Below are 72089 nucleotides of genomic sequence, written 5' to 3'. Positions count from 1 at the left end.
GTTATTCCACACAGATCAACAGCGAGGATGATCTATTTGGGTTGATTTGTTCATCCCCAGGCATCAAGTTCAGCAATTACACCTGGTGGACTAAACTTGCCATTTTGTCACTCGGCATGCTTCCTATACGACGAGCTGCAACGCAATTTCCGCATTAAAAATGTACTATGAATATCTCCAAAGTGTTCTGCTACTTCGGCAGGCACCGGAAATAGGAGGCAAGAAGTGACTACAATGAAAAATGCAATGAAATATGTTTTATAATGCATAATATACAAGACAGGCAAAAAAAAATAAAAGAGCCTGATTAAAATGTGCGCTTGGCCAACAAATAGGTAAATAAGGCAATACATATGTCTTTAACAGAAGACACTTATGCAAATATGAATGATGCAATGACATGCTTAATTCTCAATTGAAGCATGCTTTTAACACGGTCTACGCCACACGCGCTAGTGGTGACATGTGCGCGTTGCTTGGTACATCCAAATGTTCAGCGATGACTTCCAGCGTTTTGTGCACCCCTTTTGGAAACACTATGTCGAACGCCCAATAAAGGGTGAACATTGTTGACAGAGCTTCTGGCAGGGTGTTCTCTTCAAGTGCAATATCCTCAATACAGACGGTAAAGGCTGTCGAATCCCATGCATCAACACTGCATACCACGGTAGGCATTCTGTGCGCAGTGCTCCTGTCCAGCCAAGAAAGAATTTGCAAATACCGAGTGACACAATTTGTTAAATGTACTGATTTTAATAGAGATAGCAATGTGTTAAGATACCCTTGCAATAAATGAACTCGCATGTTAAAATATCTGCAAGGTGAAACAAGCATGAACTCATCATTTTGACAAACACTGCAGCATTTTATGTATGGCAGCAAGTAATTCTGACGAGGCTCAAGAACATCTGTTGAATTATTACTGCATGGGCCTTGGTTCAAATAAAATCTCTTGAGCATGCCGAGTTCAGGTGAAAAGGGTGCGAATGTGTCCCAATGCCATATGTCCGACTAGTTTGCTGCGCACCATATTTTTGTTGTATAAGACGCTTTTATTTCCAAAATTTTTGTCACTCTCTTTGCCTACAGACACCAGCTTCGAGAGTTAGCCATGTGGGCAGTGCAGCAGCCGCAGCAAAGGCTGCCACTATAGGCTCTGTTATATAGGCCCCTCCGTGATTGAAGGCGCATTTACATCACGATTTTTACTGTTACATTGCAAAACCCAACATCTACCCGCTAAAAAAGAGCACCACTTCTTTATCATTATGGTTATCATGATCACTCACACACGCGAGAGGTCTCAGCTATCTAGCGGTAGTCAGCGCTACCGTTTTCCAGTCGGCATTTAGCTTTTCTATATGTGTGTATTGTGTATGGTGGTACGCTTGTTCAGGCATGATACGAGCATTGCTTGCATGTTAAATTCAATTAGGGGGTTTTACGTGCCAAAACCACTTTCTGATTATGAGGCACGCCGTAGTGGACGACTCCGGAAATTTCGACTACCTGGGGTTCTTCAACGTGCACCTAAATCTAAGTACACGGGTGTTTTCGCATTTCGCCCCCATTGAAATGCTGCCGCCGTCGCCGGGATTCAATCCCGCGACTTCGTGCTCAGCAGGCCAACACCATAGCCACTGAGCTACGACGGTGGGTGCTTGCATGTTCCCGCTGACCACGTCACGCTGCAGAGGCAACGCCAGTGACGTGCTTCATCATGCTTACATTGTTGCGTACAAGTTATTCAGGTGCCGACGATGGTAGCCCAGTGATGCGGCCAGCTGAAGAGGCAGATCTTTTGACAGTGCATGGGAGGATTGAGTGGTAAATCTGCTGTTAGTGTCCTCAGTTGCAGAGTGGCCAGTGCACCACCAAAGAGCACCACCACTTATTCCCTTTGTCCGCACTGCCTTACCATTTGCAAAGTCACTGTCATTCATGCCGCCGTAACCCAATCTTCAATTATACTATTGTCCTCTCACGTCATCGAAACAAACTAACAAGAGAAATAATTGAAGCATTCCATGTGTACAGATTAAACGAATAATCCATTAGCCAGGCTTTAGTGACCCTTTCATCCAAGGAAATCGACTGCATTGGTCACACAAGTTATAATGTAGCGTGACATTATGTGTTCTTTTCATTATTTAACCGGTTTCCTGGGTTTCTTTTCTTTTTACGTTTGTCTTGTTTCACATACTATGTTCCCTATTTTTTTATCACCCGGCTTTGTACATCTACATGTGTAATCTTTTTCTTGCATACTGATCCATTTGGACGTACATACATAAGACTTCTCTTCAATAAGTTTGTTTGCGAGTACAGCACATCTGCGGTCATTTTCTGTCTTTATCATTGTTTAGCAGTGCTGTACAGTTAGACTTGTGGAGCACAAGTATAAAGTATATGAACAATCAAAAGAAAATAATCGCTTAGTCACTAGATTTTCACTTTTTCTTTTCAATGCAGCAATCCTTACTAACATTGGAGCAGTGGTAGCCAAGAAAAACTTTTTCCCTCTCCATGTATTTAGACAAGATGCTCATACTAAGGCTTCCCCTCAAGGCAAGCCACTGACACACATGAACATTTTCTCTTTGTGGAGTCCTTGCTACTGTGTTCACCGGTCACTAGCTATACATAAACAAGACTAGGAAACTGCCAATCTTTGAGGCAACTTAGATAGCCTTTAGCTCCACTTAAGGGTGCTAATACTTGCCATAAATTAGTGAATTGAGCCTGCGCCTGAGTCATAACCGTGCTAAAGTGGCGTGGTTTATCCCACAGCTCACTACACCTACTGCTTACAGTTCAGGTGCACTTACAGTTGTCAAAAATGCTTCCTTGCGCTCTTTAACGAGACAGGGCAGCAAAGAAATTGCAGCAGTCTCCATCAAATCTGGAAGGAAAAGTGCTGAATGTAAGCAGGTCGAACAGGGTAGCACAAAAGCAATACACTGTCGCCCGGCCAGGATAAGTAGCTATAACATTAGTAGGCCTGACAAACAATACATTGCACCTTAAATGCATGTATATCTAGGATTCGTATGTCAATACTTCAAACAGGTAATTAAAAGGAACCAATTTCAAGAATCCCTTTCTCTTTTGTTGCAAATTTTGGCCTTTTAGATGTTTATACCCGCAGCACCTACTTGGAGATGTCTGGAAAAGATATTTAAACAGCTGGTGTGTGCGAATAGTAATTTCTGAAACCGACATGAAAATGAGTAGAGTAGTGCCAGAAGAAAATATATCTTTCAAATATCTTTCTAATGAAATACAGGAATTTTCACAATTACTATAAAACGATGTGGACTTCCAAGTATTTTTTATGTTAGCGAGTTTCCGTCATCATAACATAGCAGATTATGAAGGGTTATTTGTTAGAAGCGCTAATGGAGCATTAAGATCAGGCAAGCAGTTTCTTCACAACAACAGGACTCTTTGAAGTGCAAGCAATCTCTGTGTAACCGGCAAGTATGGCTCCTCCAGTGAGTAGTTAGATCCACTACATAAGCTATCATGTTCTATGTCTATACTATTCCCACGCGGATGACATTCGCCATACCTTTACATCAGTTCACTCATTAAGAGGAAGCTTTAGCTCGGGCCCAACTCCGACGCGGCCTATTCAAATGCATGTAAAACGCAAAAACGTTTTTGTGAGATAACCCCTGGACCGATATTAATGAAATTTGTTGCATTTGAAAAAGAAAGTTCAATTCTAGTGACTGTTGGAAGCAGAATTTAGATAAAAGGTTTTCGAATATTTGACCGTCTGAAAAAAATAGAAGCACGAAGTTTACAAATTCATAGCTCTGCATAAAAAACTGATATCGCGGTTCTTTAAACGCCATCCATTAGATCATTCAAAGCGGACAAATTTGATGTGTCATTTTACATCTTACGTGATTTTATTACGTTTGTTACAAGGGTTTTGCAAAAGTTGCATTTCTCTATTGCTAAAATTTTCTATATTCATGAGTAACATATTAATTTTGTCCGCTTTAGATGTACTATTGGATAGAATTCACAGAATTGTATTATCATTTTTTGTTGTCGAGTTACAGAGGTGTAAACGTGATAGTTTCGTTTTCTGAAAATTTTCGATTTTTGCCAATTTTTAATAAAATATTCACGACCTAACTCGAAAATTCGAAACCAACAGTCACTACATTTTAAGTCTTTCTTTTAAATGCAACAAACCTCGTCAAATTTGGTGCAGTGGTTGCCAAGAAAAACGAATTCTCCTTTTACATGTATTTAGATAGGAGCACCCGAGCTAAATGTTCCTCTTTAGTACTTTCCTCGGCATGATCATCATGATTAAAAATATATTAATGATTACGAATCATCGTGCAGAACAGCCTCTTTACCATTTCTTTTGTCCTCAGTGGCTGCCTCCAAGCGACTTTTAAAGTCCGCAAGAAATGCCTCAAGATGCCGTTTCTTCTGGGCTTTTTCAATTACCCTCTTTGCGACAGCACGCAGTAGGGGCCGCAGTGTTGTACTCAGATCAACACCTGCTTGCAGCATAAGCTCGTTGCGAAGCTTAATGGAGGGAAAGTAAAAGATAAAATGGTGAGTCCTTACATTAGCGCTTTGCCCTAAAGCAAATGAAATTAAACACTTGCAGTCACTCGTCTCACAGCCTGCTTGTTTTCAAATTCTCTGGCTGTACAAGCAGTGTATTTTGCTTAAAGCAGTTAGCACAATTTATATTACAAGCCTTGAGCTACAACTCGAACGCACGAAACTAACCATGATTGAATTAAATGCATGCTGCAAGATCTACTAGGGATGTGTTATCTGCTAGCTAAGCGGGTCAACTTAGTCTTTACATGCTGCAAATAGGACGATAAGCTACTTGAACAATAGCGTTCACCTGAAATATCCTAAAATATTATAATGCCACAAAATACGCTAGCAGTATACCATGGCATCACCATGCATTCCATGGAGCATCGCATTCCATATCGCAAATATGTCATGCAAAGTATAAGAGAAAGATTTTCTCAGTGACTTTCTGCAAACCACTAACATGACAATGAATTATGGGGAAATTTTCGCAATACCCTATATCAAAGCACACCATGTTCTTCCTCTCCTCTTTTATCTAATGGCTCACAGGATCGAAGCAGTGAACAGCGAGCATGAGTCCTTAAAATAGTTTTTTTCGTCATGAAACTTCTGTGGTAAACCTTGTTCGGCTGCCCAATGTAGCTGCGAGATAACACAGAGTTGTTTGGAGGGCACACAGCCATTTAACCCCGAGAAGGCTAGCTTGTGTTCATATTCCAGCAAGCCATGTGCGTAGCCATTCCATTTACTACAGTGTTGCAGAACGCTAAAAAATTGTGCATTCGTGCAACTAATTAAACTCACAATTTGTTAATGAAAGATTCATGGAAGCGCAATGAATGCAAACACTACAGTCCAAATACTATTATGCTTACTAAAGAGAACATAAGTGCGCTGTGACTTCAACTTATTCATAGGCAGCTATTGTGAACATGTAAAACTTCCACAGTACAACACTGATGCTACAGTGACACCTAAATAATTAAACAAAATCATTGCATTCCCAGATTTTAAAAAAAAATTAACATGTGCAATTAGAGCTGTTTTTATGACTGTGCGTTATTTCGCCTCCTTCTGCAACACTGTATGAGAGTCCACGAACCTGACCAGAATGCGTATGGAAGTATGCTGCACCCCCACGCAATACGGGAAATGTATTTGGTAACCAAGTATACAAAAAGACATTTAAAGAAACGGTAGTAATTACCATGGCACTTAATTTCAGAGCTGGATATTCATTCGTGATAGCCTGGATCGATGGGCGCTCCTTTTCAATCCAGTCCCGTCGAGTTCTGAATGTCCGTAACATGCAATCTGTGACATATGAAAAGTTAGCCTTTTGTTTCAGCAGCTCCTTTTTCATGGAAGCGATGTGGCTTCTGGTGCTGCTCTCATCTTCGCCATCCCACGCTTCAACAACCTAAGAAAGAAAAAAAATGTACTAGACAACTTTCAAATTAATTGATGTGTTACATGCCAGCGCCAGGCAACTGATGCTTACAGCAACAGGTCTTTTCATTCTTTTTACCTTTGTCTTGCCACTGGTCAATGTACTTGTGTGAGTCCTTTTGGTAGGCACAATTACCCCACGCTGTATCTTTATCTTACTCCATTCATACTTCGCCTTGAAGCGCAACGATTCCCTCCAAGAATTCTGAAAGTTTAAAATGTCAACATTTTATTACATCTCACAATATGGTTACTAATATGTTTTGGTTATTACTGTAAAGCAAACTAGAAACTGGCAGATCTGCCAGTTTCTAGCATTGCTTTGAAAGATTCTGAATCATTAAGATAAAATGTGCATCTTTTTCTAAAGCACTGTGCTGCTTTCAATAACGTTTTGCGCACTGGGGTATTCTAAAGTATGCATCAAGACATTAAAATATGCAAATTAGTGTTCAGAGTGGTTAGGGCATGTGCAAGGTGCTACGGGTCACTGTAACATGCAAATACTCTCTCAGGTGTTCACATTACGTGCATGAGACGAACAACACAGACCTCTTTACCAGCCATGTTGAGTGCTGGCAGTCACATGCTAGCTAATGAAAAGCCTACACGTGAATGTACCCGCTAGTAATCGCGGCAGTTATGGGAGAACTAAAGCTACGTGCTAAATTTATTTGGCCAAGGCATACTTCTGTGCAGTACCAAATGCAACAGATGAAAGAATATTACACAGCAGTCACTGATAAGCCGTATTTTTCCAGAGATCAAGTGCTGTGTCACTCACAAAAACACTGCGGCAGTACTACAGGCACATCGCGCATGACAGAAAAATTTTACCATAAACATAATTTGCTCCATCTATCTCACTTTACTTTGCTGTAGATGAAAAAACAAATCTGATCCAAGGACGAACTGCTGCGGATATTACTTAGTGGAAATCAGCAATACGTAAAAAGTAGTAAAGCTTACATATGCTGTTCCAGTGCTGCAGCCAAACTGGGGTATTTTGCTACAAGCGCTTTGCTTGCTTCCTCGTACAGCTTTCCTGGATGCCTAAGAAAAACCCAGTGTTACCAGAGAGGTCAGCGAGCCATGTGTATCAAAATTCGAAACAAGAAAGTGTACACATTCTCTACTAACAGTGTAATTACTGCAAGTAACACAAAGAGAGGCACTGTAAAAATCATTAAAATCAAGTGTGCCCACTGATTAAGGTAATGGGCATTTCTCATACAACACAAATTGTTGACTTAATTGAGGTAGTGGGAGCAATACCAGAGACGCTACAGTGCTACAGGACTGCTTTTTGGGTGTTAATATCACAGATTGACTTGCTGGCTATGAAAGTTGAAAGTGCAACTTTCATTTGCCTGACCACCTGTTGCTCCTATCACGAAACCAAAATTGAGTATATTAGTGCCGTGCCTTCTTACTTTGTGAAAAAGTGACTATTTAATCACAGCTTGTGGTCTTGTGCTCTAAAAAATAAATAAATGTTCATTGAAGAGTGCACTAATTCTATGATAATTTTTTTTCGTGATTTCAAATGTTACGAGCTCCTTTGCGAGAAAAGCAAAACCAAATCAATCTGGAAATGTTCATTTTCGACACCCCATGGCTTCGTAGATTGTCATTGTGATCAATCCCGAATGACGAATTAATTGTGATTTCTAGTACCATGTGACTGAAGCGACACTCAGCGAGGTGAACTCGCTCGAAGAGTCACTAAATTTTCTCACGTGACTGGGCTATGTCAAGTGCATTTCTGTGGTGCAATCCCAGCATGTGTATACAAATGCAAGCAACATGTGTCCTAAAATACCTTAAGTTCTTTGCTGAACTTTTCTTAACTGCACCGTTAATTTTTACATCACAGCTGACACCTAATGATGAAAATTAGTTAGTTGAATCATGATTATCTTTTCCACTGTTTTAGATAGCCCCTAAGTAGGAACAGGCTGTATGTGAACCTGCATACTTATGCAAGCACACTTCTCTTAGCTGTCAGTTTACAATTATTGCACATTGTCCAAAAGTGAATGAGCAACATTGCATGCTTGCATTGACAATACTTTGCGCATACACGTGCTAAGAAACAGTGTGTACTACAAAAAAATGAAACACGAGGCTCACTTTGTTTAGCACCATACGGTAGACCAGATAATTCTTACTCGAGGGTACCCCAAAATTTTATTTGAATTATCAGATGCAAGCATAAACATGACTTGGGGAAATATATTAGCCTATACTGTAATGAAATATTCATTTATTCGCATTTTTAAAATCAACTGCTAATTTTTGACTGCTTTCTAGCAGCTTGTGGCTTCAAAACTAAGTTTTCTATTCCAGCAAGGGCAACCAGCTCTTTTCTTCTTATGGTTTTGACAGCTTTCACAACTGCAGGCACGCAATCGGCTTCATTTTCAGCTGTCTGAAAGATATATGGACTCAAATGTTCAGCTGAAGTGACAAAGGCAGCTGATATTTCCAGTACGGACAAAAAAATAAGTTTGAACTAGCAGAAATGACCAAATGCTGCAGTTTGAATTAAGCGGCTTTTAAGTACATTAAAAACAGTGGGTAAAACAAAAATACAAAATTTGCTTCAATTAACTGAGAGTACGAAATATCCGAGTTTGAATTATTGCAAGTTTACTGTAGTAAGGTCATCCAGTGCAACAAGATAACAGCATTGTAAAAACAAGGTGCGTAAAAGTATATAAACTGCCTCTCACCTTCCATATGAGCAGAGGTCGTGAAACAACCACAGGATGAGTCGCTGCCTCTTTTCAAGGTGCATCGCTGCACGATCTTTCTCAAAAGCCATTTGTATGTCCAGCGGTACTGGTGGGATGGTGTATGACGCAAGGTGCTAGCTGCAGCGGCATTTGTGCTACTTCAACGTCCAAAACATCCACAACGCTGCAATAGTAGGTCAATATAACCAGGATATAAAACAGGAAGAAGAATCTCAGAATTTTGCTATGGTGCATAAAGGAGGTGGTAGTCAATCTTCAAGATTCTTTCTGTACAGCCAATGAAAAACATGCAAATAAATTTAATCGTATATTAGTAGGAAAATTATGAATACCTGCGCTCATGGCGTTATAGGCGATTCTTTTAATGGAAAACAGGTAAAATTCTATGAAAGTTTAGTGCAGGGAACATACAGACAGGCAATAAAATATATCAAGCACAGGCACCAGCAAATGTACCATTTGCTGGGCATGCACTCGAGGGAAATATGTGACGGCAACAAAAGTGTTGAAAAAGTACCATTCATAAGATTGCACTCGGAATGGTGCAGGCTAGTGAAAGCTTCATTTTGCCGCAAACAGAAGTATTATTTCTGGTAAAGAATGCCTCCAATGCGTACTGTGACATGCGCTTTTGCTTCTGCCTACAATTTGCCTACTGAAGTCATGACTCGCATTCACATGCAAAGTGCATGGCCGAATGTGCATACCTATTCTCTTCCTTGCTATTTCAGCGTCCTCCTTAAGATACTCATTTGCCCATAGTTCTGTCTGGCCGATGTAAACTTTGTTGCATGATGTGGTTATGAAGGGGCGCCCATGTCGTTTTATATTGCGCAAGTATCCTCAGCTGGGTTTGTTAGTTTAAGTACATTATGACACAACAGTGCAGACGACGGGACTCGTAAAACGGCCAGGTGCTGGACAGCATATTGTCCTATTCGTTTTTCACCCATCCCGTCATTTGTGCTGTTTCGCCATAATTATCTTATATGCTCATTTGCTTTCAGCATGCACCCGGGAGCAGTTTTCTTGCAACTTATTAGGGTCTGAAGAAGCGAGAGGCTCAACATGTCTGCCTGCAACTTTTTTGAGGTTGTATGAAATCCTGTGTAAATGTAGACAACCTTTGGCCTTTCCTTCAAGCGTTCAGACTGGGTCTTTACTCTTCCAGCAGCAAGTTTAGCTCTTTGCACGAGATACTCGGCCACAGCAACGAAAACCACCATAAGGAGGTGCACTGAAGAAAAGGCGGCCTACCTGAAAATCAAATGTATTGTACGAGATGTCAGCACTTCTTCCAGAGCCCAGATTCTATGCACAGTCATGCATAACACTTTTTTCAGAATCATCGAGTGGGCATAATCTGAAGGCAGGAGTCCTTTCTTGGCAACGTAGAAGGTACCCACAACGTACATGAGCACAACACAATTTCAGTTTCAAATCGAGAAACTGCGATCTATCCTTCCCACCTGCCGCATGCCATGTTGGCTCAGTGGCTCTGGCGTAGCTCTACTAAGTGTGAAGTTGTGGGTCCGTTTCCTGGCCATGGCAGCTGCTTTTTCATAGGGTGAAATGTGAAGGCACTTGTGTATGTACATATAGGCTTATACAATGAAGTCCAGGCATTCAAAATAATCCAATGGCTCCCACCACAGCATGCCACAAAATCAGATCGTGGCTTTGGAACGTAAAACTGCAGAAATACATTTCTTTACACATTGCCAAGAAAGGCCTTGTGTCTTTTGATCCTGCCCACTCGAAGATTGAGAAAAACTGTCTTGCATGGCAGCGCATGGAATCTTTTCTCTGGAACTAGTGCCAACACATCATACAATACCTTTGACTTCCAGGCAGGCCGAATTTTTTGAGCAAGCTTCCCTATGACGGTAGTTTTTGCTGTGGCCGAGTCTTTCACTGAAAGTGCGAAACTTGGGGCTGGAAAGGAAAGGACTCTGCCTGAATGTTTGAAGGAGAGCCCAGAGGTCATGCTGCATTTATGAACGTCAGCTTATCTTAAACCCTAAGTTGAGTGAATGAATGTTCGATGTTTAATGGCGCAAGGGCCAGGTGTGGCCAAAGAGCGCCATGTCTCTGGTAAGGAGTTCGCAGTCTAGTTATGAGTTCTATGAATTTGATGTGACATGGCTGTAAAGGGGCGTTAAAGATGGTCGCTCAAAGTGCGTACATTCAATGTGTAGTAAGATTAGGGCATGAGTAATGAGAAATGACGCGTACTAGGAGCATTAAGATTCACTGCGAAAGAATGATAAAATATACAAAAAAATGTCAGATGCTAAAATTGACTACAGCACCACTGCCTTGTTTGAGCCCTTGAGACACAAGGGCCTGGAGGCATGTGCTATACAATACTGCTATCGCAGTGGCCTCCTCTGAACAGAGGAAGTGCTACGAATGTACGGGACTAATAACATGTAGGACAAAATCATTTAAGAAACTGAGGACTGCATTGCTGGTAAAAAGCGGAGAAACATTGCCAAGAAACATTGCCGGGTGAAGTGGGACACAATAACAGTATGCCAAAGGAAATTCTTTCTTTCTCTTAGCTTCGGCTTACCGACACTCCAGTATAGACGTGGAGGATAGGCAGCCTCTCTGCGCATCTACCGCAGTTGTGAGGTTCATTTCCAGCAGAAGGAGGAGTAATGAACTTTTATTAAAGAACCAGCACTTTATGATGGACAGACCTGTCTCCCATGGGGGGACGTCAAGGGCTTGCCTCACCGCCGCCTCATGGGCGTGCTGGGTCACCCAAGTTTGGTCGTCGAGGGCGGAGCTCCGCAGAGCCTCACGCAACCCTGGACGAAAGGGTTGTAGTGTACTGTGCTGGGCATGCCCACAGCATATGCAGAAGCGTAGCCAGGTGATTGCCACAGCACCGGCAGTTGGGGGTAGTGTAAACGCCTGGGAATATTAGGTGGAGGCGGGTGGGTAAAGGCTACGTGTTTATAGTAGACACAGGGTGGTAGCCAGCGCACGGCTGAACTTGGAGTGAGGTGGGGGAAGATTCGGCGACTGAGGTAAAAGGCCTTAACGAGATTGTTATAAGTGGTCAGATTGTCCCTGGTATCGAACTCGTCTCCAGTGACTTAGGCGCGGTTGACTAGGCCTCGCGCAATGGAGTAAGTGACCTCATCGAGGCTGGGGTGGTGTGCGTGGACAGGGTTTGCATGGGCTCGGATCCATGTCAGGGAGATCGTGCCGTCTTTAGAGCGTAATGCCTGGCACAGTGTGCGAATAGCTTGATGAGAAATACGCCCTTGCTGAAGTTAGTGACGGCTAAGCGAGAGTCACGCACGATGTTGTGACAGGTGGGATCTAGAGTGGCCAGGGCGATGGCCACTTCTTCAGCCGTCTCGGCAGTGGGGGTAGTGACGCTGGAGGCGTGGCATAGGACTCCATTGCGTGTGGCGACGGCCGCAAATCATGTGTCATGGGTAGAAAATTATGGGTCCCAAATGTGTCTTCCATTATGAGACGATAGAATAGGACATGTGTTCGCCGCAATTTTGTGGCGAAGGGCGAAAAACCTAATTGTGGCTTTATTGCCCAAACTCAAAGTGTGGTTTCACAGTTTTTTTGTAAGAAAGGCTTCAGATCTGTGACAGGGACAGCAGTTGTAGGAATAATAACTAGTGATGTGAATGATGTGGCCATTTTGTCAGCTATTACATTACCCTCGATGCCTCTATGGCCAGGTACCCAGCATATTACATGGCTGTGTGACAAATAGCTGTTGCATAAGAGTGAGTAAAGTTAAATGAAAACAGGATTTGTATGCTCTTGTAAATAAATTAATGCCTTTACAAGTCTCAAAGATTCTGTGAATATTATTGCTCTGTCAAGTCTCAATTTCGTTATACGTGTTACTGTTTCCAGGTGTGTACTGAAAGCAAATGAGGATATAAATCAAGCACGGATGTTCTTTCATAACTACATTATGCGACAGAGTTACAAGATTCTAGGCAGGAGTAGAACAGCCCATCACCGTTCGCACTGGAGGCATTTTTTGTTCAAGAATGCCTCTAGCTATTTGCGGCATTGAAGCATCCACAAGCCTGCACTATTTAGAGCACGATTTTATGAATGCCATTTATTTGACACAAGCTTTTTTTGTGTCGTAGATTTTTCTCCCAGTGATGCGATGTTCTGCATGCCAACCAAATGGTGGATGGCCTCTCAGTAAACAGTTGATTGTGGCAACCGTGCTTGTTCCTTTTGTTTGTGTATTTTTCTGCCATCGTGCCCTACACTACTACAGTTGAACACCTACATTACTTTGCCAGCAATTGAGCAAGCTTGGGAACGTGCAGAAATGTCACAATGTGCTCCTGTCACGTGACCCCCTTCAGCATCATGACACACACACCTACCTCCTTGGAAATGAAACCAACATTTGTTCATAGCAATGCTGTAATGGGAAATGATTTAGGCTGTTTTGAGGCTTGTGTAATTGTTTAGGGTTTCAAAATCGAAAACCTTTATTGGAAACATAACATGAGTGGCTTGACAATCAAATTTTATTGAGAGCTTCATTATGCATTGCTCGTTTATGTGCTCATTGAAATGCGTGTTTTAGGACTTTGACAACACAAACTTACTTGTGGTAGGAAATGTTGCTGCTTCCTGTCTGTAGTCTAGTGTCGCAAAATGGGTAAGTGCAAAGCCACGCCATAACTCTTCGGAAGCGGTACGTCAACATAAAATATGATGACGAAATACTCGTAGGAGGCCACTAGGTAGCACTGCAGCAGATGTGCTTAAGATTACTTGAAGATGTTCAGCAAACGTGACAGCCGACGCAGCCTTTCGAAAGAGCGAGAGAGTTCGCGTCTGTCGTCTGCGAGAAAAGTCTCGCGTTTGCAGCGAGCAGACGTCGTAGCAGACAACCCTTGTAGCATTCCGCTGAAGGGCGCAACACTTTCTCACAATACAACCTCTTTATTCCCAGAAATACTTGAGTATTTTTATATAAATACATCCAAGGTTGTTATTGCTGTTGCAGAAATAAATAAATAATTATTCTTTGGCGTTAAATCGGGAACAGAATCGCACAAGAATGCATACCCTGGCGTGTCCCAGGGATAAACCATAGTAAACCATGCTTCCATCTCTAAGTCATACGAAGTTTATGTAGCGTGTTGAACATTACATAACATACTGCAGAAATAAAATTAGATTCTACGCGATAATATTTGAGTGCAGCTTTGTTTTCTGCGCCACTAGCAAATGCCACTAGTCTAAAGGTCGAAGTCAATCCGAAGCCTGTACTTCCCATCATTCCCATCTAGGTGGAGGCAACACTCATGAGAGCCCCCGTAGACACTAGCGCTACATTTCACTCTAGGGTATTTATTTAGGAACTCTACGCCAAGGCAGTTTCTGTAACATAGCAAGCGTGCGCTTTTTATTACCATTATGGCTCCATTGGCACTGACCCATATGCAGTACCATAAAATGCCACATTAATGCGGAATCTTCTAAAAAAATTTGGCAAAACAGGTTGTAATAGCTGCACGAAGTATTAGTTTCAGTGTCATTTTTCACTGAGCACTACTGGGTGAATTCATTGGCTGCTTCCGCACTGATTGGCGCAAACGCAATAATATCGCCGCAAGCGATCATCTGTGAATACGTCCCCAGTACGGGAGGCAACCGGGTGAACAAATTGGTTAAGCTAGCACTGCTTCACGCTAACGCGACACTTTCACCATGAGTCACCGTCCGCAAATAGGTCCCGAGCACGGAAAGCCGAATGCTTCTAGTTCTACTCCTTGACTTGCATATAATTCAATAAGAAAATAATTAAATTACAGGGTGGACGTGGCAAAGGCATTGTATTATGAAGGATATGTGAAGTACCTATACTATAGCTGTCTATGAGCAAAGAACCCAGCCTGATTTCTCATTTGTTTCTCAAGACAAGAAATTTGCTAGGGTGCACAAAGCATTACGATGAAACGGGTGGCCGAGTTGCCATGATAGATACTTATCTCGAAAAAAAGCTCTTGATACAGTTTTCCATGATGTCATCTCCTTGGTATTAGAATTCTTTGACGCCGCTGGAGTGAGAAGATGGAGAAAGAATTTATTGGCCGTGGTTGCTTAGTGGCCATTGTGTTGGCGTGCTATGTGCGAGGTCACGGGCTCGAATTCTTACCACAGCGGCCACATTCCGATTGGGGCGAAATGTGAGAATACCCTGTGCTTAGATTTAGGTGCACGGTGGCCAGGAGGTCTAAATTTCCAGAGCCCCCCCCGCCCCCCCGCGGCATGCCTCATTGTCAGATCGTGGTTCTGACACCTCAAACCCCATAATTTGTCTTTTAGTAAGAATGTTCTAAGAGGATTAGGTGCGGCCTTTATAATTATTATGAAATTAGGACGGAGTGTACAAGTCGAAGATGAGACGCAGTGACGGTTATTAGCTCGGGCCCATTGGGGTGCAAGTTGCGCCAATATAGTATGCCCTTTTGTAGCACGAACATGTGAATGGATGGATCAGATGGATCAGAGAGCAGGCGTTCAATAATGTGCCGTAACGATTCATCGCGTCGTTGTTCAGTACCAATGTATTTCAAGGCGGAGAAAGAAAGAACGCAGATCGGTGCGACATTTACTAAACCATTCGGTGCATTGTCGGGATGACGAGACGGGCAGTCGGCGTCCTGTTGTAGACGACCCGACTTGTAGACCACAGTGCGTGTTTATTCTTGCAGACCTAGGGCGCAGCGACCGAGGCGTCCGGTGGGATCCTTGAGGGAAGAAAGCCAACAGAGGGTGTGGTCATCGGTTTTAACTGTAAATATTCGACCATATATGTAGCATCGGAACTTTCCCACCACCAAAATGACAGCGAGACGCTCGCGCTGGGTAACGGAGCAGTTGCGCTCGGCTGGAGAGAGGACGCGGCTGGCGTAGGCGGTAACGCGGTTGGGCCCACAGTGGCGTGGAGCTAAGTTTTCGCCGATGCTGTGGGCACTGGCGTCAGTGTGGATTTCTGTCGGAATGGAGGCGTAAAAATGAGCAAAACAAGAGGTGTGGCGATCAGCGTGATGAGCTGCGATAAAGCAGGCGGTTGGCCAGAGCCCCAGCAGAACGGAGCGTCTTTGTTGACGAGGTCAGTCAGGGGACGGGCAACGTGGGCGAAATTTCCCACAAACCTGCTATAGTAAGAGCAGAGGCCAAGAAAGCTTCAAACATCTTTGGCACAAGCTGGTACGGGTAAATTCCGCGCAGCATGAACATTAGCGGGGTCACGGCGAATGCCTGACGAATCGACGAGGTGTCCGAGCATGGTTATTTGGCGGTGACCGAAGTGGCACTTGGACGAGTTAAGCCAGTGCTGCGAAGTACAGGAAGAACAGATGAAGGTATTTCTAGATGGGTTGCAAAAGTTGAAGTGAAAACGAAGCCGTCATTAAAGTAGCACGAACAGATGGACAATTTCAAGCAACGCAAGAGCATGTCCATCATCCTTTCAAAGGTCACCGGGGCATTGAACAAGCCAAAAGGCATAAACCTGAACTGATATAGGCTGTCTGGTGGGAAGATTGGTCTTCTCACGGTCCATTTCATCCATGGCAATTTGTCAATATCCAGAGCGAAGGTCTATCGATGAAAAATAAGAGGCACTGTGGAGACAACCCAAAGCATCGTCAACGCGAGGAAGTGGATATACATCCTCCTTGGTGTTCGTGTTTAGATGACGATAGTAAACGCATTATCGCCAGCGGTTATCCTTCTTTTGAGGAGAACAACAGGGGAAGCCCACGGGCTGAAAGAGCATTCAATTATCGCTTTGGCAAACATTTTGTCAACCTCGCTTTGGATAACTTACCGGGTGTCGCTCAGACCCGGTATGGGCGTCGGCGAACCGTTGCTGCATTACCGGTATTTATACGATGCTTCAGGACCCTAGTTTGACCGAAAGGCGATTGTTCAGGTTGAAAATGTCGGAGTATGACTCGAGGAGGCCATGGAACTCTGCTGCTTGTGGGGTTGCGAGGTCTGGTGTAACCGTCTTCATAAGGTCGTCGGGAGGGGCTTATGCAGAAGGCGCAGAATGAGCACTGGTGGAAGACGGTACAACAGATAAAAGGGAAATGTGGCACTCGGGCGAGGTTGACAGCGTAGCAAAAGACATGCCTCGAGGAAGTACTTGTGGGCACTGTCCGAATTTGAGGATGGGAATTTATGTCTGATTGTCCGCTACAGAAACAGTGGTGTGTTGGAAGGAGACATTGTGAGAAATCAGGACTTAAGTTGCGGGAGTCAGGACACAGTGTCCGTCAGATACAGGTGGGCAGGCTAAAACAGTGATGCAGGTTGCTGCTAGAAATGGTAGGCGAATAGAATTCGCAAAACAAAGCTTAGTTGGAGCTTGAGCAGGAAGGCCAACGGGAAGGGGTAGGTCAAGTTGTACAACAATAGCTGAACAGTTAATCAGAGCAAAATGGGTGTTCAAAAAGACGTGTCCGAGGATCACATCGTGAGGGCAACGTTCGAGCACACTAAACAAAACGGACGTGTGGCGACCAGCGACACTCACACGTGCAGATCACATTCCAAGCACAGCCGAAGTTCCACTGTCGGTGACTTGAAGCAGTCGAGTCAGAGCAGGAGTAAGTACTTTCTTCAAGCATCTTCGAAGCTCCGCACTCATGATGGAAATCTCTGCTCCAGTGTCGATGAGTGCTGTAACGGGCAAACCATGTACGTCCACGTCCCATCGGCAGGATCAGCAGAGTAATTTCAGGCCGGGGTGCTAGAGGAGCGTCACCTCCAGGATTTAGCGCATTTAGTTTTCCGTCGGAGAGGGACGACGGTAAGCTGGGGACTGGGAGCGACACAGCTGAGGCGAACGGGAGCGGCGCCTATGGGGTAATGGAGAGCGGCTAGTCGCAGTTGCTCGAGCATTGTCAGGTGCGTCTTCAACTTCGGTGGAGAGTGCAGGTGGGCGAGCATTCAGTGGGGAGCGCTGATATGCCGAAAAGCTTGGTCGTGCGTGGGCTGTCCAGGAACTTGGGAAATGGCGAGAGATGTGGCCCACATGTCCACTATAAAACTACAGACTGTGACAATATCAATCCTCTGGAACTCAGGAATTAACTGCCTGGAAGCCTCCGCTCTTTACCTACGCAAGAATTTTTGAAAACAATTACATAAACTTGATATTCATGTTTTTGTGTCTGTATTTTGTTTTCTCGCTTACCTTTTTTTTCTTCACTCCTTCACTGCCCACTCCTGCAATAGCCTCATCGAGGCTGCAGTATGTATAAATAAATAAATAAATAAATAAATAAATTGTGTGGAATGAGCTTGGGCGCATTCTGTTAAGACGATGATAGCAATTACGGGGTATTTGTACAGGTCCAAACACCACATTTTCGCCCTTGATCTACCCAAAAGCCACCATGAACTACTCATTCGTTCGAAAGCCGGGAGAAACGGAAGCAATTGTTCAGTCGCGTATGGACTAGAACAGCCGTTTCAATATTTAGGCCTTTCTTTTTCGCAGTTAATAAGTCCTGAACACAAAATTTATTCCATTTGCTTTTGGTAAATTATCTCCTGACACACTTGCGCAGGTCTACCAATCGAATGGACTTAGTGACACCACTGAATCCGCAGCGTTTACACGCATTCAAATAGTTTTGTAAATAATAAAGAAAGTTCTATACTATGAACACAATGTGAAGGCTATGATCACTACTCTGCTGTAAAACACAATTACAAAGTCAAGGCTATCATTGTGAAGGCAACCGTTGGTCACTCATTTTCATAGAGCTTATGCGTCGTCCAACGAGTTTCCTTCACTTACCGTATGAAGCTTTTGAATATCAAATTGCGTTCTACAAGGCCCTTTTTCAAGCTTGCCGCATTCGAAAATTTCATCCGACCGTTGTACTTTGATCTATAGGTCGCCAGTCTCCTTCGAGACCATTTGGTGCTAAATGTAAACGCAGTTACGATCATTATACCAGTCCCTGCGTTTCGGTACTGATTTAGAGTGCGCACAATTTTTGGCGTAGAGCACCAATGTCATTCCCAGTGCACTAGCACCTGAGTGCCACAAGCTTGTTTACGTAGGCACGTATGCCCACGGCTCTTGGTTCACCCAAATATATATGCTGTATTATTAACTACAAAGTGCCTAATTGAGAACATTGCGAGAACACATATAAATTTGCGCGTATGATCAGCGTTACAAGGCCCATATGCACGGCAAACTGCGACCGGAATAGAAGATGCGTATATATGTTTGTACAATCTGTTATTGCGGCTTTTAGTAGAAGGCTAGCTCTCACATTTTGGACGCATCTTCATAATCCGTACAGTTTGCGTGTTCAATAAAATGTTGTTAGCTGAAACTTTGTGAGTACGAGCGCTCATTCAGACAGCTTGAATTCTCTCACAATAATACGTATGTTCGATTAACAAAAATACGGAATTCTGCCTGTTTAGTCCAAAACAGTGTATAGCCGTTATATGATTACAGCGAAAATGTCCGTAAAGCTTAAGACGGAAAGCACTTTCTGTATATTACCGGCAGATTTTGCCGTATTTTTGCAATATGACATATTTTCCGTATTTTTACCTGCAGTTCTCCGTACAATGACGAAAATCCTCCGTATAATGACGGAAATTTTTTACAGTGTATATACTCTTGATCGTTCTAAGTCGAGACAAAAGTGGCATAATTCCAACGTGGCCGCGCCAGCCAGAGACGGGCGACACTGAAAGCGCCTCGGAATGCTCGACGTTGTTGTTTGGCGTGCCATTTGCGCTGAATGCAGGCTGCGCTCACGGATTATGCGACGACGCACGGCGGTGCCCTTGCTCTCAACGAGTTTTTTTTTAGGACCGAGAGATGATAACGAATACAACTCACCGGTTCGGATTAGGTTCTTTGTGTCCGTGGATGTCCTCCACTTCTCTTATCTAGTTGTCCCAACACTTGCGCAGCTGATGCTACTAGCTGCTACTCTCCCTCTGTCTGTTTCCATTTGTTTTTCTTATCGCTTCGGGACACCTCATTGGTACGCTTGTTTTCTAGCACGTCCATGTGTCTCGTCATGAAGTGAATCAGAATTCACTGCTCCTCCTCGCTAAAGTTGATTATTGTTTCCTGAAACACACCGACAAGAAATCATCGATTAAGTAAGCCAACCCTTGAATAAATAAATAAATAAATAAATAAATAAATAAATAAATAAATAAATAAATAAATAAGTGCGCGCAATAGTTGCAACACACAAAATTACAAGATGCTAAATTTGTGGAATCGCCCAAGAGAAAAAGCAAACAAACCGCGCCGCATAAGCCAATAAATTAAACGAAAAATAACGAAACCCGGTGATGCGTGTTGCCAGACGAGAGATGCACGGCAACTAACACAGTTTTCAGACTGCATTTTTCACGGCGCGTAATAATGAGTATTCATTTTTTTACATCTATTACTTTGAAGCAACAGCATGTCATCGTTTTTTATAAATGAGCGATTTAAGGCTATGAAAAGTTCGTACCCTCGCTGCCATATTTATTTCTTATGATAATAAGGCAGCCTTTCGTGAGGATGCCATTTCATTAAAAGAGGCACCAGTCTGTATCACGGCTTGCCTTTTTCTCAACCATATACTTTCCTTACCGCTATAAAAGGGCACCTTTTAGCGTTAAGATTAGGTCAGTTTGTCAATACGGGAATAAGTAAAGTTTAGCGGTTGCACAAACGTACATATGGTTGCGGAAACTTTCCTTTCACACACTAAGTGTCTGAAAAAGTATTGTGCTGTGGGCCCTAACGGTTTTCCTTCATACGAAAGAAGCAAGGATTAAGGCCGAGAAAGGTGGTAGTAGACAGCCATAGCACAGATACTTCACTTTTTTCACCTTTGCTGCACCCGGCCATCTGTAATGGAATGCTTATAAAAATTATGCAATGCATTGTTTCGTAAACTTGTACATATATACAGGCTAAGAAGGAATTTTATTCGTAACACAGGTACATCAATCAGGTTCCAGTCAGGATACAATCATCGGATTCACCGACGGGTTCAAGACAGGTGAAACAAACTAAATCACATGGTATTTCTCAAATGTATATACAACAATATGACAGGTTCTATAGCACCGCCTCTGGCCAGATACGTACACATCCTGTCCTCCGCAACGGTTCAATTGGGGTGCACTGAAATCTCACTCTACCATGTGCGAACTCAATAAACGGGCACGACCACTTCTTGAGGAACTCTTCTTCCCCTAAGAAGAATAATTCCTCCTCCAAGTGATTAACAACTATGTTGTACATTCTTGAGAGCAGCCTCCACTGGTTATTTCGGGCCTTGCCCTGGTTAACAGCCAGCCCCCTGCTTTCCCACAAGACGAAGAACCCTACTGCAATCAAGAGCCGGGCTACGCGGTTGTGTGGACACGGTCCTTGATTAATAAACCTTTTGATTTTTAAAGAGGAATACGCTTTATTCATCAACGTCCAAAATGTTTTGGCTACCCGACAGGATAGCAATGCATGTTTGTTGTCCTCATGTGCTCAACAGTTGACACATTGTTCGCATTTAGTGTAATGCCATTTGTACATGCGGTCCGCTGTGGGTAAGACGGACCAGCCGAATCGCCAGACGACATCCTGAATGTCACCTGGTAACCAACTTGAGGTTAACAGGACCCAAGGGAATTGAACTTTCCTCGTATCATTTACTGAAGTTAGCAAGAGTTCCTGCGCTAATTCTGTGTTGCTCACCTCCAAGAGGGGTGTTTCTAATTGTAAGGAGGAGATTCTCTTGTAGATACCTATGACATGCCTACAAAAGGCTGACGGGTTTAATGCGCAACAGCTCGGTTGCACGACCGCATATGGAGCCAGAGATTTAATAAAAACTGCAATCTTGCTACGTGAAAAGACCCCCAATGGTGCGCTGGCTCCTTAAGTAACATTCTCTTTATTTTTGAAAGGATACTGTGCATGTGCTTACACAAATTAAGAGAACAGTTGTAAAACATTCGCCGCTTATGTCTTTATACCGAAATGTTTTTTGTGCTAATCGAAGTTCCAGTAATTTTTTTTGTTGCAAAATGTATTTACTCATCCACCAAGTAGCTAGATAGAGCACAAATGTACGACGTCGTAATGGTTTTACCCGTAAACGCATTAGAGGCAAAGCTTTCCTAAAAAAACGTGGCCACAGCAATAACACACATGCCACATGTTGCTACGTCTCAAATTTCTAATTATAAAAATATTTAAAATGCTATTCAAGAACAGTAACTCACAAGTGGCACTCACGTGTGGAAAGTTGTGTACTAAATTACGTCTATATGTCGGCAAGATCGGAGGGGTATTTGTAAAATTCACCCCTAATATTTACAATTGACTCATTGATGCATTACTTCTTTAAAAGTTTTATTAGAAAAAATGGCAATCGGCCTAAGATATGGGTAAATGACCTGGTAGAGGGAAGGAAGTCAGCTGCCTTAGCGAAGGACAGCAAAGGGTAAATTCTTCCAGTGGCGTCTCCTTGCGTTGCGGCCCAGTCGTGTTATGACGCCACCTTTTGAGTTCGGGTGTGCTTGTCCCTTAGTCTGGCTGTGGCAGGACAGCACCAGTTCAGCTGTTTCATGTCGATGTTGATTGCAAGGCTGTTAGGCTATCCCACTTGCCTTCCTCTCGATTTGCTCGGAACACCTGGTGCAATGGAGGGCTGCAGCTGTTGCCTTGAGAAAGGGAACATGGGATAGATGTGTTCCCGCCATAGTGGGCTTACTTCAAGGCTTCAATGGCGGTACACTATAATGTTGTCGCATGCAGCCCCATGGGCCGCTCAGTTTCGCGAAGCGCTCATGCTGATGCCTGGTGTCCAGTATACGAGAGAGCGCACACGTCTATTAGGCGTTGCACTATGGTAGTCGCGTAGGATCGGGAGTTCCGTTGCTTGAGGTCTTCTTAACTGTCAGTGTAGATATGAATCGTGGCTTCATTGTGGCCAAAACAGATTTCAATCCCTTCTTCCATGGCTTGAATTTCCAGCATGGTCGCCGTCCAGTGAGCAGAGCCGTGTGGTTCACAGCTTGTGCTGGCCCGTTTTCTGTGCAGTGACCGTAAGCGGCATATATTTCTCCGGAATCTTCATCGCATTGTATGGCAGCCTCAGTGTACGGCGCGTCTATAATTAGCTGTGTCGTCTGTGTGCCCTGCTTTTTCATTTGGTGTTCATGGGGATCGGTCTAAATTCCGTAACCCTTTTTACGTGCGAGGCCCGAAGGAGCTTGTGTAGTTCTGGCAGATGCAGGTTCGTGCCATGCAATTTAGATAGCAGTCGCTGGCCATTCCACGTGCTCTTCAGCCTCGATTCGTTTACGGTCCGTTAAAAGGATGTGTTTGCAGACACCTTTCCTAGATGGCACCACTATACTAGGGGAGGCTTGTTATGGCGTTCAATGCGCTTCTCCGGCGAATCGCATCTCGTCATTTGCGCCTGTGCGTCTTCGAAGACCAGCAACATGGCAGCGGCCTTGTGGTCGATTTAAATGCAGGGGCGCCATTAGGAGCTTTTCGTCTTGAGTTGAAAATATTAACCCTACGGCTAAACGTTGCAGACTTCCTACTGTGATACCCACCACCATAAGTTTGTGGCTAGGGCGTTGCACAATTGAGCTCAAGGTCATCCATTCAATCGTGAACATGACGGCCGAATTTCTACGGTGACTAAATCAAAGAAAGAAAAACGAAACACTTGTCTACTCGTACGTACTTTAGACTCCGGTGATTTAACCCCAAATGGCTAAAGTTACTCCACAATCACCCACTATAGCGTGCCTTTACAGGTCGGGTGTGCTTGTGCCTTAGTCAGGCTGTTTCGAGGTTTCGGGGGCAAATCGGGGTTTCGGTACGTCAACCCCAGAATTCAATTCCTAGTGTGTTGTGCTAACAATGTTTCAAGAGCGTCAGTTTCAGCAATTGCAAAAATTGAATGAGAATGTTCTATAACTCGTTATGCGGTGTTTATCAGCTCCAATTTGTAGTATATTAAGACATTTTACGTCACTTCTACTTTACATGTCGTGAAAATGGCGCTAATGGTATTTTAACTAGAGGGCTAAAATTTAACTCTTGTGTGTCTCATTAAATTTCCAATGAATGCAGGGGCCACCTATTCTCCCTATTTGCATTCTTTATGCACGGTTTCTACCATTTGACATATTCACTTGTGAATTAAACAAGGCGCTTTGATCACACTGCTTGAAAGAGAGGGGCATGCGTTGTGAGTAATGCGCAAATTTAGTCAAAGCATCGTGGTTAACTACAACCTTAGCAGTAAATTATTTACGTGAGCGCCGCAGGAGCGTGTTAAGCATGTTTCACTAAGGGGGGCTCCGTAATTTAGTACCCTCTCCTGGGACAACTCGTGGCACAATCGCCAACGAAATAAAATTTGTTGAAAAGCGAGAGAACACTACAGCTTTAGTGCAGGCGAATTTAGGTGTGCGTGCTTAAATAGCAATTTTTCTTAAAGGAAGAAGTCGTAATTTTGTAGAGAAGGCGAATATTTTAAATGGTATAGTAAAGATATAAACAATTACAAGAACTATTGCTCATAGTTTTAATGGCTGCATAAGCTGCAGTCAATATTCGCTTACTAACTAAATCCGCAAGCAGCGCAGTGTCGCGCCCTCAAACGTAAACACCATGAATGCTTGCATGATAAATAACGTCCATATCAAGAGGCGGACACTCGGGGCTAACTCACGGGTCTACCCCTTTCCGAAGAATGGGATGTTGCGATCTCCATAATTTTGCCCGCGAGACGACAGTGCACGTGAAGTCACGCGCCATGTCGGCTCGCCTATAAACTGCGGCCCTACCGCAGATTACCTCCGAGATACAGGGTAGCCATCATATGCCCTGAAGCGCACGGAGAACCATGGGAAGGCAGCCGCCCGACTCCACACACCTCTGTCACCTCCTCCGCATTAGAGTGCCTTAGACCATGAGTCCTGAAACCTTGAAAACGTAGGAGAGCAGTGCGCATTAAGCCACTGTCCTTATCTACTGACTCCCTCAAGCTTTCGTTCGCACCCACAGCGAATGGAGCGCGCTTATCGCACTTGGTCTTTATCTGGAACCTCACTTCGACGGTGAAAACTAACCTAGAGAGTCCATGTAAAGGGTATCGCTATAGTAAACATTAGTTCACCAAACTTGCGAAAGTAGTGTACAGCCGATATCCGCTATGTTTCCTAGTCTGTCGAGAAAACACGGGGAAAGCGGGAGATGAAAATCCAAGATGAGCAAAACGAGAACAAAGTAACTGCGGGAACCAGGGTTTAGACAAGTGGAGTTGTCTTTTTCAAGACGCGATATGCTTTCCTCGGCACAATATGAATGCGTAAGGTTCTTCTAAAGACGAGAGGGGATAAAGCAGTTGGGTTAGGCAAGGACCGAAGGTATCATAGCGGCGAGGGCGTAGAATTTAAAATAAAGAGGTGCTATTCACATGGCCGGTGACACAGCTGTGTGTCAGCTGGCCACGCGTTTTTTTCGTAGAAAGGGCCTGGGCAACGGTGAGGGAAAGGGAAATTATTGCTATCTCTGGAGGTCAGTGAGCTGTGGTGTCTCTGAAAGAGATAATAAAAGAAACGGGATTAAATGGTGCTTGTGGAAAAAAATTACAAATATGGAATAAGTTTGTAATCCAAAAGGAAAAGCGAAATCATGGTAGCGCCACAGTAAGTAAGGTACAAAACAAAACGAATACTAAGGACAACATGACTTCAAAGCAAGCCGTACTAACCACACAGACTCCCGAATTGTATAGTAGTACACTTCCCATATGCAGAAGAGCAACTACACGAAAAAAGGAACACCGCAAGAAAATATTTGTGGTAAGCATCGCAGGCGGCAATATTTAACAACAGAAGACCACATCGCTCAACCAGAACATCCCATGATTCTAGAAAGTTCATCTAACTGCGCGAATGGTGGCCGCTATTGGGCGCTTCCGGTATGTAGTCTCTCTTCGTACATGTTTATTGCGCCAGCCTGAATTCACCATTGAATTGACAGGTCGGCAACAACCCATCTTAAGAAAGAGATTAAACGCAGGAATACAAGCATTTCCATTACATTTGCCCGCTTCGACCTCCTTGCCCGAAAGCTACTCTACATCCTCGTCTCTATCATTTGGCTATGTGGTAATGTTTGGCTAGTGAAGGATGTCGGTTTGAAGTCTGCGCTAAAACGACTACAAGACGGAGAATGCAGGATGCAGAGCCCGGTCACGTGCCCTCTTCTCGTTTCTACGGCAGATTTCAAAGGCGAGCATTTCGCATGTCTCCTCGGCACAGCACGCCACCAACGAACAGCTTTGAATAACCAATGGCTACGGTGATGTATGCGCGCTGCAAGCACTCAGGCTCAGATACAGTCCGGCGTAACGCAAGCGTACGCCACGCGCGATGCAGTTCCGCTACGATCGCGCAAAGCGGGCGTAGTCAGCGTGAGTAGCGGCATTTTGTTTGGCGTGGCCAGCGCCGGAGCGCATGTTCCATCGCGCGCTAGCTGGGCTGGCTGCCCTAATGTACGGGTGCAATGAGGAGGCTACGCTAAGTCAGCGCTTTTGCCAAACAAACAAAACAAATCGCTGAGTGGCCGCGTACGTGTGCGGATGCCCTGAGGCAGCAGCTCATCGCCGCGCCGCTGTGAGCCACGCGAAACGCGCCGAACAGTACAGCGGCCAAATTTTTGGCGATCCTGGCGTCGCTGGAGTGATGTAACCGACCACACCGGCCGTTTTCTGGCACGTTAAGAACGCCGGCCTGTCTCGGCCGCTTGAAGGCCCAGTCGCCCATCAGTGATGAGCACGTAATGGAACGGCGTAGTTATAGAGAAAGGAATACGACAAGAGCGGACACTCCCATAGAACCCAGCTGCCGAACTGACTGCAGCGCACGAAGCCATGGACGTTAAAACCTGAAGCACACTACCGTTTTCGGTTTTGTTCGCGCGCGTTTTGAATGCTACCGGTGCGCGTTATGCCGGCTCCGTTTCTTTTTTTTTTCCTTTTGCAGCATATATTGATATATTTACTTTTATTAAATATTTATTTGCAAATATTTTTATTAAGTAAAATTGATTGCGAACGATCTTCACAATCCTCCATTGAATATGTGTCACGTGCAATTTCATAAAGACGCAAGACGCCTTGTGAAATGTCGAAAAATTTACGCTTATTTTATTCTTTGTAAATACTCGTCGCGGGCTTTTTGTGCATTCACCCAACGTTGTGGCACCAGGTAAGCAGCAGTAGTTTCCGCAGGAAGCTCCACCAGATGACGCGAGCTGAAAAAATTACAAGCGTCATATTGGTATTAACATGTAAGAATAATGCCTGCAGAGGCGAAGCGTGCGAAAGTGGGGAGTGGGCGGCATTACAAACAAAAGCAGTTCGTATTTACACACACGGTGGAGAAAATACCCGACTCATTCCAAGCAATACCGTACATACCACAAACACATTCTAATTCCAAGCATTTCCCTCTTCCCAATACTTATTTCCTGCACTTTAATAGCACGAATGCACGGGCAACGGCGCCTTTCGCGAACTTGACTACAACCGACGCGATAGTACGCTACGAATACACAGAGGTGGCCAAAACACAGGCTCTCAACCAGAGCATGCTGGACGCTCGCAGAATTCCTTCGACTCGCACTCGAGACGAAGTGCGTGGGTGCCGTTCAGAAGAGAATTTTCGAGTTACTAGTTCCTGGCGTTTGAGCTCCTGGGCTTATCTCTTGTGCGTTCTGCAGGCGCAAGCAACGCACTCCCGTTTATCACTCTTGACGATTGCTGGTCGTGTTTTCGACAAGCGCGGGTACTGAAAGAAGGCTTAAATTGTTGCGCCCAGTCAAGAAACCCAACAGGCTGTCAGCCTGTCAGCTTGTCGGCTATACGTTATTTTGGCTTGTAAGTCTGTCAGCCTGTAAGTCTGTCAGCCTGTAAGTCTGTCAGCCTGTAAGTCTGTCAGCCTGTAAGTCTGTCAGCCTGTAAGTCTGTCAGCCTGTAAGTCTGTCAGCCTGTAAGTCTGTCAGCCTGTAAGTCTGTCAGCCTGTAAGTCTGTCAGCCTGTCAGTCTCAGTTTGTAAGCCTGGCGGCCTGTAAGTCTGCTGGTACCTACTATTGGCTGCCGCTGCCTGAGGCAACATTCTCCGACGATCACATGGAGCGATAGCTTCACTTTTGCGAGATTTCACGATTCAGCCGTCAAGATTCTTGCATTCGCCCGACGCTTGTGTGCAGCTGTCCATTGTTGATCCTCGCAAAAGTGAAACTACCTCTGAAAGCGATCTTCTGAGAATACATCCCTATAGTGGTCTGCGTACCAAGCATGCTTGACTACGCTGATAGTTGCTGTATAGAAAATACACCTTTGATTGATCATTTCAAAGTTTTATTACACAGTAATACACCCGGCCTTCATAGAACTAGCATATTCATATATATCTAATACAGTTGAATCCCGCCACAATGAATACCGCTACAACGAATAATTCTTAATTACCCGTCAGTATCCCATAGAAATTATAGCCCCAAGTTTCTCTGCACGAGCCACTTTTGGTGAGCGTTTCCGCTTCAACGAAATTTTCGCAGTCAAAATCAAAACCAGAACAAGTGTTATTGGCAAAAGTTTAAGTTAAATCCAAAGCCGTAGTAAGCACGAAATCATGTGATTGCAGTTTCGCCATTTTGGGTTTTTTTTTCGTGGTCGCGTCACTCGCAGCGTGTCTCTTCGACAACGAGCTTTCATCCATGCGTGGGACGAGATATCAACGCAAAACCCTTTCCCTCAAGCAGAAAGCTGAAATCATCACCCATGCTGTGAGTGGAAGGAAGGAAGTGGCAATCGCTGAAGACTTTGGGATTCCGGCCAGTTTGCCGTGTACGATTCTAGGAAATAAGGACAGCGTAAAAAAGGCACTTGCTTCAGGCACATCTTCCAAGCACAAAAATGTGACGCGGCCCCTCCATGAAGAGCTGGACAAGGTGGTGCATGCGTGGTGTGTTGAAGTACGAGGCAGGAACTTCCTCCTCAATGGAAGCATCGTCCAGCAAAAAGCCTTGAAACACGCCTGCCTACTCAGCATTGACGATTTTAAAGCCAGCGTTGGCTGGCTGAACTGTTTCAAGGTCCTCCATAACATCATCGGAAAAGTGTTGTGCAGCAAATCGATGTCCGCAGACGTTGACGGAGCTTGGAAGGTGAGCAATGTGGCCGGCATTTTAGGCAACTTCACGCCGGCAGACATCTACAATGCCAATGAGACCGGGCTATTCTACAAGATGTTGCCGGCCAGGATGCTCAACATTAAGGGGCAGCGCTGTCACGGCGGCAAACAGCAAAAAATGTGTGACGGTGCTGCTTTGCACAAACATGGATGGCTCTGACAAGCGTCCTCCATTAGTCATTGGAAAAGTGCCAAGCCGCACTGTTTCAAGGGATCCCGTAGCCTACCTGTGCAGTACAAGGCGAACAAGTCATGGACGACCCGCGCTATTTTCACAGAGTGGGTGGTGACATTCGACTGCAACATGAAGCGGCAGGACCATAAAGTTTGCTTGCTTCTGGACAATTGTTCAGACCATCACTCCGAAGAAGTCAAGCTCACTAACACGGAGCTGATGTTTTCCCCTACAAATTGCACATCTGTCCTACACCCTCTCGACCAGGGTGTGATTCTGAGCCTGAAGCGCGCTTACCGCGGGAGGTTAATTCAGCGGCTGCTCTTCAACAGTAAAACCGGCCAAGACACGAAGGTGGACATGTACGTGGCACTGCAAATTATGTCTGCTGCCTGGAACACACTGGGTCACTGAATAATTGCAAACTGTTTTAGGCACCCGGATTTGCCGAAGATCTATCCTTAGACTCTGACGTAGTAGTTCTGCGGAAACCCGCAAGGTGGAGAGAAGTAATGAATAAAGGGAAAATGAGACATCCACCTGTTCGTAGCAATTGCTACAAAGGAAATCCATACGGGTTCCTAAAAAGAAAAGCCTCATAGTTGAAGAAAAAGTCCCTGACCAGGACGAATTTTTCTTCAACTATGAGGCTTTTCTTTTGAGGAACCCGTATGGGTTTCCTTTGCAGCAATTGCTACGAACAGGTGGGTGTCTCATTTTCCCTTTATTCATTATCCTTAGACTGCTAGCGCAACACCGACGAAGAGGCGTCAGCGGCACCGGGGATCACGGCCGCCTGGAAAACACTGGAAAAAATGGGAAACGTGTTGCCTAATCTCGAGCTTGATGAATACATCGGTGCTGACGATTGTGCTATAGTTCATGAAGAGGTGAATGATGAGCAGATTATCAAAGCCGCCTGCAATGATGAAGACTCTTCTGATGTCGAAGATGACGTACAGGATGTGCCTGCTGAGGCAACTGCCTCACAGGTGATGGACGCTTTCGATGTAATGAGGAATTTTGTTGATGTCCGTGATGACGATGTCGCGATGGGTCTGTAGACAATGTGAAAATCACGTGACAGCATTGCTCACCATGAAGCGCAAGCAAGCCATGCTTACAGATTTTTGGCATTAGAAGTTTTTGCTGCTGCTTGGGCAATTATTTCTGCGTTTCGTATCAAATTTCCGTGATAACGAAGAACGAATTTTTTTCGGGCACCGTAAATTTCGTTGTAGCGGGATTCAACTGCATATATAACTTCCCCTTTTCTTTTTTAAGCGGTCGCAAGTACGGGCTCCCACGTACCAAGATGTGAAATCAGCTTTACTTCGCTGGATGCAGAAAGCAAACGCAGCCCACCTTCCCGTCAATGGGATGATACTGCGGGAGATTGCCAGCGACTTGGCTCTACAACTTCGGCACGCAGAGTTCAAGTGTGGCAATGGATGGTTCAGCAGTTTTAAAGAGCGCAATAATTTGACCTTCGTAGCAGTCTGTGGCGAGAGCAGCAGCGCAAACAAGAAGGTCATCGACGCCTGGAAGGAACACACGTTGGCTCCATTGCTTAGCGAGTACAGTACAGACGATGTGTACAACGTTGACAAGGCAGTCCTTTTTTACAAGATGCTGCAAACATTTGCAGTGAAGGACACCGCGGTCAAGGGTCAAAAGCAGGGCAAGGAAAGAATCATTGTTCTGTTCGGTGCGAACATGTGTGGCAAACACAAGCTGCCGCTACTTGTAGTTGGAAAGAGTGGGAAGCCTCGCTGCTTTGAAAATGCCTGGCTGCCGCCAAGAGAGGAGCTTATCATACCGGCACAGCAAGAAAGCTTGGGTCACAGGCGCAATATTTGAAGATTATGTTCGGCAGGTTGGCCGCAAGTTCGCGGCCACAGGCAGGAATATACTCTTCTTTGTTGATAATTGCCCAGCGCATGGCGTCATCCCACACCTGAAAGTTATCCAGATGGTATTTCTTCCTCCGAACACCACGTCGATCTCGCGGCCAATGGACCAAGGCGTCATTCAACACACAAGGAAGATTTACCGCCACCACCTGCTCGAGCGCATGCTCCTTTGCTTCAACAACGGCAAGGAGTACTCCATCGACCTCCTCGGGGCCATACGTGTTATTGTTTATGCATGGAGGCAAGTGGAACCCACTTTGGTCATGCGGTGTTTTGAACACGATGGCTTCTCGAAGGAAAGCACCGTCGATGCTGACTATTCACGTGCACTTGATGAAGATGGAGCTGAGTATTGTGACCGCATCAATGCACTCTGCGCAGAGATAGCGAATCCAGTGCAGTTGGCTTCGCCGAGTATCTGAACTTTGAAAAAGATCAACAAACATGCTACTCAGATTTGGAGTGTGAAGCTAGCGCTGATGCGGCCAATGTGCGATCACAGCGACAATGGTGGCGCTAACGAGCCCTTCCGAGCACCCGCTCTCGGGGAAGTTATCGGATCGCTTAATGTTATCCGCAGTTTTGTTGAGTGCTACTGTGGAAATTCTCAAATGCTGCATGTAGTTGGTCAACTAGAAATAACATGACCCTTGGAGCCTCGAACTACAGGACGTGGCAAACCGAATTTGAAGATTTTTTGCGGTCCCAATGACTTCGAATTAACGAGGCATACCATTATCATTGAAAAAGAAGGTATACAATCAGTGCATTTTATCAGCGATGACATATGGGGAAGAGACTTGGAAACTGACAAAGAAACTTGAGAACAATTTAGGGACTGCGCTAAGAGCAATGGAACGAAGAATGCTAGGCATAACTTTAAGAGAAAGAAAGAGTGGTTTGGATCAGAGAGCAAACGGGTATAGACGACATTCTAATTGAAATGAAGAGAAAAAAATAGCGCTGGGCAGGTCATGTAATGCATAGAGTAGATCACCGTGAAGGTGACAGAATGGGTACCAAGAAAAGGGAAGTACAGTAGAGGACGACAAATGACTAGGTGGTGCGACAAAATGAGGAAATTTGCGGGTGCTAGTTGGAATCAGTTGGTGCAGGACAGGGATAATTGGAGATCATGGAGAGAGGCCTTCGTCCTGCAGTTGACATAAAATAGGCTGATGATGACTGTACAAGGACTGCCCCAAAAGTTTGTGCAGTTCATGCCACCACACCCTCTGCTGCATTTTTGCTGACTCACTTGTGCAGTGAGTCAGCAAAAATGCAGCAGAGGGTGTGGTGGCATGAACTGCACAAACTTTTGGGACAGGCTTTGTAGCTGTATCAGCGGCACTACTTCCTTTGTGCATCAGCAAGCTTTTGCGCCAGGTGCCTGCGTACACTCTTCATTCTTTTTTTCTCGTCTTCTGGCGTCACATCGCTGCCCATGAAGATCCGGAGGAGGCCTGCACAAGAAAAGCAATCACAGCTATAAAGTAATGAAAGCAGCTAAACAAATATTTCCAGCATGAGACTGCATGTTCCCAACAATATACCAAAGGTTAAACGAAATATTTTATCATAGCTACGTGTTTAATATGGCAACAAAATTACAGGCTACTTCTTGCCTAGTCATTTGCATGCCTCAAATTCTTTTTAGAGCTTCAACATGAAATATTTAGTAGCAGGTTATCACAACATGGTGCTTTAGCACAACAGCTTCGCTGTTACTGTGGCCTTTCGCGTTTGCCATCTATAGATGAGCAGAAGAATTAGCTAATGCACACAGCTGGCACCCGTCAGAGTCAGTAAGGCTAAAGGTTAATGGTAGGCTAAAGCATTCTGATCAGCATTGCAGCTCTCAATTGTGAACACGTAGCCTTGTTGGTTTATCGTCTTCCAGAAAGTAGCGAAATTACACAAAAGTAGCACTCCTATACATATGCATTCTTTTTTGCTGATGTAATTTCACTGATATTATCAAGCTGTCGATATCAAGCACACTGGATAGTGCTGCTATGTTTGAGCTCAGCACTACATCTAGACACCATAAAATTCTAATTTATTCAGAATTAAACAGACAACTACCACAGCTGAATGTGGAATAATAGTAGACATGTTTTTTAATGTCTCCGTTATGTGAAATATTAATTGAAATGAGTTACTAGATAGTATGCTTTCTGTATCAATATCATTTTCAATAGCAAGCTCACTACTATGAGGAGTTATTAAGGATTTCAGTTTGTTTATTACAGGATGGCACATCAATGCAGATTAAGCGCACTGTTTTGCGAAGCACAGCACCACCTTCAGTGGCTGTATCAAAAACACTGCTGCTACATTTTTTTCATTTGAACAGTATGTTCAATTGTCCATACTTTTCAAGGATGACAGCTTCTCTGGTGTTACAGCTTGTCTGGCCTCCGTCCTTCCCATGGACCGCGACTTGTTCGACAAGGTTCCGGTGACACTTCTGTTCCGGAGTTCATCAGGCGTCCAGTAAATAGTCGAAGCCATGCGACAAAACATGGAGTCACCCGACGCCCGGAACAGTGTCCCCCATGCTGCCTTGTCAATCCACTTCCCGGATCCAGCATACATCTGCAATATATCATACATACAGAGCTAGTAGCTAACAGGTTTTATACTGGACGATATACACTGTATTTTCTCAATTCTGCAGTTTGCTGACATTTTGGCACATTTATTTGTGTCATTTGGGCCGATAGCTGCATGAGCGGAACTAAATTATCCAGTAATATTTTTATACATCTTTTAGACCCTCCTACATAAAAATCTCCTAGGCATCAGTAGCAAGCTCTAAACTAGGAAAACTGACAATTATCTGCGAGAATATTCACTGCTACAGCTTGATGAAATCACTGAAGTCTACCTAGACATTGGGTAGCCGAATTTCAAATATGTTTCATGTAATATCTGTACGACCATTCTTTTCCACAGGTTACTCTGTGCAGTCACTAGAGGCAATATAGAAATCTGCACCAGCACTGTGGTCCAAGGACTGCATGATTACATAATTATGTTAATGTACACAAACAAAAACTTCACATGCACTGTGATCATGTAAAAAGAGGAGTAGGCCACTAATTAGGTTTTCGAGCCCCATTTTCGAGAACAAAGTGCAGAGGCAAGCACATACCAAGGTCAGATATTCTACTTTGGCACTCGAGCCAACCAAAAGTGGTTACAGTAGTGTGCTGTAAGCTCGCCCCTTTTCATTTATTTTGATATGCCTGTGGTGTGGCAAGCTGATGAGGATGGCGCCGAGGGGGTGACTGTGTTTGGCCAGTTGTGAATTGTGACCATGATGCTGTGCAGCATAGCTGATCGACATAAGCTGCCTATCTACATAATTTATAAGAGGAAGACACTGCCTGCTAAGGAAGCCTTCCCCAGAGATGCTGATACCCAGTTGAAAAGTGCCATATTTGGCTAGTGGATAAGAATCACGTGGCAACACCGTTAAAGAACTGTCTCCTTGTCCTTGATCCATACTTGAACGTACATCGCTATCATTCCAAATGGCATGATGGGCCAGCCTGAGTCACTTGACGTCTGCATCAACAAGTGTTTAGAGGACTGCCTGCGGAAATACTTTGCGATGTGGCTGACTGATGAAGCGTGTAAGCTAACAGCAAAGGTTGTATCAAATGCAGATCACTAGAGCAAGTGGCGAGCTGGGTCACTGCGGCATGGGACGACATGCCACGAAGCTTGATTGCATGTCTTCAAAGAGCGCAGCAACTAAAGTGCCCTAGATGACACCAAATATGGTGTGCTCTATGTGCTGACAGTGATACGGTAAGCGACAAGGCTAGCAGCGATGATGACACCACATGATCTGGGGCAGGTTCGAAGTTAAGAAATGCTGTTTGCATTTTGTGTCTGTCATCCTTTCTTTTGTCCAGCTTACATTCAAGAAAAGCGCTTTTTTTGCTTTGACTTTAGACCTTCAGGTGTTAATTTAGGCGCAGGACTGGTCTAGATGCATAAATATGGTACTCAGCCATAAATCTAGTTAATGTATCATACACAGTTACTTACATTCGGAAAGAAAAAACAAAAGGTGCACAACTCAGCAAATTTCTTCAACATTCTGAAATGTATGAGCACTTTTAGCACCTAAGTGTAACACGGAGCCTTAAAGAACAATTCTGTGACTTAAAAATTACCTTTCCATCATTTCTTGAGGATCCGATTACCACGTCGACGGCCTCTTCTTCAGCGAACAGGTCAATGTCAGCTGCAAAGGAAAATGTACAACTTTTCCCTTGAACTGCCAGGTTTGATACTTCAAAAGCAATATAGAGGAGTTCCATGCTAAGGAAAGAGTACAATGTAACCATTACACATTACCAAGGAATAGAAACCAAAAATATCAGTTGCTAAGAACGCTGTGTGGGACATGCCACACACTGGTATTGTAGGCTCTATAGCCTCCAAAATAGGGAGACGCATACTTTCGACAGAAAGCGTGTCAAATTCTCTGGTCTCACAGGTGCCCCCTATTTCTTGGCCGACAAAACGCTCCCAGGGACAGTGTTATTCTTTCTTTTTTCAGTCAGCACTATCATTATAATCACTCAATGCAGGATAGATAGTTCTAAAGTTTCAGTTGATTTGTGCATGTGGTGTGCACATATAGGCTTTCTGTGGGGTGTCTACAGAGCAGGTGTGTCTCGGAGACGTCATCGCATCTAATAAAGCTGTTGTACGCGGCGCTCTTTTGATTGCAATCAAGCCCAATCCAAATCTAATTTCCCAGTCGCGATTGGCTTCTTTGCACAATCTGTGGAAGAAAACCAATCGCGGTCGAGAATTTCAATCCAAATCGCAGTCAGTCTCAATTGAAAGTGGCCACGTGACACCGGTATAAGTTTCGGTTGCTTTCTGCAAGCAGTCTCTACAGAGCAGGTGTGTCACAGAGACATCTTTGTGTGTATTTGTGTGGCCTCGCATTTGTGTGCACCACCTCATGTGCCTTCGCGAGAGCCAAGTGGTGCGAAGAAACATGGCTCATTTCTTCAATCTCCGTGGCTACCCTGGCAACGGAAATCACCCATACAGTGACGCTCTAATCAGATCGTGTATGGAGATGATGTCACTCTTGCACAAATCCAAGCAAATCTGATTGCCTCCAAGCGTTGTATGAGGCAGGGCATTATTAGAGATTTCTTAAGCTGCCCGAAGCCTAATACATTTACTTAAGAATTTAACCAAAAACCTAAAGCGTAATAAATTTTATTTTGGGGGGTGAACGAATTTTTCGGACTATTTTTCGGTCCCCGCGAGGCCCGGAACATCGGTCAGCAACTGTACAATGTTTAAACTGCCATACCGGCAGCAAAGCAGAATAACATGTAAAAGAAATCAAGGAATACTGTGGCTCTGCTTTGCACAACCATATTTATGTAATTATCTATAATATTACAGAAGTGTCGACAGTGTCTGAGCTGTTCTGGTTATCAACTATGAATATGGCATGTGGGCCCTCAGTAAGGCAATCCATTAATTTTAGGAGCAGAGAAGGTCATGCGCATTCTATATGTATTGCTACTGGCCACACATACTTCGATGCATTGCACACTTAAGGAAAGATTTCTGGCTTCAGCATGTGACGGAAGTATTGTTTGTTCTCAAAAGAGCATTCAATAATTCAAACATAGGTCCTGATCCCGCTAAGCAGAAAAGATTATGCGGCTCGTAAACCATTATGTGCAAGGCAGTGTTTGTATGGATGACTGACTTATTTCCACGGAATTGCGCATGCTTTGAGCAATCAAAGCTGCAATGTTAGTATGTCCAAAAGCAAATGTACTTAAAGCTGAAGTTGACGGCTCAAAGATCTCAAAGGGCGGCTTCTGTCAGAGGGACTCTTCACCACTTTGAACCCTCACCGCCCTGTAATATTCTTGCTAGGCTCACATCGTACTTGCAGATTCAACAGTTTCAACTAGCTAAGTACCCATAACATTAATAGCCTGACTGTAAGCGCAACAGGAAAGCACAGCGGCATTGTACTGTCAGTTCCGTGTACATCATCGCATGCAGTGTAGTGAGAAACATTACATGGACACACACCAAAATTAGGGACGTGCAAATACTGATTTTTGACACCCGAGTCAAATACAAACCAAATACTGCCATAGCGAACTGAATCGAACCGAACAGTTTTCAAATAGTTTGCGAATAATGAACAGTTATCCCAATTGATGTAGAACAAGGTTTCCGTCATTACATGGTACATTATGAAGTGTTTATTAAATGCACAAGTGGACCATTAGAAGCAAGAAAGTACTGTCTTCGCATGCACAGGGCTCTTCAGAGTAAGCAAATGATCACTGCATAGCCTGTAAAGTTTGGCAACCTGAGCAACGTAGCCTGCTCCACTACGAAATATGGGGGCGAAAATTTACAATACCTTGGCTCCAATTCTATGTTCAGTTGGACATAGTTGGCGTTTTAATTTATTCAAAGAGTATTAGAAAGAAATTCGCATCTTAAATAGTGACTATTTGGTTCGAAGACTGAATCGAAGGGACACTATTCATTATTTGAAAGGTGTGAATATTCGCACACCCCTAACTACAATTAATGTGAAACAAAATATTTTCCTACCGAAGTCATTTGGCACCATGCCTGGCATCTCGCTGATGAAGCCATCTTCTGGCGCTGAAAAATTAATGTTGAAATCACTTTTACAATATCATAAAACCTAGCATTTCTCGAACTTTATATGCCATCTTTCTCTTCAAATGCCGAACCATGCAACCCATTTTGTTTACATTATATACAGTACATAATAATAATAATAATAATAATAATAATAATAATAATAATAATAATAATAATAATAATAATAATAGTTGCTTGTCATGTTCTGTTTCTGCTGCTTCAAAGATACCTCCAAATTTGGAAAAAAAAACACTCCGCATGAAAATTAACTTTTACCAGGTGGTCTGTGGTAGTGTTTTTCAGGTAAACTGCTAGGTTCTGTCAAAAGCAGAATTCAGTTTTGTGTGCCCACCATAACTAATTTAGTCAAGAAAAGAAAAAAAAGCCAAATATATAAACCACTTCTATTCCGTGAAATTTTGGACATGACTGGGCATAATGTTAGCACGAGTAGGCATCAGTGACATCATATAAGCAAATGTGAAAAAGTGCAAATGCATGATGAGCGCCTGTAGGCACAAATGAATTTGTAAGGTAGTGGCCGTTAGTAAGCACTGCTGAGCAAGAGTGAATATCAGTGATGTTGAATTCCAATGGCAGATCGCGAGCGCTTGGCCAGATCACGAACGGAGCAAGTCGTTCTGACTGAGATCTCGTCAAATTTGCAAATGGAATGTGTGCGTTCCCATGGGGTACTTAGTACAAGGAAATCAAGTGAGAGGGCGCTAACCTAGAGGTGGATTGGGTAGGCCTCATCACCATGACCACCTGGATCATCCCGGCATTCCGTGCGTTTGTTTTTCTTCCGCATCAAAAGAATCATCACTGCACTTAGGAATTTATAGTGTCCGAGTCTGAGCTGTCACTATCAGGAACAAAAACGCACGGCGCGACGTAGCATCCATATTTTTAACGTCCATAGCCACCCGCGACCGAAAACAAGCGACCATGACAGGAAGCAGAGGTGGGTGAAGGAAATAGGTCACGTGGACTTCCGGTCAAATCTGCCAATTCTGGTGGAGAAAATATTTCTGCTCCACAGACTGATCCGGAATCGGTGGCTGATCCCAATCTGCCATTGGAACACACAACTCACGCTCTCATTCTGCCATTGGAATAGGATTGCTCCATGCAGAGCAGAAAAACTTGATTTGGATCTACCATTGAATTCAACATGTGTGAAGTACTGCACAACTAAAAAAATTTGTGCTTGGAACTGATCAGTGCTGTATAAAGAAATACAGTCTTATCATGCTATTGTGCAAAGCTGCAGTTATTTCTTTAAAAATTGCACAATAAAATGAATGCAGACATGAAAGTGCAACTTGAAGATGGAACCACAGAAGAATGTCTCATTACCTGGCTCTGGTGTCGAAGCCCTTGCAGTGCTCTGCACTTGTGTGCAGCTTGTACCTGCAGCAGGAAATTTGTTTGGTGACAGAACTGTCAAGACTGCAGAAAATATGTCCTGAAAAATGTAATGAACTGCCACAGAGAAAAATGATCCTTACTAGGCTCTGACATGCAGTCCACTGCATTTGGCTGGCTTGGAGCTGGGGCAACAGTGGTTCCTGATGACAAAAGTGCAATTACCACACACATTATCTTCTGAACGATTCACTGAACTGCCACAGAGAAAAATTATTCTTACTGGGCTCCGACAAGTAGCCAGCTGATAGTGGCTGTACAATCGTAGCCGGGGCAGCAGTGGTTCCTGAAGGTAAAACTTAATGACCACTCACATATGTGATATTCTCAAAGGTTCAACAACACGACCACAAAGAAAATGTATCCTTACTGGGCTTTGCAGAAAAAATTGTATGGCGCGGCTGAACCAGAGGTACGGGATCTGTGGTTCCAAGAGATAAAACAAAAATATCCAAATTTAGGTGACAGATATGAGTGAACAAGTCATCCACCAGATTGTAAAAATATATAAAAGTGCCAATGGCTAACAGTGGCCCTTTGTACTAGTTGCATCAAATAAACATGTGAAGTCAAACTTGTGGCCAAACAAGCAGTTCATGCCCTCTGCCAGTTGCCATCAAAGACAGGAGCGCATATCATGGTGATAAAGCATGACTCAGGATAATCATTTTATGTTATGCTCTCTTTTTCCCCTCGCCCCCAGTACACCCCATGCCTTCTACGTGCCATTTGCATGAATAGCACACAGAACAGGGAAGCATAGAGGGTGTTTTTATGAAGACTTCTAGCATTATTTTAAAATTGCCATTATGGATAAACGGAGAGCTCTTATGAGGTTGTGATTTTTGGAGAAAGCCCAATTGACAGACGCCCGTTAAGATATGTCGTCATCCTTCAAATGGCTGTGGTCATTAAAAATAGCCTCTTAATGTATTCCACTTCTCAGCAGTCACAGTGCATTTTACAGACACTAGAAAGTCACATTATGGAGTGTTTCCCAAGAGTGAGCAGCCGTAATAAGGAACATTTTTTGCCAGCTGACGGGCTGAAAATTTGTATTTTCTAAATGTTCTTGCATATTGAAACAGAACACGCTCATAATTTCAATTATACTTTTTCCAAAACTTTATAAACAAAAGCCAAGTCAAGACTTTTGTACAATGATAGAAATATTAAGCTAACAAAAATGACACAATTACACACTTTACAACTTACTGTTGGCTCCTTGTGCTCCTGTTGGTCCTGGAGGACCTGCCACCACCGAAACTCCCAATGACGTGGCGTAGATAATCCTGCTCTCTGAAATTTTTGCAATACATCATGCTACAGATGACTAGATTGCTTCCACAGAATAGAATGTAGTTTGGTACAGTTGGCTGTGACCTATGGTAGACACGCACATGTAGCTACCAATTTGCTAATACAGCTTCACAAGCACTCTAATGAGTATACAAGAACAAAATTTTATTTAGGAATGGAACGTACAACTGCAGACACTAAAAAGCAAATAAAATTGCTCGTTGACTGAGGTTTCTCCACTATCTACATTAGCTTTCAATAGTCTCAAATATTTCGAGTATTGCAATATTAGAAAAGACAAAGGGGTTCAAAAAGTCCACCTCACCTTCACAAATGTTTTTGTTATTCTTCTCTTATGTTTTTTTGCATAGGCACTCAATCATACTTCATGTGATACAAACTTCGCTGTTACTTTTGGCTAATACTGCACAATACAGCTCCGTCTCCTTTCATTAATCAATCAGAATAAACATCAATCATCTGCTGAAACAAGCCCACAAATTTTACTTTATATACTATGATGCCCTAGCAGTTATTTCAAGACTGAAAAATTACGAACTAATGGCATGAGAAACAGGTAAATGTGAATGTTGCCAAGGCCTTTTAAAGATATGACTAATTTCCATCAGTAGACGAGTGAAAATTCAAGGCCTAGATTAACTAACAACCCGACATATTTAAGATGGTTAGGATACTAAAACGAAAGGGCCAATGATGCGAGCAGTACGAGCCAACTTACGGGCTCACTTGGGCCGAACTTCTGCTAGGTGGAAACGAAACCAGCACAATCGTCAAAATATGCATTACTGCAATGGCACCACGTTACACATTTAATGAACATTCTTGGACCCAGAAGATGGGTTACAGCAAACACATGTCCATGTGAGGGCCATGTCACACATTGTAATGCTGCAACGTGGCAACCCGAGTGAAGTTAGCACTTGCCTTGCCAAGCGTATAAATGCATGGGCTGTCTTCCAGAGCATTGCTTCAGTTCAGTTACAGCTTTCCATGTACATTTTAGACGAGCTACCCTATCTAAGCTAATGGCAGCTGCTGCCAGGGAGTATCCATGGCAGAGACTGGTTGAGGACCGTTACTTGGCAACAAATTGTGTGATAGAGTTTAGTTTAGTTGCAGTGCTTTAGCGAGAGTGCTTCGTTATGTTGCATTAAGGTATACCTGCAGAGCACGATTTCCATGCAGGAGTGTGCGATCGCGCCAACAGATCGCTAATTGAGTATTGCTGCTGAGTGCATTAATTCTCTGCCAATTCTACTTGCACTCGAGTATATTTAATTCCACCTTCAGCAAACGAACGCTTACTCACCACTTGCTAAGACTTTTGAAGCCAAAGCATCTTGCAGATGTACATTTCTGTTCTCCAAGATGAGCATCTTTGCCTTCAGACTCCTTAGCTCCTCAGCGACGTCTTCAAACTGCTTGCTTTGTTCCTCAAGCTGCTTGCTTTGCTCTGCAGTTTCTTTTTTGCATTTCGCAAGTTCTTCGAGAACAACACATCCTTGGTCACAGCATGTGCACTGCACATGCTGTTGCGGGCATGCAGCTTGGATTTCTGCGAGCAGTTCCCTTTCTACACTTCGCTGAACTTCCACTCTTATACTTTTTGTTGCCTGTGTGCCCTGCTGTTGTAAACAAAATCAGTTTTAAGAACATGGCAAGAACACAACAGAACTCATCTTAAAATCCCTTCAGTGCAATCTCGCAAATGTAAAACACACAGTACATGCACGAAACATGCTTATATGATAATTTTAGGCAAAATTTTGCAGTGGAACAAAACTTTGTCCCACTCCCAGATTCGAATCCCAAACCACGACAAATCTTTAGGGCACAGGTCTTAGGCGCCTGTTCCTGCAGCAATAGTCAGCACTGTCACTTGTAACCAGGCGAACAAGCACAGCAAAGAATGAAAGAGGGAATGCAGAACGCCGCAGGGCATGAAAGAAGCGAGGAGGAAAGCAGAGAGGAGAGTGCAGCAGAACCATGAGGCAGAAAGCGGAGGGGGTATGGTGAAAGCATGAGAAGCGCAGTTTGGCGACGATAGCTACAAAATGGTGCCAGAGTAGCATGCGTCATCTGGGAGGTCTGGCGGTGGCGGCTGTGAATCGCGCCCACGCGCTGGCTCTGATGATCTGAAGATTGGCGAAGTCGTGCCACACTTTGCCCCATTTGCAACATGTCACACGAGACAGATTGTCTGTCAGCCAATATATTCCAAAATGAAAACACGTACAGAGTTGCGCTCAAATTTCGCCTTAGGGAGCATTGCAATTGTTGAATTTTCTTCAGCTGCAAATTATCGTTTTAAATTATACTTTAAGAACAATGAAGCCTTCTGTCTGTGTTCCTGTCGGCGGTTTCTGCACTGAGGGGTGTTTTAAGATCATTCACACATGAGCAAAGTATGGCTTCCTTCAAGCTGTCATTGAATTTGCTCTTGAGCTTCCGCATGCTAGCCACCTGGTTAGCTCGGTTGAGCAATCACCCCGGAAAAGCGGTGGTTGTTTGTTTAACCCTGGGCAAGGACTAATTTTCTTCGCCTGTGAAGGCTTATTTGAATCTACAGAATGCATGACAGCACAGAAATTAACTTTCATACATCCCAAATAAAAAGATCTACTGAAACTCAAGCATGCTTAAATCTTATTAGAAGAAATTTACCACATGCCAAGCTTCCCTGAAAACGCAATGCAGTGAGGTACAGTGGTACCTCAGTTTATAAGTCTAATTCCATAACTCAGGTAGCATCTGAACTGATCGCGGATTGAACCACAGTTTCCCATAGGAAACAATATAACTGGTTTATCTATTCACACTCAAGGCATCTTTAAAAAATTGCAGACTTATAACACCATCCAGCATAGTCAAGAAAAAAATTATTGGGTTTTACGTGCCAAAACCACTTTCTGATTATGAGGCACGCCGTAGTGGAGGACTCCAGAAATTGCACCTAAATCCGTGCACCTAAATCTAAGTACACGGGTGTTATTCGCATTTCGCCTCCACCGAAATGCGGCTGCCGTGGCCAAGATTCGATCCCTCGACCTCGTGCTCAGCAGCCCAACACCATAGCCACTGAGCAATCACGGCGGGTGAGCATAGTCAAGCGGGTGAGCATAGTCAAGAATTGTACTATTCAATTTCCTAAGCATTTTATCATTTTCTGTAAGTTTATTGCCATGTGGCCACAATATTAAGCACACAGAGGTATACGCACCATATGCAGTACTGAACAGAAAGATATATTTTGCATTTGGGTTCTATGAGGTAAACTGCTCAGAATGTTGGTGCTGTGTTATGCCGGACCGCTAGCATAGAGGAACGGTCTCTTGAACACGTACTGCCATTGTACTTTACTCACATAGCACAGCCAGCCCACCATGTCAATAATTTGTGTATTCCAATAATGTACTGCAAGAAAATATCAAACAGTAGTCAAGGTATGTGTGCACTGGTGAGAGAAACAATGATAGGTGAGAAGTTAGCCACACAAAAGGCTTAGTATGCTACTACACGTTTAATATGTAATGAGATGAAAGAATGCGAGAAAAGAAAAATGCACACGCATTCACTCACACAAACTCTGAAGGGAGCAGCAGTGAGCCCCTTGATGTCAACTAAGTGGAAAGTGGAGCTTATAGCATCACCAATAACCAAAATGTTATCCATTCTTGTGGTGCAGCCAAATGGACCGATATCAACAACATTTCGTTTATTTTCGGTGCCATAAAGCTCCCCTATCTCCATGTTCATTTAATGATGCTCATTGCTACCCGTTTCAGAGTTCCTACAAGAGTAGATGCATGTGCATATTTTTCTTTATTCACACAAGATAGGCTGGATCCTGAACCTGCGGCCAAAAAGAAATATGGGGTTTTACGTGCCAAAACCACTTTTTGATTATGAGGCTTGCCGTTGTGGAGGACTCCAGAAATTTTGACCACCTGGGGTTCTTTAACGTGCACCTAAATCTAAGCACACGGGTGTTTTCGCATTTCGCCCCCATCGAAATATGGCTGCCTTGGCCAGGATTTGATCCCGCAACCTCGTGCTCAGCAGCCCAACACCATAGCCACTGAGCAACCATGGCGGGTGCACCTGCTGGCCACTTTGAACAAGAACGACAAAGTGCGTAGCGGTATGCGCGCTCTCAGAGTATAAACCATTATTAAAAGAATGTTTTGCCGAGGCCTCGCTTGTTAACTTTGTGGCAATGTATTGAACCTGTAGTATCATTCCACACCTTTTGTTCGCCTAATCTTTCCATCCATCATTGAAATTTATCTCACCAGCACACACACATTTTCACTACCGGTTGATATTACGGTTTCCTTGAGATGAATTCTTGGACTACACAAATTACGTACACAGCCATGCGGTGTGAATAAAGTATGACAGAAGTATGTGTTCAAGAGACCTATTGCCCTAAACTAGCAGTCTGGCATAATGCAGCACCAACATTCCGAGCAGTTTGGCTCACAGGACACAAACGCAAAATATATCTTTTTGTTTACTGCTGTACCCTGAGCAGAGTAGACCCTGTGCTCATGAAGATGGCAGGCATCTAGTAGCTGTGACCTCACGTGAATGACGTCAGTTGAGGTTATGATTCATCGTCAGATGATTGTATATCTTAGCATAAGGTCTAATCATGATTTCAATTTGGATGATAGAAACCTGCAAAGCGCAGACCATCTGCGCTTCGCTGACAGCTGAGCTGAACAGCTGACGATGGTCAGCTGTTCAATGGCCGATGACATGAGTTAATACAAAATAAAACATATCAACCGTATATCACTGAAGTGTAGTCAGTGAGCCTGATCAACAACCATAGCAGCAATGTGGGCTTGTTGGTATGGCATCTTGGCGGGAGTGTTTTAGCGTGGATAAGACTGGACAGTGGACACAAGAACACGCACAGTACACACACAGTACACACACAGCGCTACACGAATTGCCGCATGTGCCTTTCGTGTGTCATCTTGTTCCCAGTCTTATTCGAATAAGCGCCAGAACACTCGTACGATGATAATGATTTATTGCCATCCCACCTGAAACGAGGCGGTGACAGCCTAGCTGGCTTGAGTTAATCAGGTGTGCTATATTTTTTCTCCTTCCTCAAAACTTCTCCATCTGCCTTGCACCATTATCTATGCCTGTAATGGATCCGTTCATATCAATCTCTTCGCTGCCTTTTTTCCACCAATACTCCGTCTTTTGCTTATCTCAACTGCTAACCAGTTGATGCTCCCGTCCATTCTAAGTACCAGCGCTTCTGGAAGGTGGACCTTACCTACGACTCTCATTGGGTGAATCCCTTCGGATAACCATGCCAAGAGCCTGATCAACACTCCCTTGTGCTGAGGCTAGCAAACTAAGTCGTATTAATGCTGCATGCATAAATAGAAATACGTGTACTGTAAAAAGAACAAAGAGGTGGTAAACAGCAGACTAGCTTAATTTAGAGACCATACTCTTACACAATCCTGTTTGTCACTTGAGGCAAGTTTCATCAACAGAGGTAAGCTTTTGGAAATGGTGCTGTTAGTGAACAAGAGCATTCATGAAATGAGATAACACTTGTTATATAAGGTGTCGCTGCCTACCGCAGCGCCATGAGAAGGCGCGTGGTTGGAGTCGCCCAAGGGGGAGGAAAAAGAGGATGGAATAAAGGCAGAGAATGAGTAATGCCTCCATTACTGTCGTACTGAGTAATATGCACGACATAACTGTACAATGTTTAAATGACAGCATATTGAGGAATTTTTATAAAAATGAACAAAGCACAAGGAAACAGGTTTTGGGTGTTTAGTTATCTATGCTGAAAATCACAAGAAACATTGCGTGGGAGGATGTAATATATGCTCTACATAATGTCTTCTGCAATGTTCTTGTAAGGCGCAATGCTCTTGTAAGGCCTTCAACAAGCCCAACTTGTTTAGAAAATGCTAGCAAGTATACCAACATTCTTTCGCTCATAAAACATAGCCACATGACCCAAATCAGTAGTAACATATAAAACTAAAATCCTGTTGACTATAAGTTGCCATACCTTTCCTTTGGCCATCTTCTTGCCTTTCTCCAAGGAGACTACAGGCTTTCTGAGCCTTTTGGACATATGCGTTCGCATGTCTTCTTCGGTTTCTGCATTGCATTTAACAAAGTATTACAAAGCTGACACTGCTGACAGACAGCAATGTTAGGCGAGAAACATGAAAGGGTCGTAATGAGAAATCTGGCCAGTATACTAGTTCCTCTGGCATTACTCTCGTTTCATCTTTTCATAATTGCAAAGCATTTGCAAGTGTGGCTCCCACGTCCACTGCATGACAGTTATCTGTTCAAGCAGTGGACAGGTGTCATCACATCCCACTAAATATGGAGTCAATGAACACTATTTAAGCCCAAAATTTAGTGTCGAAACAAAAAGTATACTGGTAACTGACAAAAGCACACATTTGCGCTGATGGCTCCTGCGAAGCGGTGTCCGCATTGAGCGCCCGAGGCAGGACGTGCTGCACCCACTCCCCATTTCTTAACGCCAACCCTTTCAGGCATGTTGCAGACAGCCCAAGGCTCTAATCAAAGCCATACCCAGAGATACGTCTCGGGCGGACCTGTGTGCAGCCGCATCGAAACCACTAAGCCTCGTTACGAGATACCGTCGGCCATTTGCTTAACTACTGCACAATCAGTGGGACAAAGCACACGCTGGTTAAGATTATATCGTTCGAAAGGCGCGTCGTATAAGCTTAAGGTATGCTTAATGAGGAATGAGTGGCACTTACCAGCCATGTGCAGCACTCTGGCCTTGTAGTATCCTCCCGACGTGGTATCGTCCCCATTCCACCACACGTCGTAGCGGACGGTGGGATCGAAATCCGCAATATTTTCAGGATGAAAGTTTTGCACTACGGTGTGCTCCAGAACCGCAGTGGTCATGTCCACCTCATACTCTACTAATACGCGCATCTTGACCACGGAGGATATGCACAATTTGCTTGATATCGACGAACAAAAAGCGACACAGTCGTATCCTCCAAGATGACAGCTGTGTAGTCTGTGGATATGGATTCGCATGCGACTTCGCCAGGACCATAGCAGAACCAAAATAAGAAAATAAGAATAATGATGTAAAACAGCAGCGGGGTCAAAGTTGTACAGAAGCTTAATGATAACAATTTTCATAACTTCATTAGGCGTAAGCATTCATAAAATGACCACGCAACTCATATGAGAGTAACTGTAACTGCGTTACAAAAACATGGGTTATACTTAAGCAAGAAATCAACAACGCGTCACATGAATTAGATACTCTAAAGTTATATCTAGAGCATTGGGAGCGATATTCTGCGAAAAATAATAAGGGCCACAGCAGAACCAAAATAAGAATAATGCTGTAAAACAGCAGCGGGCTCAAAGTTGTACAGAAGCTTAATGGTAATTTTCATAACTTCATTAGGCGTAAGCATTACTAAAATGACGTCGTAACTCATATGAGAGTAAGTGTAACTGCGTTACAAAAATATGGGTTATATTTCAGCAAGAAATCAACAACGTCATATGAATTAGATACTCCAAAAGGGTATGTTATATCTAGAGCATTGGGAGCGATATTCTGCGAAAAAGACATACATAGGGTCAACAGCGCACGGTCAGTGCTCATTTCAGGAAAAAAAAAGAACATTTCCTTTTAATGTTGCAGTAATGCAGCACAGGTATAGCGAACACAAGAGCTGATCAAATACATAGATAAGCATGCATGTGCGTCCACAGAAAGGCTGTATTCGAGACGATATGTAGCAATTTCTGCCGCAAACTATTAAAGGAATGCTGATCGCCATGACGCTACATATTTGATGGTCCAAGCTTGTGCATATATTTATCAGATCTTGCAAAACGACACCGCCGAAACAAGGAAATTTGAAACAGCTTGATTCTGTTGAGAAACGGGTAATCGGGCATGCAATTTAATTAACAACGCATTGGCATTTCTGCTCGAGGAAAACTGAAGACAGCTTGTATGCACCAAAGCTTAGAAAAAAACGGGCACAGAAATAAAGATCATAAATGCTCAAGAACCACAATCATACAAAAATAACTTGTTCTGATTGGGGTTGCAGAAGTCGCTGGGTGTGTGAGCGCAGAACCAGCGCCGTAGGACTCAGCATCTCAGCGTCACAAGTTGGTGGCTAATATACATATATATATATATATATATATATATATATATATTTGCGTATACATGTGTGTGCGCGTGTGCGTGTGCGTGTGCGCGTGTGCGTGTGCGTGTGCGCGTGTGCGTGTGCGCGTGCGCGTGCGCGTGTGCGCGTGCGCGTGTGCGCGTGTGCGTGTGCGCGCGTGTGTGTGTGTGTAATGTTTCATTATTGCGTATGGCAGCGCCTCTAGGACACCAAAGTGGCTAATGGGGCACCGACAAGGCCCACGGGCCGCCCTGCTTCTAGCATCGATCCTCCCGCTTTACATAATCTCAGGTGCTCTATAAGGCCTCCGTTTGCCGGTTACATGTGCCCTCCTGTTACTTGTAAAAAATCAAATATATCGTTGAGAGGAGATATAGCCGCCTGCAGCTTCTGCAACACGGATCAGAGTTTTGACGGCTAATTGACTGTGGTTTACTGAAGGGGTAGGCTGTGCACGCCGCTTTTACAAATGTGCTGCAACACCAAGATGTGGTAGCACTGCGCGCAAAATATGCAGAGACGTCGATTATGCTTGGATCAGTTGACAAAGCACAAAATAAAGTTATTCTAGCCACTTGCTTGTCTGACATACGTGCATGTGCTTGATAATCCACGAGCAAGCACGAGTAAAATTAAGATATAGTATCTTCTCGGCTGCGATATTCAGAATCTCTCTTACGCATCCTTTGTCGTTTTGCACTAGCTTGGTCAGAGCGAATCTTGTGCTAGCATAACCAACCTTATAAGAAGAAACAGAAGGACAAAGGGCGTTTACCCTTTCGCTATCCCATCATTAAAACATTTATTCAACCAGTCAATCATTCGTATACGCATGCGTGCGTTCCATGTTTTTTTACGTGTATGTGTATGCCGCAACCCTTCAAGGCGGTTTTCTGAACCCTTCATTTATAAAGTGATTCACAATAAACAAGCAACTAATCAGTTCGTCATTTTTCTTGAACAATGCTTTCACTAGGTCACTCTAGCCATGTCTAGTGTTTCTAGCTTTAACCAACGTTTCAGGTATGGATAAGCCATAGAGTTTCCTACAAAAATTGTAGGAAACTCTGTGGGATAAGCAGTTACAAATTTTCACAGCGGCCGATGTGCAGGCTCCGAGTCGCATTTCAAGCAGTAACATTTTTGCTTACGAGTTGTTTGGCTGTAATTACGGCCAGCAAATAAATTGAAACTTTTTTTTTGCATTTTTAGTGACATAATGTACTTTACAATATATAATTTGACATTGGGTTGGCATCACGTGATTTCCCCAGCAGAACGTGATTCTGACTACTCACACGAAGCCAAGCTATAGCCAAGCTAACAGTTGACATCGTGCATCGTGTGATCGTGTGTGAATTCAGTGTTGCGCCATTGCTTACGCTTACATTGTCACATTAGACTGCCTCGCAGTGTTCGCCACAGCGGAAAGTTTGGGCTTTCGAACTTTTAGCAATGTCCCAAAATCAGCGGAAACTCTACAGGCAGTACCTGCAGCCGGACTCGAACGTTCAAGTGCCACGGCAAACTCGAGAGTACGTGCTGAAAAGAGCCAAGTCATCCACTGCTGCAAGTCAGGTACGTGTCGTTGTAACTTTCAATATTCCAATCTACGATTAACAAAAAGGAGTAATGAGTTTTACTGCAAGAGGGGCAAACTATAACGCGTCAGAGACGTCGGTCTCCTTCCCGAGCCATTTGTCCAAAAAACGCTTGACTTGAGTGCTGCCCCGCATATCGATCGGTCTCGACGCGAGGAAAGCGAGAATTGTTTCATGCTGGTACTCGATCGGGATGCGCACGTTTCTTCTGAGTGCGGTTACAGCCAAGGAGGTTTCGTTACAACGTGCCCCGATCGAGTCACGGTTGCCGCCGCACATAACTTTAGCGATCAGTTTTCTCTCAGAACGAAGTTCACGAGGTATCCTAATCGTGTAGCTACTGTATTGTTTCCAAATTTCAGTATCAAATATTACTGACATTGAATTATGCAATTTTACTGACTTGTTAATTCAGTGGCTTAGAGGGAGACATACTTTAATGCGCTGTGGTGCATGTGGTGAATGTTTTCTGCAACTGCTGGCAGGATAACTTCTATCCTATATTTTTTTCTATGCAGTATTAGGCATCTATACTAATTGAAATGGATTTTTGTGAGATTGGGCATGTAGACACATTGCAACACTTCTATTTCAATAAGCCAGTGAAATATTGGTTCTTTAAGGAGCATTGCTGTGGTAGGCATTACTGTGAGTACGACAAACTATGTGCAGAGTTGAACACTTGGACACATGGATATTGCATCTGGCTGGTTTAACTTTTAAACATGGAACAATAGCTCGCTACATATAGCCAGCCATGTTTAGCGGATTTCCTTTTGACGTCCACATTTGTTGCTATAAAGTGCAGGAAGGGTGCGATGATGCTCATGAAACAAAGTGACTTAGCAACGGGAGATGCTACAAAAACACAATACTTGGTTACATTGGCATTACTTCTCTGCACATAATTGGCTGTCACAATTACTTCTGACCATTGTGCTTAGACCTAAGCTGACCTGCTATGCCGTGCCAACACTATTTGTAAATACAAGGCAGGGTGCTTGCAAAAAGGACTTGGCCAGAGGTGGCTGATGACAGAATAGGCGAACTCCTAGGGAGCACACTTTCACAGGGTTTCGTTAACTGAGGTAGGGTTGGTAAACTGAGGTAAAATTCTGGAAACATTGCTATTTGTAAAGAGAAACATTCTCGAATGGAAAGACCCGTACACCTTGCTGCTCCTTGGGACGTACACTGTCGCACCCATAATTCAATTAAATATGTATGTAGAACAACACGGTTCTTGTTTGTGCTGAATTTTAATCAATGAACTGGCTTTGCACAGGAGAGGTAATCGCAGTGTTGCCACTATGCCATATGTATGTGTCTTGTGAATGCGACACTTGTTTTGTCAGTGTTATCCCCAGAAGATAAAATTTATTTGTTTGCTCTTTCAGACGAATCTGGCAAACCTGAGCAGCCCTTCCGCGGATGTCATTAACATTGATTCCAACGAGAATGAAGCAGATCATCTTGGGCAGGCTGATCTTGCTTCTGAAAGTTATGCTCGTGAAAGCACAAGTGCCTATGTCAGCAACGTTGAAGGCACTAACGAATCTGCAAGCGAAATAGGCAGTAGGGATGAATGCAGTTCTGCCTTCGAGTTGAACAATGATGATGATGCAGATAGTCAACCAGAGAATGCTGCTGAAGGAAGCGAGCATGAAGCCCTTGAAGATGATGAGTTTGACATGTACTTCACAAAGCTTTCAGAGGAGTACCTTCCAAACCAGACAACAACAAAAGCACAGGCTCTTCTCCTTGTGCTGGCATATGTTGTTACTTCTGGCCTTACATGGACACAACTACAAGGGCTTCTTACTTTAATAAATGCTCTGTTTGGGGTGCAAGTTGTGCCATGCTCTACATATTCTGTGAGGAGGCTGTGGAAGAACAGAAAAGAAGCATTAAGGATGCACCTATACTGCCAGAACTACCATCAATATCTGGGAAAGTACAGCGATGTCAAAGATGAAGACACCATCACGTGTGCTTCTTGCAGCAGTGAGAAGAAGCTGCAACATTTAATGAATTCTGCAAGTTTTTTCCTAATGTTTAACATTAATCAGCAGCTTCTGGTGCTATTGAAACAGGTTGGCAGTACCTTGCTTTCCAATTTGCAGAAGATTGCATCTGTTGCTCATGTGTCGGGTGTCTACTGTGACATCACGGATGGCATTCTTTACCGCAGTGTTAGAAAGCAGAGGAATATGACATGGAGCGACATCACTTTGACCATGAACACTGATGGGGCGCCTGTGTTCGATGCTAGTAAAAACTCTATATGGCCAATCTAAGTGATGGTTAATGAACTGCCAGTTTTAACTCTGTGGCAAAATGTGGTAATTTCAGGTGTCTGGTATTCGCATGTTCACCCACCTATGCACCTCTTCATGAAGCAGTTTGTTGAAGAAGTCAACAGCATCGGAAAGGTGGTGTGGTCACACGCTGGAAGAACTATTGAGTCAGCAGTGCACGTTATTGTGTGTTGTGTGGACTCCCCAGCAAGAGCCGCTATCCTGAACAGGAAGCAGTACAATGGGTATTTTGGGTGCAGCTGGTGCTTGGAGCAAGGCATCACTATAGATGGTAAGTGAACTCACTTAAACAGCAAACAGCTATTGTCAAGTCTATGAGAAAAACAGTGTGTGCTCTTTGCTTATGCATACTAGTATGCTTCGAATGTATTGTGCACAACTGAAAACAGGCTGTCAAGAAAGCTTTGTGGGTTGCATGTTTATCTGATCTTTGTTTTAGTGCATGTGCTGCACATTTGAAGAATACCAAATAGCTCTTGTCAAATCTCCTTACTGTATTTAACATTCACAGCAAGGTTTGTAGTAATTAACAAAGCTATCCCCGTACCATACTGCTTTTTGTTTTGTTTGGTGCATTAGCAGCCTTGGCTGACTATGCCTGATCTACCTTATATTGACTGCATACTTTTTATACTATTCTATAATGCAATTATGCGGTCACTAACCTTCAGTCATTTTCGCACTAATTATTTTTAACCTTTGTTGCAAATCCGACAATTTTAATACCTTAATGATGTCGCGTTTGTCGTTGGCAGACAGCAGCTAAGGGGTGTGCCTGCATGTGATGACAAGTTTGTGCAGAAGGTGTCCTTAGCAGGATACTGCAAAAGAAGTACAGAAAGCTTTTCCAACTAGGCTGACTGCTGTACTTATAAATCTAGAAAACAGCGAAACTATTTGAAGCTTGGACTAAATTATGGCAGTTCAGCTCACATGCATCACTTTTCAGTGCAATTTTTTTTTCTATCTTTGAAAAACTGGCAAAAAATTCTGCTGTATGGTGGAAAGAAAAAAAACGTAAGGAGACACTGACTGTAGTGTTGCCATAGGGCGAGTGTTGTTTCCCATTCAAGGTCAGTAGCATAAAAGGCAAGCACAAATTCATTATGCATTACACACAGCAGCGGTGTGTAGTGCCGTTTTTCTTGGCCTTTGACAGCTTTTGCATTTTTTTGCCGCTCAGACATGCGTTTTTCTAAATAGTATTTGACACTCCTTGCACCGTGGCGTGGGTAGTAACATGATTTGCTGCCATCTGCTTCTGTGAAATCCGTGCGCAGGCTTCTTTTTTGTGCCTGTACAGCTATGCTTCTGTTCACAGCTGTGGTCCAAGCCACAGAAACTTACCTGTAAATTTCTCTTCGAACAGAAACTGCAGGGCAATGGCGTTATAGACCTTGCACAAAATTGGCACACCATATTGTAGGAATGTACCCATCACAAAGCTGAAAGAACAAGCCTAGGACCATCCAAGACTTGCAGTAATTGTGAGCCATTCCAAATAGCCCTAACAAGACCACTTGCACTGGAGTGATTGTCTATTTTCAAAATTTAAATTTTAATCGGCAATGCTCATGGGCCACTCTAAATATTACAGTGCACTGTCGTTGACAGTGTTAATTCATGCCTTAATTATGTGTAGTTCAGGACGTTGTGCAACTGTAAGTTGTTTCAAGGAAACTTGTCACGATCATAGACGGCAAAAAATGGTAAGCGTTCGTTTCTGTGCATAAAAATGCATAGTGTAGTTGGATCAATCATATCTGACTTTAACAGTAACTCCTTACTGATGGAAAATCTCACAAAATAGGTTGTGGATAAAGTGCTGCTCATGCTGGTTGCTTTTGTTTCACGATATATATGTGCAAGAAAGAATACTTGCATCCTTTGTTTCTAGGTGGCACCCAAAAATTCTATTTCATTACCTCTTTAGTCAAAGTCAAAAATGAACCCGGGAAATGTTAGAGCTATCTTGCATGACTCATGCAAACCACAAGTCTTGTACTGTCCTAGGCAGGTTCCTCCACTTAGTGGTGGGTGCAGTATTGCAACATTGCAACTTTTCACCACTTCTGCGCTGCTGAGGGATGCCATCAATTTTGCATAAGGGCTATCTGTGAAATGTTTTACTCGGAAGTGTTTTAAAATCTTTCATATGTTCACTGCAGTGTCCAACTGAACATTCTAAATGCAGATATTCTGATGCTTAGTACTAATGATTCTTTGCCTGCAGGCACAATGAAGTACCCTTTCAACAGCCAGAACGCCCTAACAGGACTCACAGTGGTGTGCTCAAAGGAATGGTTGAAGCAGCGTAAGGAACCTGTCTGTGGTATCAAGGGACCATCAACTCTGGTCAAGTTGCAAGGCCTTGATCTTGTTTGGGGGCTTCCACCTGACTATATGCATTGTGTTTTGGAAGGCGTTACCAAGCAGATCACTGAATTGTGGCTGTCGTGTACTGGTTCCTCGTGGTATATAGGCAGGCACTTGAAGCTTGTAGATGCAAGACTACGTTCACTAAGGCCACCTATTATTTTCTCAAGGTCTGGACGGCCCTTATCAGACCGGGCATATTGGAAGGCGGCTGAATGGCGCTCTTGGCTTTTGTTTTATTGTCTGCCATGTGTGTCCAGCATACTTCCACGAGCCTATGTGACGCATTTTGCACTTCTTACACAAGCAGTCTTTCTTTTGTTGAAAGACATTGTCATAGAAGCCGAAATCTGTACTGCTGAAAAGTTACTGTTAGCATTTGTTCAGCAGACTGCAAAGCTATAGGGAGAAAGTGCAATGACATTAAACATGCATCAGTTGTTGCATCTTTCAAAGTCAGCAAAAGGTCCGTTGCATCTTTCAGTCAGTCAAAGGCCTCTTTGGGGTACCTCGACATTTCCATTTGAAGATGGCATTGGTAAGGCACTCCAGCTTGTAACAGCTGCTAAGCATGTGCCTGTTCAAATTGCTGAACGGTGCATCATGCACCAGGCCTACCGGACTGCTTCAGCACAAGTAGAACTTTCGTCTTATCTTTTGTCTGCAAAGAAGGAGCTGGAGCACACATATAAGAGATGCTTTCAGACATGTGCTCTTGGGCAGGCACGACCAATTTATGATGTTCCAGAAAATCTGAAAAGGCTTTTCATTTCACGATTTGGTACCCTCCCACAACTGTGCAAGTATTTGAGGTGTCAGGTTGGCCCGATTGTCATTCACAGTTCCGAGTACTCTGCGCCAAGAAAAACCTGCTCTTCCTATGTCGAAATGTCCGATGGCATGTACTGTTATATCTTGGCCATTTATGTTGTTTCAGGCACTATGTACTTTCACTGCCAGCAGCTGCTCACTACACCCAGTGCATTCGATGTGCCACACATTTTGCAGTGCCGTCATCCACCTCCAACTGAGAACCACTTCTTGTATTGCGTTGAAGACACAACATTGCAGTGTTTCTTCTTAAGTGTTGGTAACATCTCATATTTATCTGAGTTACCTAATAAGGTAGAAAAGAACTAAATCGAAATTTGAAGGTTCATTCCATGATTCAAGATTGCAGGCACAGGTGACTTTGATTAATTTAAACTCTGGAAAGATAGCTGTAGAGTCATTATTAAGGTCGAGTAGTTGTATTTATCAATTCCAACTTGTGTCGTCTGTCGAACTGTAGCAGGCTACTACAATTTAACCGTGTGTACTTTCTCCAATATATAGGCTTGTGGGAGCAGCATGCTGATTGCGGATAGTGTACAGCTGTTATCCTGTATTGACGAACCTTCTGTGCTGTGTCTCAAAACACTGGGCTTTATGTGATCCCATTGTTGTACTAAACCATTAAGGCCTTTAACGTGCCCTGAATGGTGCCTTAGCTTTTCCAAAACCGCTCCCTCCGTCCAGATCGGGTTCTCTCCGAAGTTTCGAAAGAAAAATGCTTGTCCTGCAACAAGTGCTCTCGAAACTGTGTTGCATATGCAGTTGGTATGAGTTTTGTTCGCTTTTGCTTGGGGCTGAATGCCTGGGTGCTGTATACAGCTCGTGCCCGAGCATAAGAGCAGCGGTTATTTGCCCATTGATGTGGAGACAGTGGTGTCTTGCTTTAGCAAGAACTGGGCCAGCCTACACAGGAATGTTCTGTCCTTGTTTTTGGCTAATGCTCGTTTCGTTTCAAAAGCCATACTTGCTGCTTGACCATTCATTAGAGGGTGACACGGTGCGCTTGTTGCATATGTCACCCCATTCTTCTTTAGGAAACTCTCAACTTCTACTGAAATGAAGGAAGGTCTATTATCCTCGCAAGCTTTTTGGGAGCCCAAATATTGCGAGACAGTTCAGGATTTCTTCAATCAATGTGGCAGACTGTATGTTGGCCTTAGAGCACATTTCGAACGATTTGTTGTATGCTTCGACAATAAACAGCATTCAGCCTTTTACGGGGCCAACAAAGTTTGCGTGAACTGTGTCCCAAGACGTTAATGCATATTCCCATTCGGAGACCGGTGCCCTAGTTGGTGCCCTTAAGTGTTGACAAGTTGCACAGCTTTTAGCAAGCCTTTAGATGTCTGTGTCAAAGTCTTGCCGCCAAAATTGACTGCATGTGCATGGCTACAGGGCCACAATTCCACAGTGGTTTTCATGCGCAAGTTCAAGAAGGTCATTTCTCGCCTTTGTTGAAATTACCACCCTGGAGCCTCTTACAAGACATCCCCTTTTGCACTGAAAGCTCTGTCTCAAGTTTCCTGTATGAACACCTTTCCTTTGCCAGTTTATTCACTCGGCCATTTGAGTGGCCTCCAGCACCGAGGACAAAACCAAGTCCTCTAGGGTCAGTTGCAAGAGTTTGTGGTGAAAGCTCCAAGCTGGGCATGGTATTTAACATTAGCACTCCTCCCGGGCAACAAAGCTCGTCAGCTTGTGCCAGTATTGGAAGTCTGCTGAGAGCGTCGGTGTTTTGGTGCTGTCATCCAGGCCTGTACACCAACTTGTAATGTTATGTTGCTAGTTTCAGGCACCATCGCATAATCCTTGCAGAAAGGACCCAGGGTACTTGCTTTGTTTCACCTATGATTTCAGTCAGTGCCTGGTGACCTGTTATTATGGTCATGTGCTGGCTAGCGATGTACTTATGAAAATGACATGCCATAGGTTGCTGCCAAACCGTTGTCGAGCTGGGAGTACTTTTCAATGCGTCACCGTGTTCGCAGTGGAATACAATGGATGCCTCTCAGCCAAGAGAATCTTCCTGAGCGAGGACAGTGCCGACGCCATATGGCGATGCATCCACGAAAAAAAGGGGGGGCTTCATCTTGTAGTGAACGAGTACTGTAAATGTGTGGATCACCTCTTTAAACGCCTCGAAAGCGGCTTGATGCTTGCTGTCTCACTTTCAGGGTGTGTTATTTTCTAGAAGCCTATACAATTCAGCAGCTGTTGCTCTGTCCTCTAAAGTGTGGTCATTCGTAAAATGAAATAAGATCCAGAAAAGTTCTTAGCAATGTCTTGTCAGGTGGTTTGGGTGCTTGAAGCATATCCTCAAGCTTTTTCTCAGTGGTGTGAACACCAGTGGCATCAACTTGATGTCACAGATACTCAACTGACGCGATTCCAAAGTGGCACTTTTCTTTCTTGAGGCGAAGGCCTCTCTCACTTCGCCTCAACAGAACCTGATTCAGACGCTGTGCATGCACATTTGCACCCTTCCCCTTAACAATGATGTCATCAAGCTAAACACTCGCCCCTGGAATTCCAGCCAACATTGTTTCCATCAGGTGCTGAAAGTTAGCTGGTGCGGTGGAAATTCCGAATCGGAGGCATTTCACTTTGAACAGTCCTTTTATTGTGTTGACTGTGAGCAGTGCTGCTGTTCGACTTTCAGTTGTTGATATGCTTGATATATATCCAGTGTTGAGAAGGGGGTTTCACCATGTGGGTTTGTGGACACTTCATCTGTAGTTGCTAGTGGGTATGATGCCTTCTTCACTGCTGCGTTAACAATACTCCTGTAGTCACCGCAGACACATAGTGTCCTGTCGTCGTTCTGAATGAGCCAGTGTGGTTGCCAATTTGGTACGCTGCGTTAGTTTTAGGATGCCGTGTTGCTGTACATGATCAAGCTCCTTTTCCATTGGCCCTTGCAGTGCCGGCAGAACTGGACACTTGCAAAGGTTCACAGTCACGCCATTTTTGGTTCCCAGGTGAACCAAGGGAGCTGTGTAGCTGCAGATGTTTTTCTGGAATACATCTGGGGGCCGTCAGAGAACCTCTGTAACCTCCGACATGGCTCTCCTATGTAGCTGATCCCTTTCACCTGATTATGAAGTGCCGAAAACCAGGCTTTTCCTGGAAGGTCGCATTTGGTACCCTTCATAACCAGCAACAGCTGCACATAGTTCTTTTATTTGAACTTGATCTGAATTTGCGCAGAGCCCAGGATGCATATCTTTTCACCTGACCATGTGTTAAAGTCCAGCAGCTTGCTTGAAAGCCGGAGAGCATTATTATTCTGCATTTCGTGGTATTTGTCGTCAGTTATCAGGGAGCAAGCTGCACCTGCATCTATCTCAAACTGGAGCAGCTTCGCCTCCATCCTCAAGTCCGTGAGGAATTTGGAGGAGCGTATTCATCCACTCGCTGATTGTAGCTCATAGCAGGACTCACTGCCAGGTAGTGGGTTGGTACTTGTTTTTCTTTTCTTTTGAAATGCAGGCATTCTCGATGTGACCTTTCTTGTAGCAGAAGCGGCACTCGGCTGTCTTGAATTTGCATGTTTCAGGGCAGTGTGAATCATCGCATCAATGGCAATTTAGGTCTGGTGAATTCTCGCTTCCTTGCTTGGTTTGCGACATGCTGATAATTTCCCCTGAGTTCGCCACGACACACTTTCCGCTGATGAGGATAAGTCTAGAGTGCATTGAAGTGTCAACACTTTTTCCACGAACAGTCTCTGCTGAAGATGTTTGTCCCGGATGCCGCAAACAAATCTGCCACAGAGCATCACATGTTGTGGTAGCATGGTTGGGTTTGCTGCTGAAGTGCTCGTTTGGCTGTCAGGTGACGTCAATGTTGCAGCCGTTGGCAGCACTCCAATGTTGCAGTTGGCTGTCAAGTTTATGAGAGCTGCAATGTAGCTGCTGATCGACTCATCCGGCCTTTGGTCACATCTTTGAAACACATACGGGCTGTAAAGCTCGGAGGGCCTGAGGTCCATGTGCAGCCGGCGAAGTGTGGCTAAATCATTGGTTCACTTCTTCCGCGGTCTTCGCTGTGACGGTGTGTACACAATCTCGAAATTGTCGGCCCCACAAATCCAGAGGAGAAGTGTCCATTTCTTTGCTTCGCTTCGTTGCTGATGTCATTTGCCATGAAGGAAAAGTCGAGATGCTCGATCCATGATGCCCATGATTTTGCCAGAGAAAAGCTCGATGGCATAGTGAATTCCTCCTACAGCCATGGCCTTAACTTCAAAAACTTATCCGCTTCGCAACTCCTGCCTTGTCAGCAGTTTTTCATGTGGGGTCGAGCCCCGTCTGTGAAAGGAATGCTCATCGGTCGGTGGCAGAAGACGGGATTTATTTTCTACAAAAGATGCAGGCAAGCACCATATGCGTTCGAGGGTGCCAACCCTCGACCCTTGTTCGGTCCCTGTCCGGTGGCCGAGATGCTGGTGCGACGGAAGATTCTTGGAACTTGACTCATGGTGGGACTGCTTCCGGTTTCTGCTGCACTGGTGCTTCCTCCAGCTGAAGAGCGGTGGTGTGTCACTTGTACACAACCCTTTTCTTGTGGCATCTGCATTACTGTAACCTAGTTTGGGGAACTTCTCCGTACACTACGGCTTTAAGAATTGCCGTCAACCAACCTTATGATCACCCCTCCGCAGACCTCTTCAAAGACAGCAATATACTGTGAATATTCAGTCTTTTCGATATATGTCTGTGCTTATACTACAAACAGGAAATTCTGGGCAATGTTCAACTCTGTCAGAATTGGCTAATCTAGAACTGTGATCGGCGGCATACCCGTTACGCCATGAATCCAAGGCACTACACTCTTAACACACCACGGACTAACTATGGACAACAGATGCTTAAATATTATCTTCCAGCATTATTGCACTGCCTCTATGATGCGTCCCTTGATATTAAGAGGTGTAGCAATGTCGACCTCCGAGCGTTCTTTCAATAAGTGTTTTTCTCATTTTTTGTATGGTTTGGCTTATCCTTGCGGAATTCACGGTTAAAAGTGAAATATGTAGCTTGCGGAAATAGGTGGTGAAACTGTGTTGTAAGTAAGCATCCTATCTTGATCATGTGTGCTTACAACTCAGGCTGAGTTGGGAGCATCTTTTTATGCTTTTGTATATTGTCTCCATTTTTTACACTTGTGTATATAAAACCTTGTCATCGCTTTTCTTTTTACCTAACCTTACAGCCAGTATTTGCTACAATGAAATTAGTTTTGTTATCCCTGTATATATTCTTCTAAAGTTGAGTTCTTCAAACCCTTAATTTTGTATTTTATTTGTTGTTTTGTGTGTATATCTTATACTGCTGTCTTTCTTGGTGTTTTTTGTTTAGTAATACAAAAGTGCTCCGTTTTTTACTGGAGTCAATTTTCATGTTCCTGCATCCCGTCTTTGTGCCACATGCTCGATGGTGTCATTGTCAACGAACCTTGTGGGCCTCGGGAGCTAGTCAAGCTACGGCTTTTTTCCTGAGATCCACTGCTCTTCGAATGCAGCAGGAAATAAAATGAAATGTGAAGTTACTATAGTGCACCATGGTGATAGCCAGCAAATCCAAAGTGTCACAGCAGACATATGGTGCTGATGTGTATTTGTGTGTTCATATAATGAGAAATGCAGGTTTGACTTGAGCAAGCCACATATGTTATCTAATTTCAATAATTCGAAATGTTCTGATAATTCGACTTCGATACACAGTTGTTGGAGTTGCATTGGTGCATGTTCATTGTACTTGGCACATTATTATACTGGCTGAAGACTGGCAGGTTCCTGGATGGAATTGAAAACTATCTAGATGGCTGGAAGCTTGGAGACAAATCTGTAGCTGACATAGTAACATGAATAACTGTATAGTGGCAGTGGACTGTGCAATAGCCCCAGCATCAGATGTTCCCAAAACATTTACAGTGTATTGAAATGCATATGCTTTCGTTTGGGACTGTATGGCTAGAAATAAGACAAATGTACTTTGCTAAGAAATCGGGTGACTTCCCCCTAAAAATTGCATGTTTTTATGAATTATTAATACATTCAAACTTGCCTTAATATTGACTGTATAAAAGGATATATAAATGGCTGCTGCAATGTTAAAATCACTTTTAAATTTCTTTTTTGTTTGTCAGTTTTTGTACTAGGAGGCTTATAAGATTACTGCAACCATGTGTACTGTGTGTTCATGCTTATTCAGTCATTTTTTTTTATGCAGTAAACATTTTCTACGAAGGAATTTCTGAAGTAGATTTATTTCATCACGATTAATGTACGCAACATATCTTGACTGCGCTTAATAAGCATCTGTTCACAAAATGCACGATAGCTTTAGGGCTCAAACTGGCAGGTTGATCGAAGGTGACTTCCCTCATCCAGTGACCATGGCCATTATGAATCGATGCTGCGAAAGGGTGTGAAAGGAGCGAAAGACAACACTTTATTGCTGGTGTGAGTGGCCTTAGCTATTGCTTTATGTCCACTGGGTGTTCTACTCTTTGGAGAAGATTTCTAACCAATGTCACTCGTGCTCTCAGCCTCGGCAAAGCCAGCATATCTTTGCTGCATCAGTAGACAAAAGCATCTGCTCGAAACTAAATTCAAAATGCCCTTTGTCAGCTTTGCTGCTGTTGCGGTATACAATGCCACTTGCATGAAAGTTTTAATAGGCAATGGCTGGATGCTGTCTTAATACCTTTGTCACACTGGTCATTTTAATGTCATTAGATTTGAATGTCATTCAGTGCAACAAATGCCATTCAGCTCATGGTGGTGCTACACAAGAAAGATTAAGTGTCATTCAGTCATGATATCGGCAGCACTCATTCCAAAAATACTTTGCAAGAATAGAACAAGGTGTATGTGAGCGTCTGAAGAGTCTATCTATTTTAAAATAAATATCGAGCATCCCTTCACTGAAATGACACGAACATAAAACTTCTATTTCAGAATCTCGCCACAGCCAAGACAAGGCTTAGCTAGCTTAGCAGTGAGCCGATAAATTGAACAAAAATGATATGAGTGACATGGCACCGCTGAAGGATGACTTGCATTTGTGTACCAGTTGGTCCTTTCAAGTAACGCCTAATCAACCCACATGGCATCATCAAAAACCAAAGAGAAACAAAAAATATGCAGATCCCATGCACTGTGGGAATCGACATAAGTGAAGCTTTCTCTGCTGGTTGCTTTGACGATAACTACTGGTGATGTTGGCAGCGAAACCTTAATTTCTTCAACGTTTAGTCTAACACGAGAGTTGTGAGTTGATGTTAAACATTACCTTGCATTCATCACTGCTGTTTGTCTGCATATGTATATAGTACACAGAACACACAGGGAGAGGTGTTTGCTTGAGGCATTGTTGTGCACCATATTTCATAACCTCTGAGAGGGCTCTGAGCATTGTCATTGCCTCATATGGCATATTGCATCATGGCAGAAGTATTAAACTTGAATTGGATTATGGGCCTATACGTGCCAAAACCACAATGGGATTATGAGGCACACCGTAGTGGCGGACACCGGATTAATTTTGACACCATGATGTTCTTTAATGTGTCCCAAAAAATAAGTGCATGTGCGTTTTCTATTTCACCCCCATCAAAATGCGGCTGCCGCGGTCGAAATCAAGTCCACGACCTCTAGCAATGCCATAACCGCAAAGCTACCGCGGTGGGCACAGAAGTGCTGATTTCACGGTCAACTACTTCCATAGTGTTGTTTGGGCCCTGTGGTTTAATTAGAGCAGCTCTGCTTCTGGCACGCCCTGTGTAATTTGTCCACTTGAGATATTTGCACGGTGTTTATTTTTCAGAAATAGGAGATACGTGTACCATAGCTTGAACTTAAGCTTATTCAGTTTCCCTGCAACCACTGTCGTATAGTAGTAGGGTTTCCTTGCCTTCTCACGTCGCCTTCCCCCCATTCCCTTGTATGGGAACTGCCTCTTCTCCTTGCTCTCTACAGTTCTATGTCCCCTCTGGACTTGCACGTTAGTTGCACTGCTTTTGAGGGGGACCACGGATAATTACAGCTGTCAAGGGACTGGTGTGGCAATGCCCAGAGAGCTCCAGAGGGCATTGTGCACATCCAGCATGGTGGGGTCCAAACGAGTTTCCTCTTTCCCTCTTCTCTCTGACTCGCCACTGTCATGTATACACACGCTCTGAACCACGCCCTAACGCCATGGTGTAGCAGACAGCAGTAGCCACAGCAACAGCAGTGGGAAAGTCAGAGAAAGCTTCGCTTCAATACAGACGCCCACACCCCGACCTTGTAGGGGAACAGGCAAGAGACTGGCATCACATACAGACAAGCACATATCAACACCTCCAAATACGTCCATGTAACTTGGACATGTAAACTAAGGCCCCCAAATTCCAAATTTGCCCCTTATGGTGGAGATGCCGAGTAAAAGGCACTGAGTTTCTCAAACTCATTCGATTGCGAAAGTAATTTGATTCTAATCGCGTTAAGTGTCGCTGTGTAGCAGCCAAATAATGTCATTCGATGCTAATGCTGTTCACTTTGAGTGACATTAAAACATCTAGTGTAACAGGGGTATAAATGACAATGAGGGAGCATGTTAAAATAAATATTAAAAAAGAAAAGATAAGTATTGCTGCATTTTTGTAGCATGCATTTGTGAGCCTCGACTTGCTAGGATACAGATGCTTGGCAGTAAATTAAGAGGGATGACTCCTATTGGAGCCATTTTTACTGTAAAGAAGTGGATTGTTCGTAGCAGCGATCCAAATTCACTTTTATTTGTCTACTTTTAAAGGGACACTAAAGAGAAAAATGATTTCTTCTGCATCAGTAAAATACCTTTCAAACGACACTGAAAACACCACTCTTACCATGATAACACGCCTGGTAAGGCAGAAAAGCGCGAGAATGAAAGATGGGTGGCAACGCCTCCTTGAAGTTCCCGCAACTGGTCACTGTGACATGAATTTTGACGGCATCTTCTAGAGCCTACTTAATTATATAGCAGTACAGATTGACTACATTGTGTTCTAAATGAACCAAATACTAAACATGGCAAGTTTCGGGAACCTTTACTCAGCCAACGCAGCCCAGATGTGAAAACATATGCTTTGGAATCCCTGATGTCACCCTGACGTATTGGCATCGAGGTTTCGGCATGAAATTCAAATGCTGATACTTCGACCTTCATTTTCTCATCTAATAAAATATTATTTTGAAATGACTGCCTTCAGGGTTCTCAAACAATGCTTTATTAGTCTAAACTGATTTATTGTTTCACTTTAGTGGTCCTTTTTAATGTGCACTAGCTTGTAATGACTTATGATAGCTATGTTTTGCACATGCTGTTTGCTACCTGTGTACCACATATTTTTCCTTTTGTTTGCTTTTTCATGGTACCTTCAATTATGTCTTGACAACTAGCCCAAGGGGAAGTTTTACTGCAACTGTGTATGGTTGCAATACTAAGTCATGTGATTCTTAGCAATGTGCTTCACTTGGTGGCTATTGTGCACAGTACTAGACAGTGACATTGTCATTTTTACAAGCACTTTTTTGTATGCATTGACTTGTGCACAATGTGGTAAAACTTTTTCACGTCTGTAATGAATGAGGAACATGTATGGCATAAACATATGCTGTTCTAGCTGCAGTGCTTGTATGTGCCAGCTATGAACACTTCCGCACTGTTGTTGATGCCTTCTACAGCTGCTTCTCCAGTCTACAGCTGCTATCTATGTGTACCATTGTTCTAGCCAATGTGTACATTAGTGTGTCTGACGAAGCTGAACTTGTTAGTGCATCTAGCCTCAACTGCAGATTTGAGTCTGGACGCTGTAGTAAATGTTGCATATTATTAGAACCGTTAGGGAAAGAGTTTATGATGTCCTTTACTGAATAAAACTGTGTGTGAAAAGTGGTTACAGAGCTTGTGTGCATATTATATGTCTATATACCGTATTTACTTGAAAATATGTTGAACACAAGTATAGTTCGACCCCTGTATATTGAACTCACCGAGAAATGAAAAATCATAATTCAAATTTAGGTTGACTCGTATCTTTTTGAAAAACAAGTTTTTGAACATCACACACACCTTTATTAAACCTAAGCTCGGCTACGAAATCTCTCTGGTCTACCCACAGCAACATTCCCGGTGGAGCTTCCAGAGATGTTGCCTTAGTCAGCTTAGTCAGATGCTTCGCAAGCATCGTTGGCACCCCAAACGATGTCCTTGATGCTGTCGAGTGCATTGGTTTTGCAGCAGTTTATAAATCCAGTCACGGTAATCTCCACACTGGCTTTACAACGGGCACAACAGAGAAATTTGGTACCTTTGCTAGCTTTGTTAATGAACACAGGTCAACAGCTAGTGTTTTACATTTTCAAGAAACAAAGGTAGACCAGGTGCTAAGAGTGCAATGTTTCAGTGTAGTGGTTGGCTTAAGAAAGTACTTGTCCAGAGTGGCTAATGTATATACGCGTGCTTGCTGCATAGGCAAGATCACTGCAGTGCTTTGGCTCCAGTACCTGCCAAGTGTACAGATTGGCAGTGAACCATAATTTGCATAGTGACATGAATGTTGCACTCTGCAACTGTTCTACAACTTATCATAGAAATGTGCATGACCATAGTAGAGAGAAAGAAGGGAAAAAGAGCAGGGAGGTTGACCAGACTGAGTTCAGTTTGCTACTACACATGGGGTGGGGAATGAGGAGTGAGAGAGAACATGAGTCTACACTGCACTTTCACACCCACTAAGTTAGGTGCAGGATGTCTATGATCGGGCATTCAAGTCTGTTGGCTTCAGGTTGTGAAGAAGCGCTCGAACTGCTTTCTGGGCTAATGAACTGTGAGGCCAGGCTCCCAAGATCTTTGCTTCTGTAAATGGCCTGTTGTCCAATCTATTCAAGGCACACTGGAGAGTCTTACAATGTTTATCAAAGCAAGAACAGTGGCACAGAAGATGACTGATGGTCTCTTCACACTTGCACTTAGTGCACATAGGTGAGTTCGCCATTCCAATATGATAGCTGTAGGAGTTAGTGAATGCTACTCCTACCCACAGCCGACACAGCAGTGTTGCGTCACATCATGAAAGGTTTCCTGGTAATTTAAGTTTCAGTGATGGGCCGAGGCTGTATAAATGACACTCAAAGTTCTGTGGTGTATACCAGTAACTTAACATGATGGTACGAGCGAGACAGACAAGCTCTCTTGCAGCGTCTACTCTCGATAAAGGTATAAGGAGTGATGGTGCGCCAGCCTGCGCACGTCCGGCAGCGTCATCGGTGAAGTGATTACCAACGATGCCACAATGTCCTGGCAGCCACTGAAAGATGATATGTCCTCGTTCAGAACCACGATGGCAAGTTTCGTTGATTTTAGACACCAGGTGTTCATAATTGCCACGTCGTAAACCTCGCAAGCTCTGGAGAGCTGCTTTCGAATAACAAAATATTGCCCGTTTGTTAGGTGGTTCTTTTTCAATGTTTTTAACAGCAGCGCGAAGGGCGGCCAGTTTGGAACCTGTAGATATCATTACGTGTGAAGCCTTAAACTCGATGACTGACTGACTGAGACTGTATAACAATGGCGCCTGTCGAATTTTCCGAGACGGAATCGACCATGTAAACATGGATTCGGTTAGCGTACGAACAACGCAAAAGTTCCAATGTGATTTGCTTGAGAGCCGTGGTGGTCATGCTAGCTTTCGTCACTATTTCTGGAACAGCAAGGTACACGGGAGGATTTTTCAAGCACCACAAAGGGGATAGCGTTCTTGTTGCGGGCGAGTGCCTCAATAATAAAGAGTGCTGGTTAGCTGCAACTGATCTGGAAAACACTGTCTTGGGTTTTTTCTCAGGCAAGCGAGCGAGATGGTGGTCAGGGACTAGCTATATGGCGAACATGCACCTGGACTGTGTCGATGGCTACATGGGTCATTGTTGGGTGGTCTCTCGCGGTGGCAATTGTTGCTATGATTGAAGCATTTCGAGGTAGCCCCAGACATGTCCGAAGGGCTTGGCCTTGAATGCTCTGTAGGACCTGTTAGTTTTGCTAGCATTGGACAGCACTGGTGTACAAGTGTCCTAGGAAGACATGACCATAACAGCAAGCTGAATGAGAAGGAAGTTGATTCTCTGCTCAATTGCAAAGGTGCGGTTGTTCGACCATCATAAAGCATATGGGGCGCAGTCTTTTCTGAGGTCTCCATTCACTCATGCTAAGTCTGCACCCACAAATTCCCTGTCTTTGTGCGATGTAAACTTTTCTGTATGGTTGCATTTGTGTTACTCCCATTCTGTAATGCTGGACTTATTTTGTCTGTCCTGTCACTTAGGACGGGTGAGCTGCACCTATGTAGTATCATGTGAACTGTCGTGCTCCTCTGGCTGTAAGTATAAATTATTATATGGTCGCTATAAGATATTGATCTGCTCTTTATTACTGTACTTCCATTTCTTCTTAGTTCTTTTTGCTCAATCTGTTCTATATTGTTCTCTCTGTAGCCTCCAAAGCTTTATGTAATTTTTTGTACAAAGTGTTGTACATGGGATCTCATTACCCATCATTTTTAACATCCTGATGTGGTTCATTAGTGCAGCCTATATATTAAATGGCCATTTGAAAAATTGACTAGTTTCTGTGTTTGTTACATGTGTTGCCCTGTGCCTAAAGTTACACTGAGTGTATTACATATAACGCTGGTTGTAATTTAAATATACTAGTTTTTCTACTCTGGCAGCTCGTTTAGGCATTAGTAGTATGTGAGCATTTTCCAAGTGACAGGTTGTGTGTACGCTGTTCTTGTTCACAGCATTTTTGCATTTGTAGCATTCACAACTACACAGTTCAGTGGGGTCTTGAATTTGAACCGCATATGTATTGTTTGGTTTTTCCTCAGAAAAATAAAACATGCTTCTTCACAAATTGAAGTGAAATTTGTATTGATTTCTTAAAGAAGGGAAAGGGCCGCAGGCAAAACGCTATCTGCAAGATAGCTTCGATGTGCTGCCGCCGCACACGCAGACTTGGCGCGACAGCTTCGTACGCAGTCAAAGACAAACATAATACAATCTCACTACGGTTGATTAATTTCCACGGAACGAAACATTGACACGCTTCCGATAACATCGACTGTACGTGCATATGATGTAGTCTCGACCGGTGCTCGGTCGCATTAGTTGCCGCACAGCTTCAATCTTCCGAAGTGCACCCGCATGCAAGCCAACTGACGAAGCAACTTTTCTGATACGTGCATACACGCGTAGACTCGTTATTGCCATAAAGCAAGACACGCGTGTACGACTGTTTTAAGCGTTTACAATCAAGGCCGGAACGAGCTTGAAAGAGCACGACGCCTCGGCAACCAATCGCGACATCTTTCCTTCGTCATTGCTGACTTGCAACACAAATCCGCTAGCATCGATCCCTCATGAGGATACAATTCATCGAATACTTGGGGTTTGGTGTCACATCATGCCTTTATAAACGCGCGCATAACCTAACATGCGTTGCTTCGGCGACGCGTATGTTACAGTGCCCATCTAGTCGCGGCCGCCATATTGACGCTCCGTCAGTGGCATCAGCTATAGACGGCCGTGCAAACAGCAGTACTGACGGTGTCGGAAGGCTGCAAACAGGAATTCTATCGTTGCAAATAGCCTTGCTGTCGGCGACGGAAGGCAGCAAACACGAATGCTGTCGTTGCAAACAGCATTGCTATCGGTGTCGGAAGGCTGCATACAGTAATTCTATCGTTGCAAACAGCATTTCTGTCGGTGACGGAAAGCAGCAAACAGGAATTTTATCGTTGCAAACAGCATTTCTGTCGGTGACGGAAAGCAGCAAACAGGAATTCTATCGTTGCAAACAAGAATCGTGTCGTTGCACACAGAAATGCTGTCGTTCCGTCAAAAACGTCTTGACGTTTTTTTTGACTGGGCGGGGACATAAAAACTGCCACAAACTTGTCGCAGTAGGATTCAGTACGCGCCAAACTATGTCACCACGGCCGAGCTGCTTTTCGCTGCGTCACAACAGGCGCGGCGAGCGGGCCTCATAACATAAAAGTACCGAAAATAATTTTCGACAATGTTGGGCGTCAGAGAAAGAAAAGCGCCATGAACTTGTCAGTACATTTAAGCGCGAAACCGCGCACCACGGCCGAGTTGATTTTCTCTAACCGAGTCACAGCGCCAGGCGCGCCCACTGCGCCTGAAAGGTAGCCCGGAAAGTAATGAAATTAGTTTGAATAATGTTGGCAGTCAGAGAAAGCGCCAAAACTTGTCGCAGTAAGATTCAGTACACGCGAAACTGCGTCACAGCACCCTGTGCTACTAGCGTGCCCAAAAACTACCGAAATTAGTTAATAATATTGGGGCTTATAGGAAGCGTCGCAAACGTCTCCCAGTAAGATTCATTAATTCAAATTAACTGCTCCGCGGTGGCCACGCTGTGTTTCGTTAACTGCGTCACAAGTCTAGCCTACGTGCCGGGCACTAAGCCTAATTGCTTGAAGTGCGTCACAGACTGTCGAACAAAGTTTCTCACCTTGCCGTAGTCCAATAGTGCAGTGCTGCCATGTCGAAGCTCCGAAAGAAGGCAACAATTCGCCGGGAGGCCACCAAACCAGGCTAAATCCCAAAATAGAAAAACAGGCAGACGGGTGCCCGAACAGTCCAACGCTTACACGCGCGGCCGATCTCTCTCGCTTCGGCGGTGTGTCTGACGAATGGCGCAAACATCTGGCTCGTCATACGCCGGTTCGCCTGTCGCTAAGCAACGGAAGTAAGCTGCAAAGCTTAATTTAATTTATACGCAGATATTTTGACTTTTTTCCGGTAAAGAATAAAAAAAATAAAACAATTTCTGTTAATCTCACTTCATTCATCTTTTTTTCGATGCTCGCGGCCCCAATTCGTCGGCGTTAATACTATGGCGTGACGTGTTTCCTGTTTCCAATTTTCGCCGAGTGTCCGCTCTTCGTTCTATTCCTTTCTCTATGGCGTAGTTCTTGCAGTGTCCGAGCCGAGGAATGCTGAGCGCGCCTTCTCGTGTCGTGCGCTGGCTAGGTCTGAAAAATCTTGTCAGATGGCTGGCGTACGCGTAATGGGCACAACGCTTTCTACCTTACGTGTTCTTAGCGAACACTGTTTAGACAAGGACTCGTGTTTTTCTAGGCGTCGATTCGCTTTGGCGTTGTGATAGGCCCAACCCCGAAGTGCGACGGTAAATTGTGCCCTTTTGATGCGGTGTGTCCGGGCGCCACGGATAGAACGCTTGGCTAGACCTATAGTGAAGTTTCTTTGATTCCGAAACGAAGGAAGACGGCACTTGGAATTGTATGATGGAGCTTCACGTCAGAACTGTGCCGTAGCCAGCCATTCGATAGTGAGTATACGGCTCGGCCCACATTAGCTCCTTTTTCTTTAGGAGAGATATTTCGTTCACGTTGAACGTCTTCTAACTCTTTCTCTTGTCCCAACAAGCCCGCGCGGAAATTTCAGAGTCGTATCCTCGATGACGCATTCGAAATGCCTTGCAGAACTGTAGCAGCACAGTGCGTAGCTTCCCTGTTCGTGCCATAATCTAGGAACTGACCATCATAATTATGGTAAAGATACAATTTTGTTCATTTGTTGTACTTTTTATATGTTAACACATAGGTACACATTCGGGCCTAGTTAATTAATATCTTTAAATCAAAATACGATATTGCAGCTTTTTTGATTGTTTTCCGACTTGTGCGACCTTCGTTTAATCACGATTTTTCTTCTGTGCGGATAAGTTCACAATATCTGGGATACGAAATAAATAGAAATACTTTGTCGTCTCCAAATACCCATCTTATATACTTGTTATTGATGTTTCCAACTGGTCAGCCTTCTTTAGAAAAAGTGACCTCTCCGCGCCGGGCCTCGAAAAGCCGAACGCTGCTCACTTTCACACACACAGTAACACATGGTTACGAATAAAGTGTACATCGAGACGCAACGCAACAAAGTAAAATGCAAAATACAAACAAGGTTCCATCTCATTTGTTGAGGTGCGTGTGTGTGTGTGTGTTTTATTTCATTTTACTGGTAAATATTTTTTGAGGCGA

The 72089-nt window shown here is 43.9% G+C and overlaps 1 long non-coding RNA gene and 1 pseudogene across 1 annotated transcript; one reads left to right on the top strand and one right to left on the bottom strand.

Annotated features, from left to right (window-relative positions):
• Nucleotides 1-37832: 37832 nt before the first annotated feature.
• LOC142560832 (uncharacterized) lies at nucleotides 37833-39603 on the bottom strand. Its single transcript, XR_012823443.1, has 4 exons — nucleotides 39541-39603; nucleotides 39401-39460; nucleotides 39249-39302; nucleotides 37833-37886 (listed from the first exon to the last, which is right to left on the bottom strand). It is a non-coding gene; the product is annotated as an uncharacterized LOC142560832 (long non-coding RNA).
• Nucleotides 39604-55043: 15440 nt separating this feature from the next.
• Nucleotides 55044-59050, top strand: LOC142559347 (uncharacterized; annotated as a pseudogene).
• The last annotated feature ends 13039 nt before the right edge of the window (nucleotides 59051-72089 follow it).

Source organism: Dermacentor variabilis, chromosome 10 (assembly GCF_050947875.1).
Source record: "Dermacentor variabilis isolate Ectoservices chromosome 10, ASM5094787v1, whole genome shotgun sequence".
In the NCBI taxonomy this organism is placed as follows: Eukaryota; Metazoa; Arthropoda; class Arachnida; order Ixodida; family Ixodidae; genus Dermacentor; species Dermacentor variabilis.
Note: the sequence above shows the minus strand (reverse complement) of the source record. Positions and strands in the feature narration are given on the sequence as shown.